General features: G+C 35.3%; 2 protein-coding genes across 2 annotated transcripts; one reads left to right on the top strand and one right to left on the bottom strand.

Annotated features, from left to right (window-relative positions):
• Nucleotides 1–20624: 20624 nt before the first annotated feature.
• Nucleotides 20625–22003, bottom strand: LOC110943945. Its single transcript, XM_022185675.2, has 6 exons — nucleotides 21736–22003; nucleotides 21527–21637; nucleotides 21368–21436; nucleotides 20911–20970; nucleotides 20758–20826; nucleotides 20625–20687 (listed from the first exon to the last, which is right to left on the bottom strand). Exons 1-6 carry the CDS (start codon nucleotides 21964–21966, stop codon nucleotides 20625–20627), a joined length of 603 nt encoding a protein of 200 aa, XP_022041367.2. The 5' UTR covers nucleotides 21967–22003.
• Nucleotides 22004–40295: 18292 nt separating this feature from the next.
• Nucleotides 40296–40913, top strand: LOC110943944. The gene has a single exon (XM_022185674.1). The coding sequence runs from the start codon at nucleotides 40296–40298 to the stop codon at nucleotides 40911–40913; it is 618 nt and encodes a 205-aa protein (XP_022041366.1).
• The last annotated feature ends 31176 nt before the right edge of the window (nucleotides 40914–72089 follow it).

The raw sequence follows: 72089 nt of genomic DNA, 5'->3' as shown, positions 1-72089 counted from the left end.
ACAAGCTTAAGTTAAAATTTGATTATATATACTTGATCACATAGAAAAACCCATTCCCACAAAAAGTGAGTTTTGAGCCTTTATTGAGCATACAAATACACATCTTTAGACTAAATGCTCATTTTTCGTTTCTTGTGTGAATAGCCGCTTGGTTCTTACGACTCTAGAACTTGCCATGACGATTCATTCCCGGTCCTTACCAACTTAAACCCAAGTAAGTAAATGATGGAGGCATTAGGACTAACCCCTTTTTCTTTCAAAACCATTATTTTCATTTTTCTTTTCACCCACCTAAAAACTTCCCCTAGTTAACTCCTTTGAGCCTAAACCTTTCATTTCTTTACCCTAAAAACCCTTTTACCCACCAAAACCTTTTTTATTTTTTATTTTTTACCCTTTATTTTAGTAACAAGCTCGGTTTTCGTGTGACTAAAAAAAATGATGAATTTTGAAATAAACAAACAAAGCTCTTAAAACAAAAAGCTTGTTTGAAGAAATACTTCACTAAAAATAAAAAGTCACTAAAACAAAATGTTTTACGAAAACTGACGCTTTTTACGCTTTTCGCCCTTTTCTACTAACCACTAACCCATTCACCCACCTTTAGCCCAAGCCTTTACCCAAAAAAAAAGTCCTCTTGATATATACAAAGGTAACAAGTTAAAAAGGAGGAGGATTGATTGCTTGGCAAGCTTATGGTAGGAATAAGTTCCATGCCGCTCTCGAGTGATTCACTAAAAATACACCTTCGGCCGAGTGTGAGTGATTTCTCCCGTGAGGTATGTGAACTTGTATATAAATGGAATTTTAAAAAAGGCATGTTATGCCCAAATAAATAATTTATCCTATGAAACGTTCTAAATAAATCATAACGAATAGGATTATAAATAAATAAAAATAAAACCCAAAAAAGATCTTGGATTCCCGACACTCTATGACAAGCCAAAACCTTCTCTTCCACCCATTCCATTTGGGAGTGTAAGCCACATATTAAAGAGTTTTGCTTGAGGACAAGCAAAAATTCAAGTGTGGGGGTATTTGATGTGTGTAAAATGCAACATATAAAATACATCAAATAAGGCATAAAACTAACCCTTTTTAAGTACTAATGTTGGAAAAAGAGTGCTTTTGTCTTCCTTTTGTATTTTCAGGATTAAATGAGCTCAAATTCACAAAAGAAGCAAAAAGACAGCTAAATCTAACATAAATACAAGAAAAGGAATACAAGTGGATTGCCCGACCCCTCAACGACATCCTCCCAAGCAAAATAGAGAAGACAGAAGAATGAACACGCCCCGTGCTCAGCCAGCACGGGGCCGTGCCCAAGAAGCAGCAGAAAAGACAAACCTATAGAAGCTTCTATTGCCCACCACGGGGTCGTGTCCAGCAGACACGAGGGCGTGGCGAAAGTATAGCAGGCGCATTAATTGTAATTGCAAATTACAATTAATGAAGAGAGAGAGTGTCAGACAGGCACGGGGGCGTGTCCAGCGGACACGGGGCCGTGCCCAGCCTTCTGTTCAGCTTATAAATAGGAGTGCTTAGTTTCATTGCAACTCATCCCTTGGCACACCACCTCTCTCACACTTCATCTGCCACCCACCACCACCATAACACCATCATCCACCACCATCATCCATTGTCCATCATAGAGTGTGTGAGTCGTCTCGGGATCCAAGATTGATCGTAAGAGTTCTTGACAATCAAGGCCATGTTTGCCTAAGTCTCTTACATCACTTGGTGAAGACAAGTGTTTAGTATAATACTTTTTATTTTTAATCTTTTTCACTTTTTATTTGGTTTTGTATTAATGACTTTAATTACTAGTTGCTTATCTTGAAGGTGATCTTTCCTTATCGTTTGTCCGTGGTGTATTTTACTGTCTATATAAAATAAAAGATTTTCACCATTCATATCTCCACGGTCTATATGGAGGTATGTTGGCTACCTGGTCGGGGGTTAAGGGAACGGTTTGGTAAGGGTCTTGCCCTTGTTCAGCGTTTAGAGGTCCTGCAAGGGACCTGGGTCAAATTTAGTAGGACCTCCTTCAATGCCCATAGGTATTGGATGGCGGGGATCCAAATTCTTTGACCCCCTCATAAGTTAACTACTATTAATACTATAACCCGGCTATTTAGGACTGTATCCCTACTGACTCAGACTACTTAGTCGAGGGTAACGTCACCGCCAAAAGCGGGGCCTACCATAATTTGCATTAATAACTTAATTCATTATCTTCCAATAATCCAACCCTTTAGGATTGTATCCTTGCTGACTCAAACTACTGGGTTGAGGGTAACGTCGCCTTCAAAAGAGGGGCCTACTACAATAACTAAGATAATCTCTTAAACAAGTGCAAAAGTGCAAAAATAATCAAAGGTTATACTAATACACGAGTCGGATCCAAGTGATTCATCTTGTCTATCTGTTTTTATTTTTATTTCATTTTTTAGCATTTAATTAGTTTTTATTTTCTTAGTTTAAAAACCTTTTCTAATTTTTTGATTTGATTAGACGTTGAGGATAAACCGGTACTAAAAGCTCTTGTGTCCTTGGACGACCTCGGTATCTTACCAACACTATACTACGTCCACGATGGGTGCACTTGCCCATATGTGTGTTTAGTGTTAGTAAATATCGTGTTTTATAAATTTAAAACTTGGCTAAAAGTGTAAAAAGGGCTTAAAATATACATCTAAAATATATTACACTACACACGCATCAGACAACAAACAATAATGAGAGAATTTTCTTTTTTTATCATTGAAAACACTTTCAATCATAATTTGTTTTTCTATTATAAGTTTAATATGATTTGTTATAAGATTCTAACTATCTTGTTGTGACATGTTTATTTTTATTTACATCTCTGTATAAACTTTACTCAAAATAAAGTTGTGTATTGTAATGTACTAGTGACTGAAGCATAAACACATACATGTCATCAAATTTGCCTTACAATTTACTTTTATATATATATAAAGTGACATCTTTAAACTTTTTTCGTTATTTTAATAATATTTTATAATTTTTATGAGGAAAAAAATGTTTTATGAGATTTTAAATATACCATTACGAAGGGCTTATTTCATATATCTACCTTTCAATAAAAATCTTATTCAAAATCCATCAGGTCAAACATAACTTATTTTTTTGTTCGTACCGTGATGAACGGATAATGTCTGAAAACATGGCTCTAGGTAGGGGTGTTCAAAACCGGATATCCGAAATTAAGTCGAATATCCGAACATTTCGGATAGTAGATTTCACTATCCGAATCCGTATCCGAAATCTCGGATATCCAACTTTTGGATATCCAAAATTTCGGATACGGATTCGGATAATGAAACGGATATCCGAAATTCAAAAAAAATAAATTTCAAAATACAAGTTTCTAGCTTTTCCAACATAACAAACAACAAATAAAAGAGCTGATGTTCAAAAAAAAAAAAAAAACAAACCAACATAAGATATTTATGAACAAATTGTATGAACAAATCTACGAACAATCGGAGTTTTTCTTTCCATCTTGTTTCTTCTTTTGCCTTTTTTTTCTTTAGCCTTAGAAATCACCTCTTTTCCGACACTAGCTCACAATCGGAGTTGTTTGCATTGGAGATATCCATTTAAAACAACCTGTAACAAATCAAAATACAATGAATCTATGAACAAATCAAAACAATACAACAAATCTATGAACAAATCTGAATGGAAATTATATGAACAAATCAAAAAAAGATAACAAATCTATGGAACAAGCCTGAATAGAAATCGTATGAACAAATCTATGAAAAAAACGTATGAACAAATTTATTAACAAATCAGAAACTTGGATTTGGAATATGAAACAAATCGATGAAACTGGAAACAAATCATATATAACAAATCGAACAAGATAACAAATCGTATATAACAAACTCTTATATAACAAATCAAATAGAAACTTGGATCTTCAAACAAATGGAACAAAAACTTGGATCTTCAAACAAATCGTACAGAAACTTGGATCTTCAAACAAATAAGATTCGTATGAAACAGAAAGTTGGAAGTGAAACAAACCTTGGATCTTCGATTTTCAGATCTCGACGTGTTGCCGTGTTGGTGTTTTGATTATTCGATTCTTCGATGCTGGATATTTTTGAGTTCGTGGGGTGATTTAGTGTGTGAGTGAATGAAGAGGTGAGAGCGGCTGAGAGAAAAATATTAGGGTTAGGTTTTCTATAGTGGTATTTATATACAGGTATGTTTAAAAAAATCGGATATCGGATATCCGAAATATCCGAAACTTTCTGAAATCACTATCCGAATCCGAAAATTCGGATTATCCGAATTTGAATTTTCGGATAATTCGGATTCGGATAATCGGATAAATCGGATTCGTATTCGGATGATTTTGAACACCCCTAGCTCTAGGTACTGATATTCGTTTTTAGCTTTTCTTGACGTTCATACGACTGTCTTGACGAATCGACATCATTCGACCAAATAACATCATTATTGATATTATCATAACCGGTACCGGTATTCGTTAATTTATGGTTTTCGATCAAATCTGAAACAGATGTCAATATCCTCTTAGGCATAACTCTTTTGGTTGTTATACCGAGTGCCAGTATCATATGAGTACTATAACAAACCAAACCAATACCGTTTTATAACATAGAATCCTATAACTTAAATTTAAATCAGAAGGTGAACTTTTACGTCTGATTCTTTATATCATTAGGACCATACCTTCCCGACCTCTCTCCCAAATACATATTGGGTATCCTTATCTACTGAAAAATCAATAGTGTAAAGATCTTATACTTTGTACAGAATTTTAACTTTTTATTTGATCATATATATGCAATGTATGCACTCCACTCATTTATAATTTCTTTGATTTTTTGTGGACAGTCATCATAAGGAATCATTATCTTAAAACCACATAAAATTAAATCACACTAATATGTCTTTCCTTTGTTAGTAAGCATGACAAATCAACTTTAATGCATAGTGTGTTATTGGTGGCTTATTTTGGTATAATCTTAATATGGACTTTGATTTTTTCTATAATGGAGGACTTGATGCTCTTTAACAACCATACCACAAGAAATCATCTACTACCCAATTGAATTGTCTACAGATAACTATATGTTTTTATACGATGCGTATATGATGTATATACGTATGTACATATACGTATAAAAATATGTGGTATGATAAGGTGAATACGTAGAAGAGTAAAGTAATACCAAAAACTAATTTTTATAGTTAGAAACTTAAGTTTCTAACTATGTATATGCCTCACCTCTACACGGTAATAATTTCAAATGAATTATGTCATAGTGATTAGAATATCAATAACACCCCACATATAATCTTTTACATTTATTATCTAACACTTTTCATTTCCCTTTTTTAACCATGGACGTTCATGATATTAAACAAAATTCATGTTATTATGTATTTGAATCATGATCGGATAGTTTTTTTACGATTAATTTCTTTAAAGTTTTCAAATTTCAATAGTTAGCTCCACGGGGGCTCTTAGGCTAGCCAAACCGGGCGACAGTCCGAGGCCAAAAAGTTTTTTATAAGTTTTATATTATTTATATGTTGAAATCCTAAAAGAAAAACCTATTTACCAATTTTGTAACGGGGCTAAATCTACTAAAGGCCCAAAATTTAAACCCACCAAAAATTGATTATTCATTGGACTGTGGGGCGCCCAAAAAACAACATTGACGTTTCAGGTTTTTAGGGGGACGGTTGGTCGAACGACAAATGAGATCATCAACAACATTCATCGTATCAAAGATCAACAACAGTCTTGCATTCTTGCTTACAATGATCGACCTTTCAGGTTCGATACCAGCCTACAACAAATTTGAATGTAAAATTCTACCAAGGGTTTATAAGTAGGGCTGCAAACGAACCGAACGAACACGAACAAGACCTTGTTCGTGTTCGTTTGTTAAGAAATATATGTGTTCGTGAACCGTTCACGAACACTTATCAAACGAGATTTTATGTTCGTGTTCGTTTGTTAAGGAAATGAACTTGTTCGTGTTCGTTTGTGTTTGTTTGTTAATTTTAGGCAACGAACGTTGACGAACACAAATGAGCACAAACTAACGTTCATGAACACAAATGGAAACAAACGAACACAAACAATCGTTCATGAACAAAATATATAATACACTGACACTTATTAGATATTTAATTTATCGGAATTTTGAAGTATTTAAATAAATATAAAAACTAAAAACACTAATGAATTATCGAACACAAACGAACATGTTACCGAACGTTCACGAACATAAACGAACGAACACGACCTCTGTTCATGTTTGTTCATTTAACTAAACAAACGAAATTTCTTGTTCATGTTCGTTTGTTTAATAAACGAACGAACACAAACGAACTTCCCGCCGAACGGTTCACGAACTGTTCGCCGAACGTTTGGTTCATTTTCAGCCCTATTTATAAGCCTTAAGGGTTTGCATTCTTGCTTTACAATCACTGATTATTTATGAAATAGTGAATTCGAATGTAAAATTTTGATTTTTGATGCCATTCCTTGATGAATAATGGTTTCTTCCTAGCTTAATTTTTTGATGTCATTTGATTAAGTAAGTTAGTTCGATAATTTGGCTACACTACTATTGTTTTGTTTATTTTATAAAAAATTAATCAATTAACATCGTATTATGGGAGGAGCTTAACTTTTTTATCATTCTCGAGGACGGCCCTCGTCAGCTTTCAAGTCTCATGCTTTCGTTTTTTCTCAATTGCATGGCACTTACTCATGAGTAACAAATGACTTGTTGAAAGTTAGAGGCTAATTATATTATTTAGGCCTACGATATTAAGCCGTTATTAGTATAGTGGAGAATTCAAATGAGAAGAAATTTTTTGTAAGAAGAAAAAAGAAGAAATTTCAATCGATAAGAAAGCTTTATTTTACTTCATTTAATATAACTATTTAATATTACTATAAGGATAGATTAGTAAATCTACATAGGTCATTAAATTGTAGTCTTCCTCTTTAATAGCTAACTATATTAAATTTTTTGTAACTTATCTTCAAAATATATATATTTTTTCAAAAAGAATAAAATAAAATAATTTAAAGTGTAGGATAAATTATGAGTTGTGTATGATAAATTACGAGTTGGGTAGGATAAATTTCAATGTGTAGGATGAATTTCGGAATATGTAAGATAACTTTTGATGTGTGTAAGCAAAAAAAGTTAGTGTGAAGGATACTAGTCTTTATGACTAATTAATTAGTAAAAAATGATAATAAATGAGATAAGTGAAAAAACTATTTAATGTTTTACAAAATTACCCTTTGTTCTTTTTTTTTCTCAATTAAATTTTCTTCTCAAATGAATTTTCCTCTATTAGTATATACCTAACTATATTAAGCCGTTAGTATAACTTATATACGTTAATTTAAATATATGTATATTATGCCGTTTGCATAACTTATATACGTTCATTTAAATAAATGTATATTAAGCCGTTTGCATAACTTACATACGTTGATTTTATTATAAATATATTGATATTGTGGTTATCAACTTCTAAAATAGAATAGACTTATTCTCCAAGTTTCTTTACCCTATATGTAACGCCCTGCTTTTTTGTAACTTTCCTTAATTAGAAAACGCGTCTTTTATTTCTATTTTTGGAAGCTTGTTCCTTTTGTATTTCGTATTTCGTTTCAAACCATTGTAAATCCGAGACTTTGATTGTAATGAAATTCTAATTTTTATACAATCTTATACGTGTCGCAATACTTGGGTTATACGTTGTCAATCTCGAATGCATACGCGCAACCAATACCCGACATACTAGTACTCATAACTTATACATGCTTGTTAACTATTAAATACGTGGTTAATAATAATAATAATAATAGTAATAATAATAATATAATATAATAATAAAAAATCTAATAAGGTAACAATAGTAATTTACATACTAACTAACGTAAGTTGAAAAAAAAATAATGAAATGTTATGGCTGCTTAAAGCAGCGACCGCCAGTGCCAAACTTATTTACTTGTTCGATTTTATTTTCAATGTCTAAACCACCTCATCATATAATAGTTTTCATAAGTTAGTTATGCACTAACTAATATAATATGCATCATTATCAAACATGTATGTTATAATTAACAAAAAAAAATAATATAAAAAGTGGGGACAACTACTTTCGATCACCAGTTATGGAGGGTTTGGTTTTGTTTGCTTTAGTCATAAATCTCCAATCTAACCATAGTAAATTTACACTTATTTAAATTGTTATATAATATAACATTTATACACCATTTGATATGGCAAAGAAGAAAAATAAAAGGGTAAAGAATGTGGACTGTTTTAATTGATTTTTTTATGTAATAAACTCCCACCATATAATCCCAACACATAATGTATCATTTGATTGATTATGTGGATAATTAAAATAACATAACTTATTAACACAATGCCTACCTAAGTCAACAAAAAAAAAGGGTAAAAGATAGATGGCAGCTGCGGCCGCAACTATTGTTGCAGTTTTGTTTAATTTTTTTTTTTTTTTTCAAATCACCCAACAACTTACATTTATTACACAACAACTTAAACCCTAATTACTCCCTATATAAGCAACACTTCCCATACTCATTTTCCACTTTACAAACCTCTTAATCACTTCAAAAACACTCTCTAAATCACTCAAAAATTCCCAGCTTTGAGCAGAAAGTTTAAGGGTTTCAAAGTGAGTTCTAACTCACTTCTTCTTCTATTTTCTTCTTGTTTCTTTATTCTTAACACTTGGATAACCTCTAGGAAGGTTTTCACAAGTTTGCTTGGGCAAACTAAGGTGAAACCTCACCATTTTTGAGGATCAAAGTTCACTTTAAATTCTGCTCATTTTTATCTTTTTAAATCTTCATGTTTTGATAGAAAACTTGATGGAATCTTGTTCCCACCAAGCTCACAACTTAGTCTATGGTTGTGGGTTTGTGTTTAGGGGATTTCCATCTAAGTTTTGGGTTCAAACACCCATTTAAATTCTGTTTAAACTTGATAATTGAATGATGAAAACAAGCACAAGTCATCATCTTCCATATGATGAACTTGTGACTTGTGAAGTGTGAACAAATGGAGGCTTTGGCCTTCCAAACTAAGTTCCACTCCTTCATTTGAATACTTTTATGACGTGATTAGATTATATTTACTTTATCGTTATTCATGACCCTCCCACCATCTTCAAGATGGTGTGTGTAGTGGTGAATCTTATAATGAGGTTTTCTAACCTCCATGCTTGACATACATGATGTTATATGACAATACTTGATTGGACCTAGTCTAGGATATATTATTACCTTATGAATATATCTATTATTATATAGAAACACGGCTGAGTTTGTGGTGTTAATCAAGCTATGATTAATCACCATAAACCTAAGCTAACATATCAAAGATTCTAGAGTACTTGTTATGATTCCGATGGGCAAATTGGGACCCATGAAACCACTTGATATGGTGTCATAAACAACTTTTAGAACTTAGATATTACTTTCATACATACATACTTTGTGTATTTTAAATTCCGAATTCCGACTCTAATCATACCTTGAACTCTCCAACCCGAATACATTCAACCTCCTAAACTCATTCACTCGTCAAGAAATTGGATAATTGGAAGAATTAGCAATTTTGTGAGTATACTCGCAACCCCCTTTTTATGTTTACCACTTTTTGGGGTGTAACATGTTTTACTATTAAACACACTTAAACTTATTCTTTATGCAATGCACAAACCAAATCTTATACATGAATACTATGTTATGATACTTGATGCTTATGTGGACCATACTTATGTGATATGTTTTAGTCATTAGCTTTCACAAGCCTCCATTTGACATGTATAGCGCTATAGGAGTAACGCACCGCCCCCCTTAAACTTGGGTCATGTTGAATTAACTAAACTTTCTTGCGTAAACAGAGGATTGGCTAGAAATATTGCATGCCATGTTAGGTTGATCTCGTATAAACTAAGTTGCCATGTGGATTCGTTTTTAAACTTTTACACTTATACTTATACTTATGCTTAAACTTGTATACTCGCCTTTGCTTTTGCATTGAATTGTATTTTAAACATGTTACAGGTTGATGATGACGATGCTATGAAAAGAAGTAGCGTTGATGCCTAGATACACATATAGACGTTTAGGTTTAATATGTTGTATCAATTTTGATTATGTTGTTACGTATTTCCTTTGAACATGTTGTTATTTGAATTTCCTTGTATGTCTGACAATCTATCTATGAAATGAAATCGGTTTATTAAATATTGTCACAAATAGCGTTATGATGTCTCTAGCAATCTTCACACTTCGTCTCATCCCGATGTTTCTGCCATTGGTTGGGGTGTGACAGATTGGTATCAGAGCCATAACTATAGGGAATTAGGAAAAGTAGGAATGCTTTAACCTAGTCTATAGTTCTAGAGCCTTATTCTTATGTTTTGCTTGAACCACTTGCATGATACATTATTTACTCCTTATTTACTTGCTTTTGGCCTTCTAAACATATATGCCACTCTTGTGTTAATACTTGCTTTGTTTGTTAATACTTGTTGCATTATTCCATCATTGTGTATCCTTGAAATGCCTTTTACGTATTATTTCTTGAAATGCTCATTATGCTTATACTTGTTATTATTATTTTGAACATACGTCTTTTACTCGTTTATACTAAAATCAAAGCCACTCATAATACACAAACGAGACGACTTCACCAAAATAGGCGTGAAACCCACAATTTGGTGAATGACTCTCAGTCCTTCTACTTTTCTTTCTTACCCGAAATTCACCACCAAGTTAGGAGTGAAATCCTCACCTTGATGGAGAAATTCAAATTTTGAATTCTAGTGGACTCTCGTCAAAGTGTTGAAATCAAATTTTGACCCGACGAGTACCAACCACACTTAGGATACTAAATCGCCAAGTTAGGGGTGAAACCCGCACCTTGTCGACTAGTTCCACTCCTTGATTTTCATAAATCCCGCCAAGTCTCGAAATTTCAATTGATTTGGGACATGTAGTAATCGGAAGGGTAAATACCGTTAACCGACTTGTCGGCGAGAGTCTTTCACCTATTAGGCCAAAGCATGCTCCTCAAATTCGAAAGACTTTTCGACCACTTTGGTTAGTCAACGTTCCGTTTTGGAACCATCCCAAATTTTAATCGAGCATGTGTTTCTATTATTTATTTCATACGATGCGATCTTTCAAATTCGAATTTACTTTCGATATTTTCTTCTCGCACACACACAACATATTGAACATTTTTCCATACATTTATGCATATGCATGATTTCGTATAATTTAAATTCATATTCCTTGTAACGACAAGTGGAGACATATCATCGAGATAGGAGTGACTTCCTTACCTTGACGATTAACTCCACTCCCCTTTTCTTAAAACGACCTCACCAACGAGTTAGGGGTGATTCCCTTACCTAGGTGATCGTTACCAAAACGTCCATTCAAAATATCTTATTATGCAAACTCGATCATATTTTATACCTAAATTGTTTATCATTAACCAAATCCCTACTTATGCGATTCTCAAAATTTATTATTTTATCAAATGTAATCTTTATTCCATTATACATTTCACATAGATCATATACACGAGATTCTTAATCATGTCTTAGACGTTTTACTACACAAATTTCCAAACCTTACGAAATGCTACCTATCAATTTAATCGACCCAATGAATCTCTTGCCCATGAACTTAATATTCCATTTAATAACAAAAACATGTTCATATTATACCATCATACTAGGGACTTCTACTCTTAATCAAAATCAAATCTACCTTTCTCACACACTTATAAAATCTTATAGATATTATAAGATCATTTTACCAAAGACTATTTTCAACATCAACCAATCATGGACAAAACCCTTGACAATGAACACTAAAGACCTTTTCTAAATCTTTTGTTTTTCTCTCTAAGGATCAACGTTTTCACAAGAACCCCCCCCCCCCAAAATACAAAAATTTATTGTTTAATGAAACAAATTTACTTTTTATCGAAAACCTTTTTCCTACACTAATTTACAAACACGTGGGCAAAAAGACTTCATGGGACCGACCATATTCGGATTACGTAAACTCTTTTAAAACAAAAGTAGCATTTCCATTCATTACAGAATACATTATGCTTAACCAATAAGTACTTTATATCCTCTTACATATGCAAATTATATTCTACCTTTCAAACCAAGCTAAATCTAACTATGATACGGTAAACTCAACGTTTCGCTTAAACAACTATACATGCAAATCATCATACACGTTTTAGTCGTTGCATCGCGACAATTTCATTTATATCGTTCGTACTTACATGCTCAACCTCTTGAGCACTCTTACATGCTTAAATTTGTTATGTTTCCAATTAATACTATATACGCAATCGTTAGTATTCATACTCACACTCACACTCATATTCATAACAATACATTTTATGCTCATACTTATAATCGTATTCATACTTATACTCATGCGTTTTATGCTTATACTTATATTTATACGTTTTATGCTTATACGTATACACATACTACTCGTACGTTTTATGTTGATACTCATACTTACGTGCATATTCATACTTAAACTTATACTTATGCTCGTACTTTCATTAATACCCATGATTCATACATTCGTACCTATACGCGAGCGTAATCCGAGGGATTCGCTTGCGTGGGTCTCATACATACTCAAGCATGGACTTGCATACATACTACATTCTTACACGTACACATTCTTAATTTTTAAATTATGTATACCCTAATTCATACACAACTAGTACAAGCTATGCGGATCATGCGACGATCAATAGAATCGCGGGTGCACACGGGATTATAGTGATGGGCGTATGAAAACCATAGAGTGTACTATTGTGTATGGTAAGACACGGAACGTAACATGACACCGAATACGAAACGGACGTAACATGGTCAAAACATGGTGGATACGCCATTGGTACTTCCTATATACAAGTGTTATCATCATGTTACCAAACTTTCGTAAAATGTGCCATGAGAAATTCAGTGTTTTGCAGACCTTTTAGACCTAATTCAAACTTTAAACAACTCACAAACGCGTTAAATCCGATTATCCATGACGAGACTTCATTCTTAGCACACTACTTTCGTCTATCCAAAACATATGTCATTCTTATACTTGCATTCGTTTATTAAGAGTCAATCGTTCAATTCCATATACGCAACTATACGTTTCCAATTATGTTTGGTACCTCAAATCATTTTAGATAAACGAACTCCTTTGCAAAACTATCTTGCCATTCTTCAAAATTTCATACTTTTTACGTTTCAAAATTTTCGAGTCTCAATTCTTAATAATCACCTTTTGCCAAAACTCTTTCAAGTCTTCCTCTTAAATAAATTTCGGGACGAAATTTCTTAAAGAATGGGAGACTGTAACGCCCTGCTTTTTTGTAACTTTCCTTAATTAGAAAACGCGTCTTTTATTTCTATTTTTGGAAGCTTGTTCCTTTTGTATTTCGTTTCAAACCATTGTAAATCCGAGACTTTGATTGTAATGAAATTCTATTTTTTATACAATCTTATACGTGTCGCAATACTTGGGTTATACGTTGCCAATCTCGAATGCATACGCGCAACCGATACCCGACATACTAGTACTCATAACTTATACATGCTTGTTAACTATTAAATACGTGGTTAATAATAATAATAATAATAATAATAATAATAATAATAATAGTAATAATAATAATATAATATAATAATAATAAATCTAATAAGGTAACAATAGTAATTTACATACTAACTAACGTAAGTTGAAAAAAAAAATAATGAAATGTTATGGCTGCTTAAAGCAGCGACCGCCAGTGCCAAACTTATTTACTTGTTCGATTTTATTTTCAATGTCTAAACCACCTCATCATATAATAGTTTCCATAAGTTAGTTATGCACTAACTAATATAATATGCATCATTATCAAACATGTATGTTATAATTAACAAAAAAAAAATAATATAAAAAGTGGGGACAACTACTTTCGATCACCAGTTATGGAGGGTTTGGTTTTGTTTGCTTTAGTCATAAATCTCCAATCTAACCATAGTAAATTTACACTTATTTAAATTGTTATATAATATAACATTTATACACCATTTGATATGGCAAAGAAGAAAAATAAAAGGTAAAGAATGTGGACTGTTTTAATTGATTTTTTTTATGTAATAAACTCCCACCATATAATCCCAACACATAATGTATCATTTGATTGATTATGTGGATAATTAAAATAACATAACTTATTAACACAATGCCTACCTAAGTCAACAAAAAAAGGGTAAAAGATAGATGGCAGCTGCGGCCGCAACTATTGTTGCAGTTTTGTTTTATTTTTTTTTTTAATTTTCAAATCACCCAACAACTTACATTTGTTACACAACAACTTAAACCCTAATTACTCCCTATATAAGCAACACTTCCCACACTCATTTTCCACTTTACAAACCTCTTAATCACTTCAAAAACACTCTCTAAATCACTCAAAAATTCCCAGCTTTGAGTAGAAAGTTTAAGGGTTTCAAAGTGAGTTCTAACTCACTTCTTCTTCTATTTTCTTCTTGTTTCTTTATTCTTAACACTTGGATAACCTCTAGGAAGGTTTTCACAAGTTTTCTTGGGCAAACTAAGGTGAAACCTCACCATTTTTAAGGATCAAAGTTCACTTTAAATTCTGCTCATTTTTATCTTTTTAAATCTTCATGTTTTGATAGAAAACTTGATGGAATCTTGTTCCCACCAAGCTCACAACTTAGTCTATGGTTGTGGGTTTGTGTTTAGGGGATTTCCATCTAAGTTTTGGGTTCAAACACCCATTTAAATTCTGTTTAAACTTGATAATTGAATGATGAAAACAAGCACAAGTCAGCATCTTCTATATGATGAACTTGTGACTTGTGAAGTGTGAACAAATGGAGGCTTTGGCCTTCCAAACTAAGTTCCACTCCTTCATTTGAATACTTTTATGACTTGATTAGATTATATTTACTTTATCATTATTCATGACCCTCCCACCATCTTCAAGATGGTGTGTGTAGTGGTGAATCTTATAATGAGGTTTTCTAACCTCCATGCTTGACATACATGATGTTATATGACAATACTTGATTGGACCTAGTCTAGGATATATTATTACCTTATGAATATATCTATTATTATATAGAAACACGGCTGAGTTTGTGGTGTTAATCAAGCTATGATTAATCACCATAAACCTAAGCTAACATATCAAAGATTCTAGAGTACTTGTTATGATTCCGATGGGCAAATTGGGACCCATGAAACCACTTGATATGGTGTCATAAACAACTTTTAGAACTTAGATATTACTTTCATACATACATACTTTGTGTATTTTAAATTCCGAATTCCGACTCTAATCATACCTTGAACTCTCCAACCCGAATACATTCAACCTCCTAAACTCATTCACTCGTCAAGAAATTGGATAATTGGAAGAATTAGCAATTTTGTGAGTATACTCGCAACCCCCTTTTTATGTTTACCACTTTTTGGGGTGTAACATGTTTTACTATTAAACACACTTAAACTTATTCTTTATGCAATGCACAAAACAATCCTTATACATGAATACTATGTTATGATACTTGATGCTTACGTGGACCATATTTATGTGATATGTTTTAGTCATTAGCTTTCACGAGCCTCCATTTGACATGTATAGCGCTAAAGGAGTAACGCACCGCCCCCCTTAAACTTGGGTCATGTTGAATTAACTAAACTTTCTTGCGTAAACAGAGGATTGGCTAGAAATATTGCATGCCATGTTAGGTTGATCTCGTATAAACTAAGTTGCCATGTGGATTCGTTTTTAAACTTTTACACTTATACTTATACTTATGCTTAAACTTGTATACTCGCCTTTGCTTTTGCATTGAATTGTATTTTAAACATGTTACAGGTTGATGATGACGATGCTATGAAAAGAAGTAGCGTTGATGCCTAGATACACATATAGATGTTTAGGTTTAATATGTTGTATCAATTTTGATTATGTTGTTACGTATTTCCTTTGAACATGTTGTTATTTGAATTTCCTTGTATGTCTGACAATCTATCTATGAAATGATATCGGTTTATTAAATATTGTCACAAATAGCGTTATGATGTCTCCAGCAATCTTCACACTTCGTCTCATCCCGATGTTTCCGCCATTGGTTGGGGTGTGACACTATATATATTCCATTGTATTTATTATATGTATACACATATCAATGAAATATTAATCTCTTTTCCTCTACATCTATTCTATATTGTTTAGCTATTAGGCTTGTTGTTTCACTACACATTATCAGCACGAGTTACTTTTGGAATGGAATCACGTTGATACATCAATGCTATATCATCAATTTTAACTCTCTAAACATGTCATCAACATCACAGGCGCTAAAGGTATGATTTTATCATTTGCAATTGGTGTTTCATCTTTTTGTTACAATCTATGTATGTTTATTTCCACCGTTGGATGATATAAGTGGAGATGAAAGTATGACTTTTCACGTTGACAGAAACTTTAAGAGTAAATGGTATCATGTTGGGATATGCATATATCAATGAAATATTAATCTCTTTTCCTCTACATCTATTCTATATTGTTTAGCTATTAGGCTTGTTGTTTCACAACACGTTATCAACACGAGTTACTTTTGGAATGGAATCACGTTGATACATCAATGCTATATCATCAATTTTAACTCTCTAAACATGTCATCAACATCACAGGCGCTAAAGGTATGATTTTATCATTTGCAATTGGTGTTTCATCTTTTTGTTACAATCTATGTATGTTTATTTCCACCATTGGATGATATAAGTGGAGATGAAAGTATGACTTTTCACGTTGACAGAAACTTTAAGAGTAAATATATGATATTTTTGACATAAATATTATCTATGGTTTTCACAATAATCATTTTTTCTAAATCTAAAGTTTTTTTTTTAGTTTAAATGTTATATATGAGTGTTATCTATTTTAAATTATTTACACCTTAGTTGGCTATGATTTAACAAGTCGAATATGGTAAATAAAATTAAAACTAATATCACTGTTGTGGAACTATTTTCCTATAAATAATGAAACAACTTAATTTATCAATGAACAACTTAGATTTGGGTGTGAGATTCCAACGTGCAAAAAAATTTTGAAACTTAAATGGGTATGACTTTTGGGTCATGTATTGCATATATGTGTTTAGCTGTATATATTTACTAGGTTATCACCCGCGAACTTCGCGGGTAGGAAAATTTACTTTATATTAATTAAACTATGTCAGAAAGTTGTTTTATAATTGTTTTGAATTGAAAGTTGTAGTCATTAGGGTTGCGAACAAACTTGTTTTTTAATTGTTTTGAATTGAAAGTTGTAGTCGTTAGGGTTGCGAGTAAGGTTAGAAACTTTGGGCAAGAACCGGAGGCAGAAATTTGCCTCACTGAATGACCCACGACAAAAAAAAAACTTTTATTTATTATAACAGATTATTAGAACTTTATTAATATTTTGTCCGTTCTTTATTATAACACTTAACATGTACAAAAAAAATAAAAAAAAAACTATAATGAATTCTCCAAGCCTTTAACACCACCATTGTCACCAACCTTTGAAACACACAAACACAATATCTTTTGATATGCACAATCACATTGGTTGAGTACCACACATATAGGCCAAACAGATTGAAAGTTGACTGTAGTGCAATCCAAATTTCAAATGCATAGTTTTCAAATGTATTTATTATTGTTATAATATTATTTACGTAACTATATTTGACCTATTAATTATTATTTACAAAACATACTAAAAGTGGTTTTTGAAACTTTAAAAGTTAAACATATGAGGTAAAATCTTACTTCATAATAATAGATTGTCAATTTGTAAACAAAATTATTAACTCAAAATTATAAAATAAATCTATCTATGGAGTATGCATTGGTAAACATACACGACATTCTCAAAATTACAGAGACAAATTTCAATAGTTTGTTTGATTTGCAAAATATTTTATAAATTGATATTAACAAACGGGAAAAAATAAAGATAAAATATAAATTATTAATGTTTAGTTTATTAACAAATTCGAAACCTTAAATTTTTACCTACTTTGATTTTAAAAATATAAGAAAGTACTCACGGTTACGTTATTGATGGTTTTAAATTCAATTTGTTTGTTTTTAAAAATAAATTAATTTGGAAATTCAAATTGTTTGTGTAAAAAAATATTCATGCATTGATCAAATAAAACGTTGTATCCAAATGACTTGTTTTTGTATAATAAAACATAAATGATATTAGTTTGTATTGATACAAAAATTTCCATGATCACAACATCAAACGGAATTTGATCCATTATACGAAACACCTAGTAAAATGGAAACGTATAATAAAACATAAATGATATTAGTTTGTATTGATACATGAAAAAGAGATTGTGTATTACTTAAAAATTTTGCAAAGTACCTGGTTGAAGAAACCAAAGAATAGATTGAAAGTTGATATGTAATGGAGATGTATGTTGTAATTTATATAAAATGATATTATAAATGGAATGTTCTTTTATGATGAGAAATTTAATAAGATAAATTTTTAAATCCTAGACTTAATAAGATACCTTTTTAGGTTTTAACAACACCAAAATGAACAGATTTGACAACATGGGCTTCAAGATCTTGACTAAGCATGTATGAACACATGTCCTTCGCATAATCATCCCAAAGAGTTAAATCAACCTCAACATCTCTAAAAAAAGAATATAGGCAATTAATTTCAGATTAACAAAATTAGGTAATATTTATAAAATATAAAGAAAAAAAATGTAAATTGTATTACTCGAGATCTTGAAGCTTAAGATTGAGGCGTTTTCAAATTAACATGAGATTTAACACTTACCTGCATAACCCAACTTTGATCAAAACAAAACCTCATTTTCAAATAGAAAACTGTGACAATAAAAATAAGGATTTTTTTATTAGTACTCAACAAATGATCGTTAAATAATTAATTAAAAGTGTAATACCATAGAACAAAACAAATATTATATTTATTTTGATAAAAAATAAAATATCTACATCAAAATTATTTGTCATTCTATGTAGTTTCCATTTTACTTAAAAATGATTGTCAATTAATAAAGAAACAAATTTATCTAAAATTAATTTGGATATGTTATTGCATTATAAATGGAAATATTAATTTACAAAACTTTGGAAATTACGAATAGACAAAATCGACAAAATAATTTAACATAAATAAATTATCATTGTTTTGTTAATTATTATAAATATTTATAAGTTTCCTAAAATAAATAATAAGTTAATAAAAATATAAGATATACATCTAGAAATAAGTCAACATACAAATTCAAACATCAATTTATTTGGTAATTTGACTGTTATGTTTTATCGTGTGTAAGATATAGGAGTATTCAATTGTTATATTTTTTAATAAAAATATATAAAACTAACATTCGTATCGAAAAAAATTATATATTCGTATTAAAATAATATATGTAGAGGTTCGGATGTTTGCGTTGGATACTTGGATATTAAAAAAGTAATATGATTGGTTGTGCAAAGCTAATAATAAAATTGGAAAAAAGAGTAGTACCAAAATTATGTTCTAAATTAAAACAAAAATTAACTTGTAAACTTTCTTACAAAAGAGGGCATGTTTAAGTACTAATTGTCCAAACAGAAAACATAACTGACATCCAACTTGGGCCATACGAAGATCAAGTAGAAACTATGCAAACAACTGTAAACCCACCATCAACTAATAACTACCAGTTCACGAAAACATATACAAAACCAACTAACAACCACAAATGCAAACAGTCACGGACGGCCTCTTTTCTTTATCGTCTTGTGTACAAATTTGGTCAAAATCAAAAGCTGCGAAGACTTGACATATTTAAAGAAAAGAGTAGCGCCATGTGTATTTGATTTGATTTCAAGAAAGCCGACCACTTGGAAAAACCATACCTGTAACCATCTCCATTCTTTTCCGCTATCGTCTTCATGTTTGTTACCTCACATCTAATGTTTTGGATTGAAACATCACGGAGGTTGTGAAAAGAAAGAGACAACTCATCGGAAATAGCAGACGGTAAACGCTGAAAGTCACAAAACAAAAATTTGTCAAAGTAATCTAAAACATATGCTTATTACTTGAATAAAATATATAAATTTTAATAATATGAAAACACATACCATTCTGTTCTCGGCGACTTTGGTGAACTCAATGGTTGAAATTGTTTTCGACCTTTTCAATGTAGAACGTTTACGACTAACAGATGTGGTTTCAGCAGCCATAAACTTATCAACAACCACAAATTCATTTTTGTTTCTAAACTTTGAACGTGTACGATGAGCGATAAGAGACTCATCGGACACCAACATAACTGCTTTACATTTCTGAGTGGCCTAATAAGTTCAAATAAAATAATAATTAGTTCTTTTTTAAGAAATAAAATTAAAAGTAAAAAAGTTATATATGATACTATACCTTCCTCTTTATCGGCAAAACAATTTGACCAACATCAACTTTATATTTCGGAATGGTCTAAAACAGGTAAATAAATACATAAGTAACTATCATAATTCGAACAAAATATCGAATCAGAAATAATCACATCAGAAACAACTATGGAGGACAGACTCGGTTCAGAAATAAAAATATTTGTTTTTCGTGTAGGATCAACCTATAAAACAAAAGAGTATAAAAATTATTAATATAGAATGAATTAATACATTGAATTATATAATACTTAAGTAATCAGATATACATGGGAGTTATTCTTCGGTATCAAAAATTTGTCCAGGTCCATCTCAAAGTTGCTTTTGTCCTGAAAAAAGGTAAACGTATAAATAAAAAAAATGTAAGGTAATCAACTTAAATTCATAAAAATATAATTAAGTAACTGAACCAAAACCTTTAAACTTAGATTTTCATCAACAACAACATTTGTTTTCCCCTTCGGATCATCGTAAGAAACATAAAACATTAACGGTTTAAAATGAAAAAATATAGGTAAAACAATTCAGTTAATTACAAACTCCTATAAATGAATACAAACTTTTAAACTTTGATTTTTATCACAAACAACGCTTGCTTTGCATATCGGATCAGTTTTTTTATCTCAGTCATCTTTGAACTACATATAAGGGAAAAGTGTTTAACAATATAATAAGAATAATAATTAAATTTAACAAAATACGAAAAAAACAATGACAAAAAATTACTTTCTTCTTAAGGTCTTCCATTTCAAGTAGAGATGAGAAAAAGTTATCAAACTTCGAATCATCAATATCCTACACAATTAACAATAAACAAATGTATAAATACAAAAAAAAATATTTATGATAAGTTTTAATAAATTAGATTAAAATATAGGGGTTTACATTGAACACAGACTCAAAACTTGCCAACTGAAATTTGTCGTCTTCACATTCCACAACAACACTTTCCTGAAAGTCAGTTTCGGCAGTACTACACTTCTCCTTATGTTCGGACTACAAAAAAAGATAAAAAATAACAATGTGTGAAATTCAAGATCTACTTGTAAGCTCGCGTTAATAACTAACTAATAGTATAGATGTATAATTCTAACCGCAATAACCAAATCATCACCATCATCACCATAGATGGAGTCATCCAAAACAACTAACTCAACCTTGTTGTTCTGAATTTGAGTACTGGTTTGATGATAAAAGACTGAAAGCTCGAAAATTTTATTTCCAACCATTGAAAAGACAAAGATAGATCGGCTGTCTAAGGCAAGATCGTTTACCATCTTAGAACATCCATGAGTAAAAACACAGCTGTCAGTTAATCCGTCCATCTTAACGTTCCAAAATCTATCTCCTAAATAAAGAGTTGATTGACCACCTTTGAAATTTTTTCCCATAAAATTGCCTCCAAAATTCATCAGCCATGACCCGCATAGGCAGTGATAATTAAAATTAATTTAAAAACCAATATACAGAAAGAAAACATTATTCATCATACTGGTTGTATAATATACTACTTACAATAACGTCTTTGTCAGGTGTGATTTTGGATATAAAGCAGTATTGATGAACAAATGATTTAAACACCATTAGAAAGAATGATGATTGTCCAAATGACTGAAACATAAGATAGTTATTTTTTCTTATACAACTATCCCGAACAACTTTGGTGAAGCCATCAGCAAGAACATGGCCAACATCAGTTTTTTTTCAGTCTTACAAACCATAACTTGTTGCCATCAACAATCTTAACTGAATCTTTGTAAGGTGGTTGGTCTCCCCAAATCATTGAAGCAAAGTCATTAGGTATTTGCTATGAGTTTAAAAAAAATAAAAAAAAAGACAAACATCAGTTTACTAAAAATATGATTAGTATTTAGAATACCAATAACCGTACCAAAAATATCTGGTCATCTTCCTGAATAAGCTTTAAAAATGAAGGACTGTTGTTTATTGGATCCATATCTGAAAATTAAATATGAAGGTTTTTTACAAAATTAAACGGTAAAGTATTTATAGAAACACAATCAATATTTCTCAATAAGCTTTAAAACTTATCTCAATAGTTTTGTTATTACTGATTCACCCACTATTGTTGGTAGGGTAGCCAATGCAGATGCAACTTGTATTCTTATCTTGAAAATAGAATAATTACTGAGCGAAGTAAAAGAATACAAAAAACTGAAGGAGCCCTATGCAGAGCAAAGTAAACACAAAATTCAAACACCTATTAGTTCATCAAAGCACTTATTCTGCAATCCAAATAAAAAAACTCGGTAAAATAAGTTTAAAATATACCTTCACATTATGTTTTATATTCAAGTCAAAACACAAAATAATACATTGAAAGAAATTATAACGCAAGAGAATTCAAGTAATAGAAATATTGAATTTTGATGTTAATTACCTTAGCGCTATCCCCTGTAAGCGGAAGAGAATAATCAATTAACAAAGAAACCTTCTTATATCAATCCATCAATTCCGTCACATTAAAGATGAATTAAGTTAATTGAAAAAGGAATGGCTAAATGGATGAAACACATTAATGGTTTACTTCCAAATTTAAATTTAAAAAAATGATTGACTTCCAAATTTAAAATCAAACACATTAATGGCAAACTTCAAAATTTAAATTTAAGATAATGATTGACTTCGAAATTAAAAATTTAAAATCACACACAATAATGATTTACTTCAAAATATAAATTTAAAATAATAATTGACTATCATTATACCGGATCAAAAAACACCAAAAAACGATAAAATTAAACTTACCTCTTGTGTTCGAAAAAGATTCAGACTCATGCAGTTGCATAAGTCATCATCAATAAGTTCAAGACATTGACCATATGGAACTTTTCTTCCCACAATAAGCTTGCAAAATCATACGGTATTTCCTATGAATCGAAACAAAAAACATATAAGCTTAATATTTAATTTTAATGATGTAAAACTTATATGTAACAACCAATAAATATTTTTAATATGATTGTTGAATAATTTGAATCTAATTAGCTATATAGAAACCAATAATTGTTGATTAAAGTTTATTAAAAATTAGGATAATTAACAATTATACAAAATGAATATAGTCAACTTCTATTTTAGGTAACTTTATTTAAAAATAAGCCAAATATAATTTAAATTTAAAATTACTATAATATATTGGAAGATTTAATCAAAATTATATATAGAATTTTAAATTTTAAACCACTAACATGTCTTTGTACATTGAACCCACTTAAAAAGGAAATCCAATTAATGTTATTAACTCCAAATCGTTTACTTCCATAATATCCTCCAAATCAAAATTTTGAATTTTAAATCAAGTTATTATCTATCATCTAAATAAGGAAATTATCAGCCAAATATACTAAAAACACATTTGTTGACGTTTTTAAAAAATATTAATATATTCTTAAAACAGGCTTCTAATAATTAAAACGATATTAGAAAACATACAAATGTTAGCATCTTGAAGGACATAATCATCTAAAATATAGTGAAAGTTCAAAACTCAATTCCGTATCTATTATTTTAATGATTTAAAGCATATACGGTAAAAACCAATAAATTTTTTAATATGATTGTTGAATAATTTGAATCTAATTAGTTATATAGAAACCAATAATTGTCGATTAGAGGTTATTAAAAATTAGGATAATTAGCAATTATAAAAAATGAATGTAGTCAACTTCTATTTCAGGTAACTTTATTTAAAAATAAATCAAATATAATTTAAATTTAAAATTACTATGATATGTTGGAAGAATTTAATCAAAATTATATATAAAACTCTAAATTTTAAACCATTAACATGTCTAGGTACATTGAACTCACCTAAAAAGGAAATCCAATTAATGTTATTAACTCCAAATCGTTTACTTCCATATTATACTCCAAATCAAAAATTTGAATTTAAAATCAAGTTTTTATATATCCTCTAAATAAGGAAATAAAAATTAACAATAATAATTTTGGAACAAACGGATGGATAGCACCGAACCGTTATCATGATCCGAAATTCAATTGTCAAACATCAAGGATCAAACCATTAAACTCCAAGAACAAATATGATATTCAATCAAGCTTCAAACAAAACAATAGAAACGTGGAGCAAAGATTCTGACAAAACAATATTACAAACTTAAAAAAGAGAAAACAACTATAACATTCAACTAACCTCTGTTGCTTGTTGAATGATCGGAGTCCGATTGTTATCCAAGATTTAGGGATTCACATGAAAATCAAAATAAACAAAAATCAGTAAGTTTGATAAATGTCCAATACATGAGTTTGATAAATGTCCAATACATGATTAACGTTCATAGACACTACATAAATCAGAGAATGTAGATGATGATAACAAAACCTCTGATCTTGATATTGTTTGCAAACAAAATATAAATGTTCAATCGCTTAGATTAAAGATGCACAGTAGATAAACAACAAACTAAAACAACATACCTTCAATTTTATGATCGGATCTACAAAATTCAGAACAACATAACTTATTTTGGTAGACTAACAATCCGAGTCCGAATTTCAAAAAAGATTGAGGGTTCACCATGAGAAAATACAAACCATAAATCATTCAGAACATATATTAATAAGTAAAAAAAATGAACAGAAAGGATATAAAATTACATATTACAAACTTAAAAAAGATAAAACAACTATAACACTTAACTAACCTCTTTTGATTGACGAATTATCGGAGTCCGAAATCAGATCTACAGAAATCAGAACAAAGAAAAAGTTATTACAAATCAGAACAAAGATTATTAGAAATCCAAAGAAAGAAAAAGATAAAGTTTGATCGGATCTACTGAAATCAGAACAAAGAAAACGTTATTAGAAATCGAAAGAATCTTTATAAAATGAACTTTATATACAATTGAACAACATAAATAACAACATACCTTTAGTTTCTTTAATCAGATCTACAGAAATCAGAACAAAAATGGTTTTTAGCAATCAAAACAATATTCATAAAAACAACTTTGTATAATACAATCGAATAACATAAATAACAACACACCTTTAATTTCTTTTATCGGATCTATAGAAATGAGAAAACAAATGGTTTTTAGCAATCAAAACAATCTTTATAAAAACAACTTTGTATATACAATAACATAAACAACGCAGATCTAGGTTCGATTAGGTATATTTACCTTTGATCTTGATAAAATCTTGAAGATCCGATGAGACGATGAACAATTGTAGAAGAAAAAGAAGATAGAGAAGGGAGATTCGGTAGGTATGATTTCGGTGAAGAAGAATGAAGATGAAGGAGAATGAAGATTATTGACTCGGAATGGCAATGCTTGAATCGTATGCTTGAACCAGAAGGGAGATGAAAGGAAAATGGAGATGAATGTGGTGTCTAGGGTTTTGGAAAATAACATATAGGATCCATTTTCTGTTGACCCGACCCAACTCAATTCGGATCCCGCCTTTTTTCCTTGGAATCGTGATTGTTGAAAGCTAATTGGGATTTCCCTCCTAAACCAAATTGACACATTAGCCTAGATGGCCAAAGACAAAGGACACATAGCCCAAATTCATCTCATTTATATATATATATAGATGATAAGAATGAAATTATGTATAAGTTAAAAGATAATGCTTTCTTAATATACACAATTTTAATATTTAACTGTTATTTTTTAGTATACACAATTCTTAAAATCTAAGCTGGTATGACGTTTATTCATTGTGATCTTAGTATCATATATATCATCTAATATATGGATATGGAAGCTATAATTTTTATATTTCTTATTATGGTAATTAAAAAAGTAGGAAAATAATGCCTACAAAAATATATCGACTATTTATAAATACCGGTCATTTTTTTACGTGAAATATGAATATGAGAAACAGTATATTTGGTTGCCACGTCTCTTTTATATATTGGAACTATGAGTTAAAGTTGGAGGCTATTCGACTTGTGAGAATTAATTTTAACGAGCATACGACTTGTTGATGATTTTTAAGGATTTAATTTGTAATCCTTTAAACTCATATCATTTATTAAAGTGACAGAATATGTGTGTTCGTTTAGATATGTGCATTATAAGGTATTGTTCCAAAACCATGAGTCTTTATATAGCACAAACTCCTAACTTGAGTATAAAGGATTATCAAAACTGAATATTATTGTTTAATATTTATTGTTTTTTCATGATTTGGTTGAGTCTCTATTTTGTAGTAATTATATATATTTTGTTAGACACTCTATATATGTCTAGAATATATTTAGTAAGTAAGATTGATATATATGTCTAAAATACATTCAATAAAATTGATAAGAATCATGGACAAATAATTTTCATATATCGTGGTACAATTTTGTTTAATTGACCTTGTTGTAACCATTGTAAATTGTAGTGATAAGTTTTATGATTGATTTTCATAGAGTGACATATTTGTTGAGAAAACTAAAAGAAAACCGAATATTGATAATCACAAATATAGTCTTTAATTTAATTGGTTTTATTACCTTCTTTTTGTATGTATCATATATGTGTTGATATTTGAACTTCATTAAAATATACATGAATTGTATTATATATGAATACATGAAACGTTCCAGTGACAAGATATATGGTGTCTTATATGAAATTATATGACTAATTATTATATAACTTCTATTGATGAGAAATTATTGCTATAAATTAGTTGTTAAAAATCATATGTTGATTTTCATATCTTTACAAATTATATACTGATTTTCTTATCTTTATAAATATTTGTTTGCTTCTATAACTGTAATATATGATTCAAGATGAATGATTTCATGGTTCTTTCGTCATATAGTTTTGTTCGTTATGAAACAAACAATATTTTAGTTTTGTTCCTTATGGAATAAACAATATTTTGAAAATTATGTACTTGCTATTAATAAAATAGATAATGATGTATAATGGTTTTTATCGAAAGATTATCACTATTGCAGTTATATTCTTTTAAGTATTTATATCGATCTTGTTAGATAAAAAAAATTAAGGCCAAAGTTAATTGTTTTATTAGCACTCACATGAATAGTATAATATGTTTAGATATAACACCTGAGGGGTTATATCCTCTGAATCTCATTATCTAGTTATAAAGGGTCATAAGATGTATAATTGATAAATCTTATATGATGCGAACGTTTAGTCACTTCTTATTGATGTTATGTGAAGAAAAGATTATATACAAGGAAAATTTGGATACAATAATTTTCATTGTCACACCTGAGATATATGCTCCCGAAATAGCATATCATTATGAGATTCATGAAAAGTTTGAAATAATATATACTCGTGTAACTGAGTAAAGAATGAAAAGCTATGAAACTTGTTTTGGTTCTACTCCATTCCCTTAAGTGAATGTGAGTAAAGAATAAAAAGCTATTGATCATTGTAAAGATTAGTGATCATAGACATTATTGAGAAAATTGTAATGATGAGATCGACCATGAGAATTATATAATGGTCAAGTTAATAATGAGATTGACTATTAAAACTGTAGTGATGGTCATAATGAGAACGACCACCAAAAGTGTCAAACTAAAGGAATGTTATATAAGAATATATAGTTTGGAATGATGATACGGTCTTCTCTCATATGTTATGTCTTGAATTATCATGAGTGCAAGTGATATATATTGATCATAAATCATAAGTTTATACATCATGATTATTTAATTAGTTGGCATGACCGGTTAGACCACACCGAGTCGACGATGTTGTGAAACTTAACGAAGAATCAAAAGATTCTTGTCATCTTTGCTCTCAAGGGAAATTAATGATTCACCAACCAAAGTAGGGTAAGAATCCCTAAATATTCTGGAAGTGATTAAAGGATATGCATATCCCAACATGATACCATTTAGTTTTTTTTTTTTTTTTTTTTTTTTTTTTTTTTTTAAATCGATGCATCGTTTAAATGGTTATCAAATCCACAACCTAAAGTTTGTGTGATTATGACTTAGCTAATTTGATCACAAGCATATTATTCCAGATTGACATATTTATTTTGGTTGTAATAGTGAATTGGATTCCCAAGTTATTGATCATCATTGGAATACATGTTTTGTTGAGACGATCGCTAAACGTCTATGATTGGTTGCAAAACCTATGATCATGAGAGTAGAAGTTCATATGTTATAGACATGTTATTTTACATGCAACATTAATTCACATCAAGCCAACAAGTCATAATACTTTGTCCCCGTATCGTTGGTTTTTGGTAAGGAACCAAAGATGTCCCATCAAAGATTTTGGTTTTGCAACATATATTGAAATTGATCCACCACGATGCACAAAGATGGGACCTTAAAAAGTGGTTGGGTATATATGATAATGAATAGAGCCATTGACGAGATATTTAATTACAGCTCAATTATTTGATATACATATCAATGGATTAACATTCCCAACATCAGGGGGAGATAAAAAGCAGTTGAAAAAAATGAGTTGGTATGAATTATCATTGATCCTCAAAAACTAAAAGTGTGAACCAGAAATTCAAAGAATAACTCATATACAAAGATTAGCGAATCTATTACTAGACGCATTCACTGACCTTAAAAGGTGATTATGTCACATATATCAACTGCTAATGCTCCAATTAAGATGAGTGTCCTAGAAGGACAACCACATGTTTGTAATGAGTCTATTGCACGTCTGAAGCGTGGTAGACTAGTCGATTCCAATAATAAAATTTCTCGAAAGTTGGAGCAACTAATTAAGATGGTCAAGTCGGGGTTATATTAAAAAGGTCTCCCGAGGAGACGGTAGACATGATGGTTCAAAAAGAACCTCAGGTACCTGAAACTAAAGAAATCTCGATAAGTTGTATCATGTCTAAGAAATGTATGGAATCGAAATAAAAATCGACGTCGTTATACTTTTGTATATAATATAGCGCTTGAAATGATGAAATGACGAGGATCAAGATTTAAGATCTGCCTATGAATGAAAATACATAAATGATTAACCAAAATGGAAAGACGCAAAGTATGGCAGATTTAAATTCTCTAATGAAATGGAAAGTTTTCGGACCAACAGCCCATACAACTGAATTTGTAAAATATGTTGGATTTTAATGGGGCTTTTATGCGAATCATGTGAAAATCAAATTAAATGAGATAAGGCAAATACGATGCACAAGGATTTTCGCAAAAACCCATGATTGATTATAATGAGACACATTCTCTAGTGGTGGATGTAATGACTTTCCAATATTTTATTCGTCTGGTAATATAAAGAGAGAATTGATATACGTCTTATGAATGTTATGTATCACTTGATACTAAAAGTTTACATGAAAATCCTAAAGGATTAAATTATGTAAGTCATGTAAAGTAAGTTCTCGAGAACAATATGATCATTTATACATATATGGACGTGAATAGGTTATGATTATTTTACATGTTGGAACTCCTGATGAGTTTCTAAAGCAATTAAGTGCTTAAAAGGTTAATTGAAACATTTTAACGATGTAATACTTGTGCACCAAGAAACATACATAGAAGATTTGTACCCGATGATTATGACATCTCAATAAATTGTGTACACGCATGGTACAATATGGATTTTGGAGATAAAAGTAAGTGTTTATGACATTTTTGCATATGATATAGATATCTATGTGTTAAATGGGCAAATTTATGTAGCAAAACTCCTAAAGAGTGAAAGCACATGCATATTGGGATAAAATGGAATGAATTCCCTCAAGGATCGATAATGCTGGAATCATTGATGTGAAAACCTTAAGAACATACTATATGAAGTTGACAAAATATGTATTGACTAAAATAGTCGGGTCGAGTGTTGTATAACTTGAGATATTCGCATAAAGAGGGATATAAGTTTGATTAAATTAGCCATGTTATATCAACATTCCACTTTTAAAAGTTCACTATAATCGCAGTTTACAGTGATGATGTCTAGGCATCATCGAGAGAAACTGTCGAGCTTTTAGAGGGAGAATTTTTGAATGACATTGGCACGGTCTAATTATTACTCAAACTGCAGTTCGAGTATATATGTAATTATATCTTATCAATCCCTCAAGTACATCTAGAAGATGATGTTGGGATATTTAGTATGGACATAGTTGAACCTTAAAGTATGTTAAAGGTTTTTAAGTCACTTGTTATAAGAAACGCCTATTATCATTTCCTACCAAAGTAGAGATTTTCATTCTATAAGTACCATGTTAGATGCATATGTGCATTAATATGTTTTGCTAGCTATGTATGGTTATAATATCTTTCACTTGAGCTTATTATCATGATATAACCTTTGTCAAGCGAAGAGACATTGGAATGAGTTCAATGAAATATTTCATGTATAAACGATATTTGATTATATTTTACTAACCCATCAAAACAAGTTTGGTTAGTCTTGTAGATGCAGGAATGTACCAAAACACAGTTGTGGATATATGTTATTTTTTGAAAGGAGGGACCTACAGTCTCGTTAGAAGATTATACAACATTGCTCAACATAAAGGATTGCACATTAAGGGATTAAGGGATCAAGCGACAAATCATTGGTTACAAAAGCTTTGATCAACTTTCAAGGAAGATCGACACGCGTCACTTAAAGGATACATATTTTAATGAGGGGGAGATTTATTCAAGTTGCACTCTTTTTCCCTTAACTAAGTTTTGTCCCATTGGGTTTTCTTAGTAAGGTTTTTAATGAGGCAACATACCCGATCCAGACGTATCAGGGGGAGAAAATAAGCACTGCACTCTTTTTCCCTTAGCTGAGGTTTTGTCCCACTGGGTTTTCCTAGCAAGGTTTTTAACAAGGCAGCATCTCCAAGCGTATAAAGTTGATAACCAAGGGGGAGTATTATAAATATATTGATATTGTGGTTATCAACGCCTAAAATAGAATAAACTTATTCTCCAAGTTTCTTTACCCTATATATATATTCCATTTTATTTATTATATGTATACACATATCAATGAAATATTAATCTCTTTTCCTCTACATCTATTCTATATTATTTAGCTATTAGGCTTGTTGTTTCACAACAGATTTAAATATATCGTGTTAATATTAACATGTCCACATCAATCTTTAAATTTGGAACTTGGGCATGTTACTTTCTACTAGTTGATTGAAGTTTTTAATCTTGATTAAGAAGTACTCTTTAACTTTAGAGTTAATTACAAAAGACATCTATACTTTTCGGAACTGATTCCAAAGTTATATTTAGTTATATTAATTTTTTTAAAGTAAAGGATAACACGACGTATTTTACACAAAGATTAAACACACAGCTAATGAATTTGTTCAACGAACATTATTCGTCTCCCCCACTGCCGTGTCGTGTTGCATAAAAAAAATAAAAATAAAAAAAATTGAAAAGTGAATTTCATTTTCATTCATACTTGCCAAGTTACATTATAAAAAAAAAAAAAAAAAAAATCCTTGTTTCTTATGTGTTTACTTGTTTTAATTTTCTTCTTTTTAAAAAAGTTTAATTTATGTTTAGTTTTTTTATGGATTAGTAAATCTTGTAAAAGGTTTGTATATATCTATATAATTTAAGAAATTTATAAAATTCAAGAGTTCTTTAAGGCATCTAATGACACAAATTTTGTAAAACATATACGTTTCTGAAATTTTAAATTTGTATATTTATATTATGTAAACATTTTGGTAAACTTTTGAGATTCACACTATGGAATAAAGTATCTAACATTGAAACTCCCCCTAAGCATTTCAGGTCCTGAGTTTAAAATATCCATACAATTATATAATATCTAAATCTATTTTTTTTAACTTTAATTTTTCACGTATATTATAATATTTATCTAAACGATAAAAAATAAATATTTATTATAATGAATAATATAGTTATGAAAACAAATATGTAAGATGGTGATAAGGTGAAAAAATCCTCAGGACTATCTTTAATGAGTCATATTGAAGCACTCATGGAGTGAGGTGAACGAAAGAGAAGGCCAATAAGTTGACATAGCGGGCAGAGACACAAGTGGTCGTCATTGCACAAGAGCTTGCCTGTTGAAGCTTTGTGAGAGGGAGCGAAAGTGCCGGAAAAAGGAAGAGGGAGGATAGGTTTTTGACCGGCTAAGTAGGAAGCCAAGGGGGAGCCCTAGCTCTCCCTTCCGTTGCTTAAGGGTTGTTTGTTTACCTCTTAATAAGACTCTTAATGGTTCAGACTGTTTGTTTCACGAGCAGATGTCTGAATGGTTCAGACATTTGCCTCTGAATGGTTAAGATTTATACAGAGTCTGAATGGTTAAGACCTCTAATCTGAATTGGTCAGACATTTGCCTCTGAACGGTTAAGCATTATATAGGCTCTTAATGGTTCAGACCTCTTACTGGTTCAACACTTAATGGTTCAGACCTCTTACTGGTTCAGCACTTAACCATTCAGATGTTGCCAAACAGCCCCTTAGTCTTAGGTGAAAAATAGTGTATTTTTGCAAATTATTATGGACTAAAACCGTTGCAAGGTATGGGACTTGTTCATAACGGTTATATGAGCAACTGATGTGGGGTTAATATACCAAATGGGCTCTCTCACCCACCAGATTAGTCTTCTGGGTTAAGTTCTCCTATTTGGTATGTAACATTGGTATCTGAATCAGACTCAGAGTGGTGGTCTAGAAAGAGTCAGTCGTGATCAACGGGGATGTTGGCCCTTAAAGAGGGTAGATTGTTAAGGACTGAAACGATTGCAAGGTATGAGATTTGTCCACATCAGGTGTATCGGCGAGTGATGTGTGGTATACCAAATGGGCTTTCTCACCCAATCTCATCTCACATCCTTGGATAAAGATAATGATAGGGGCGGCAATACTTGACATGACCCGCCAACTCGACACGAAAAAAACAGGGTTGGGTCGACTAACACGACCCGTTTAAGAAAACGGGACGGGTTGACGCACATTAAAAACGGGTCAGGTTCGGGTTGACCCGTATAAATGGGTTGACCCATTAACCCGTTTAATTATTTAGAATTATTTTTATATTTTTGTTTTTGTTTTTCCGTTCCTATTTACATAGTTAGTTATAAAAATGTTAGTTTTAACACGTGATATTATTTATTTATCGCACGCATACTTGTCATTAAACATGTTATCGATAATCCGCTTAAAACCAAGAACTCGCTTATAAATTGTTAACTTGTATGACTCATTTAAAAATATGGGTTAAACGGGTCGGGGTCTGATTGACCCGAATTTATATGGGTCGGGTTAAGGTTGAAATCTTTGACCCGTATAATAATATGGGTCGGGTTCGGTTGAACATTTCAACCCACCAACCCGCTAACCCGCAACCCGTTAACCTGCTAACCCATCAACCTGACACTGTTGACACCCTTGTATAATGAATTCCTGATATTAAATTTGAGCATGTTACTTGATGCATGTATTTGTTTTTTTAGTGTTTTCTAGTTTTATTTCAGTCAAGAGTATATAATTGCAAATATCATTGTGTATACCCATATATGCTTTATTAGCTTTCTTATATATATTGTTAGGTATCAAATCCAACAAATAAAATAATAAATTTAACTTACTTCACACACAAAGACAAGTATTAGTGAAAGTAGACTTCGTGTCTTTAAGGATATGGATTGATAGGATTATACCAAAAACATTGAAGTACAAGTATGCTTGTTACTAAAATAAATTATTAGGGATTTTTAAGATGAAAAAGAGTAATAATAAAACTAAACAACCGAAATTGTGGAAATGGCTATTTAAAAAAAAGGAATATGTCACAGAATAGTAACCAAGTTTCAAAAGTGTTCTAATTAGGTCACTCGGATCGTTTTTGTCCCAATTAGATAACTTAACATTCAAATCAACTCATGTCCTTTTTTCTATAGGTCAAGAAAAAAATGAAGGATAAGATGTTGGGATCGAATTATTCTAATATATGAAATTATATTTATTAAAAATAAAAACACTTTAATTACATTAAAAATTAAAAAAACAAGTTACAATTCACGTTATCACTCAAAGTTAGCATCAAATAAAAGGGAAAAAAGAAACAAAAATCCACATCATCATGGTTACTTATGAAATGGATGAAAAGACCCTTAATTTTAATGAAAAATGAATGTTGAGTGACCTGATTGAAACACTTTTGAAACTTGAGTGACCTAATTGGAACACTTTTAAAACTTAGTTACTATTCTATAAAGTTACCCCTTAAAAAAATACCAGCTAACCAAAGGAATCCTACACCCCCCTTTTTAAGCTTCTTGTTTGAATCTACGAGTTGGATCTTTATCTATAAAAAAAAAATTTGCTACTAACGTTTATAAAGTTGTGATGTATAAACAAATATTAAAAAGCAATTCCAATACAAAGGTAATCTTTTAATTTAATTTGTCCTATGGTCACTAGCAGTTACATTGCAATAATCCTTTTTAGTAATTTTTTTTATTTGATACTAGACATCGATCCCTTATAACATCCACTCCAGATGGTTGTCTATCCGGATGTTGTTCGTTGATTAGATTGCGCAGGTGATGATGATGGGGATATTGATTATAATAAAAACACACACAATGTTTAATTAGATTGTGTGATTCTATAATGAGTATGAACTCATAGACAAACACAAATCATTATTTGTTACTTTTAACAAGAATTAAAATCTTATTAGGGTTTCAATTCTTGAAAGACTTTATTAGAAAATAGAGTGAATTGCAAGTTTTGTCCTTTATCTTTAGGCCATTTTGTAAGTTTTGTCCTTTATGTTTAAATTTGACGAGTTTTGTCCTTTATGTTTGAAAATCAAGCACGTTTTACCCTTTGGGGCAAAACGTGCTTGATTTTTAAGGACAAAACGTGCTTGATTTTTTAAACATAAAGGACAAAACGTGCTTGATTTTTAAACATAAAAGACAAAATGTGCTTGATTTTTAAGTCCCAAAGGGTAAAACGTGCTTGATTTTCAAACATAAAGAACAAAACTCGTCAAATTTAAACATAAATGACAAAACTTGCAAAATGGTCTAAAGATAAAGGACAAAACTTGCAATTCACTCTAGAAAATATGACAAAGTGATCAAGTTTATCAACAAGCTAATATATTTATGGATTAGATCCAGATTTAAGATCAAATAATCACACAAATAGACCATTCAAAACTAGATCTTACATAAACGTTTCACATCATTTTTTAATCGAAGCCATGAAACAAACCTAAGTATTGCAACTAAAATTGATTTAGTCAGAAATGATGACTATATCAATCAAAATGTTCAATAAACTAAACATAAAAATATAACCAAAAGAAACAAAATTAAAATGACAAACTTAATTCATCCAACAATTACTTTCTTCAAAGTTCAATCGCGTTTAGCAGCCGACGAGATCTCCTCCAAAATTGCCGTTGTCCAGCACTCACATTGAAACAACTATATCTGTACTTTTCTATACGATATAGAAGAAAAAAATAGAGTTAAAACACCACCACATTGGATTGGATACTCTATGATAAATTTTTTTTTTAAAAAAAAAAAGCTAAATACACTTCTATATTTAGATACTTATCAACCCCTTATATTTAAACTTTGGTTGTATAAAAAGAGAAAAACTGAAAAACAATATAATAAATATTTGTAAGTTACATAAAGATAGAAAGTTAGATGTTAAAGATTTTTGGAAGATAAATAAAAAATATTTATTTTTAGTTAAAATATAAAAATAAGAGTAAACTGCCAAAATGGTCCTAAGGTTTTGTCACTTTTGCCACTTTAATCCAAAACTCAAACCTTTTGAATCTGGGTTCTTGTGGTTTCAATTTTGTTGTCATTTTCATCCAAAAGCAAAATCTGGTTAGATTTTTTAGTTAACATCCAGTTTTTTTCTCTTTTAATGAAGGGCAAAATGGTCAGATTCTTTTAGTTTGTTATTATAAAACGTTAAAAGACCATTTTGCCCTTCATTAACAGGGAGGAAAAAGAAAAAAAAAATGAATGTTAACTGAAAAATCTGATCAAATTTTGATTTTGAATGAAAATGATAACAAAATTAAAACCATATGAACTCAGATTCAAAAGATTTGAGTTTTATACTAAAATAGTAAAAGTGATCAAAACTTAGGAACTATTTTAGCATTTTACTCTAGTCTCTAAATATAAAGGCTTAAAGCAAATGGAATATGGACTAAAACTGTCATAGCGTTCTCGTTTCTTTTAACTCCCGTAAATTTGTAAGTTCTAACCAGCTCTAGTGGGTTATGAGGCCCAATAATGTGTTGTGATGAAAGGCCCATGCAATCAAAGTAAAACCACACAAAACCAATTAATTTTTTCGTTTAATTTATCTTTCTTTCCCCTGACATTTATTTCATTTTAATTAATCTCACCTCAGATAACTAAACTACACTTTTTTTAACGGCAACTAAACATTACTATTACTCTTGAAATTTATATCACTTGTTTCAAATAAAATTAAAACCCTTACCCATCACGACTTTGAGAAATGGCCACAAATGCAAAGCTTATACAAGCCCTTTATTAATTTTCTTTTTTAATCATTTAACTCAAGATATTATTTTTTCAACATTAACTTTTTTACATGTAGATATCAACTTTTTGAAAGACAATTCACGTAATCTTTAAATACCAACTAACTTTACATTTGCAAATTACAAGAATTTCACCAAATAAAATAACCTAGCTTCCTTTTAGCTTAAATAAGCTTCTTTATCTGTTTTCTTCATCAACTCTTCCTGCACAATTGAAGACGGTCGTTTTGGTCTTCTTGTCCAAGCATGACCATGTCTTCTTGAATCCTTCCGGTTCTTTCCAATCAGGCGATCACCATTGTAATTGGCAATTGCTCAGTAAACTTCGTTCCACGTTCAAGTGTTGCACAAATTAATTGATGAGTATAGAGTTAATTGCAAATTTTATCCTTCATATTTATACTTAATTTCAGACGGCGTCCCTTGTCTTTAAAACTGATAAGTTTTGTACTTAATAAACTTCGTTCCACGATCAAGTGTTGCACAAATTAATTGATGAGTATAGAGTTAATTGCAAATTTTATCCTTCATATTTATACTTAATTTCAGACGGCGTCCCTTGTCTTTAAAACTGATAAGTTTTGTACTTAATGTTTTAAAATCGTGCATGTTATGTTCTTTCGCCCTAACCTAGCTAGTTACAATTTCCTGTTAAATCTGGTTATGTGACTTGCATATAAGGGCTTATTTGTCTTTTCACCATTACAAGGACTATTATACAGATATTTAATATCTGAGGATTATTATGTAAAACAATAAAAAATAAATAAATAAATAAATTAAATCTTTATTCTCTCTTTGTACAAAGCACAACCACCACCACTTGGTTACTTATATGAATCACTAAATAAAAATTATATGAATTTCTACCAAAAAAATCCATACCAGGTCATTCTCGCCAGACACCATCAAGTTTGCAGTAAGTATCTCTACCTACAATTAACATCATTCTATACTTCTTTCAAACTCATCTGGAATATGGCAACGTGGCACCAAAGATGCTTCCTCCGACAAAAAAGGACAAATGTGTCACCATTCATCAAGCGCCATGTAGGCCTGTAACAAATCAAGGAGCAGGACTGACATCAGCAGTACTCGTTCCACGTTCAAGTGTTGCACAAATTAATTGATGAGTATAGAGTTAATTGCAAATTTTATCCTTCATATTTATACTTAATTTCAGACGGCGTCCCTTGTCTTTAAAACTGATAAGTTTTGTACTAAATGTTTTAAAATCGTGCATGTTATGTTCTTTCGCCCTAACCTAGCTAGTTACAATTTCCTGTTAAATCTGGTCATGTGACTTGCATATGAGGGCTTATTTGTCTTTTCACCATTACAAGGACTATTATACAGATATTTAATATCTGAGGATTATTATGTAAAACAATAAAAAATAAATAAATAAATAAATTAAATCTTTATTCTCTCTTTGTACAAAGCACAACCACCACCACTTGGTTACTTATATGAATCACTAAATAAAAATTATATGAATTTCTACCAAAAAAATCCATACCAGGTCATTCTCGCCAGACACCATCAAGTTTGCAGTAAGTATCTCTACCTACAATTAACATCATTCTATACTTCTTTCAAACTCATCTGGAATATGGCAACGTGGCACCAAAGATGCTTCCTCCGACAAAAAAGGACAAATGTGTCACCATTCATCAAGCGCCATGTAGGCCTGTAACAAATCAAGGAGCAGGACTGACATCAGCAGTACGACGTTTCCAGCATGAGCAAATACAGGCGCGCCACGTGTACCAGTACCCTGACCACAGCAGAGGAGACCAAGAGGATATTCCCCTTGGTCGGACAGCTGGCGCCCTGTAACAGCTGGCAACGCTGCTCTTCCCTCTTCCATCGCCCGACTATAAATAGGACCCTTCATCATTCAGGTTTCTTCCATCTTCCCTCCCTACTCTCACACTCAACACACACTGTTTTATCCCTCTCAGAACAGTACTTGTTCTCACGCCGGAGCTTGGTTAAGAGGGAAACCCCCATATTCCCCTCTTAACGAGACTAACGGTGTTGCTGTTTTGCAGGATCATAGCCTTTTTACGAGTAGAGAAAAAGATTGAACCCACAGAAGAGACAATCCCACAGATTGACCTCGGTGTTAACCTGTGTTTCATCATTGGCGCCTACCGCATTATTGCAAAACCACCCTCATCTCTTTTCTCTTCAAAGAACTCTCTGAAATGGCAGAAACAACCCCTTCCCACCAGGTGGATGGAGAAGTTTCTTCTTTTGAGCTCATTTCGGACACCGCGCACGTCCAAAGGGGCCAAAGGAACGAAATCATCCAAGAAGGGCAAATGAACAACGATTTTCCTAGTAACTTTGGAAGTGCATCCAGGGTTGTTAGCCAAACCACAACTGGACCCACTTTCCAACCTCCAACTAGGATCACCACCCAAACTACAAATGGAGCCACTTTCCAACCTTCATCTGGGGTAGTCCAACAAGCACCCCCACCAGTGCAAACACCAAGCCATGGAACCTTCATCTGGGGTAGTCCAACAAGCACCCCCACCAGTGCAAACACCAAGCCATGGAGCTGGCCCCTCAGCTCCATCGGAACAGGCACAGCTGAACTTCTCTGCACTTCTAGGGCTACCCGAAGGAAAAACTCTGGCTTCCTGGTATGCCAAACAGATGGCGTATATAAATCTCGTTTACACACAACTTAGCGCACAACAAGCTTTTCTTCAAGCACAAGCCAACCAGTCCGCATTCGTTACTCCACCTCAAAGGTCTTTGAGTACACACACAACTCAGCAGACCAATGCATGGAACCTGCGTCCAGAGAAAGGACCTGTGCCAAACATCAGAAAACCAAGTGCGCATGACACACGCGACACTTACGGTGAAATGGAAAGCAACTATGTGCAGTATTCCCACCCACCAAGGAAACCATACGAAGTCGTTTAGGTCCGCGCAACATAAACGACGAGCTTGATAGTTATAAAGAAGAAGACGACGAGACATACAAAGAAAGAACATCGTTCAGCAGATTGCCGCCAGAACACGAAGCATACAAACCTCACAAGCGCGTAGGTTATAACCCAAAAGCAGAGCATGATTACACCTTGAGCTATCGTCCGGACGACATGGCCGAAAATTCAAAATTCATCAGAGAGATTGCCACAGCCGCTATTGACAAAACGAAACTGCCACACAACGTGGGCAAATACAACGGCTTGACAGACCCGGATGATCACCTTCAAGTTTTTAATGGTGCAGGAGCAACAGGCGGATGGAATTTACCAACTTGGTGCCATCTCTTTGCCCAAGCCTTCATCGGCGCAGCGCGCGTTTGGTTTGACAGCCTACCAGCAGGAATGATCAAATCATGGATCGACTTTCGAGACAAGTTCCTCGCGCACTTTTCCCAGCAGCGCAGGCACACCAGAGATCCGGCTGATTGTTTGAACATATGGCGAAAGGGCCACGAAAGCATGGAAGACTTCATCACCAGATACAACAAAGAATGTCTGGAAATTGGAGATGTAGGTGAGAAGATGATGTGCGCGCATTTCATGAGGGCAGTAAAATGTGACGATCTAATCAAGCGGCTAAAAGGAAGGGACGGAGGACCCAAAGATTGGGAAACCTTCATTGAGGCAACAAAAACCATTGCGCAAACTGACAAACAGTTGACCGGTGATGACAACCGTCAGCGCGGATACAACCATAACGACCGACATAACAAGAAGGGCAGAGGCTAACCATGGAAAACATCCGGTCACAGAGAAAGAAGCCCAGCAAAAGAGGACGCGCGCCATACGATCAATCAGATAGCCCATCGAAAAGAAGTAAAAGGAGAAAACAGAGAAAAACAGTGGACACCCCTAACAAAGACCCCTTCCGAGGTCTTGTCCACTCATCTGATAAAAGGTGGAAAGCACGACTACCGCCAGATTCAAAGAAGAGAAGAAGGGCCAGATAACAAAAAACTCCTGAAATTAGAAACCCACATGGTTCAAGGGGGTCCACGAAGGCCAAGAAAAAACTATAACAAGCGCACACAAGATGACTCATGGCGCGAAAGACAAGTTGTTTTCCCGGTTGTAAGAGGAGGTCCAAGAGAAAGAAGACCCATAGTCATATATGGGGTAATTGGTCACTACCAAACCGACTACATCTTTATCGATCCAGGGAGCACCGCGGACATCATATACGAACAATGTTTTAATCAATTCGACCAAGAGGACAAGGCGCGCTTGGAACCTGTTGACTACCCACTAACTGGTTTTTGCAATGAAGCCGTTTTTCCTCTCGGCCAGATATCATTCCCGATGCTACTCTCAGACGGAAGAAATTCAAGAACAGAAGAAGTCACGTTCATGGTATTGCCCGCGCATTCAAGACACGATATCCTCCTGGGAAGAGAGTCTCAAGGAGATTTTAGTATGATTTGCTCCGGACCACATTCAGCTGTGCGATTCTCAACAGAAACAGGGATAGCAATAATATACCCAAGCAAAGAAGTCTTAGCAACGGATGAAGTCCGACCAGTAAAGGCAAGCAAACCAGCACCACGCGCGGAAGCAGAAAAATGGGTGTTAAACAATGCATACCCAGAACAAACAGTTACCTTGGGCCCTGCAATGTCCGATCTCACGCGTGCGGCGCTAAAAAAGTTGTTGTTCGAAAACATGGATGTGTTCGCCTGGACACCAGCTGACATGGTGGGTGTTCAACGGCACATAGCGGAACACCGATTAAATGACTCAGAAAATGCAAAACCGGTGGTACATGCCAAACGCCACTTGGGAGACATAAAACACGATGCTATGCAAGAGCAAGTCATGGAACTGTTGAATGCTGGTATCATCAGAGAAGTCCGATACCAAACTTGGGTGGCGAGCCCTGTAATGGTACAGAAACAGAATGGTAGTTGGAGAATGTGCGTAGATTACAAGGATCTGAACAAGGCATGCCCACGCGACTGTTACGCCTTACCAGATATCGATGAAAAGATTGATTCGCTAGCAACATTCAGATGGAAGTGCTTCCTTGACTGTTACAAGGGGTACCACCAGGTTCAGATGGCCATCCAAGACGAAGACAAAACCTCATTCCGCACGCCGACAGGGCTGTACTGCTACACCAAAATGCCTTTCGGCTTAAAGAATGTAGGGGCAACCTATCAGAGATTGATGAATGAAACGTTCAGTGATGCCATCGGCAAATACATCGAAGTGTATATGGATGACTTAGTCATCATGAGCAAAGAAGAAAGTATGATGCTGGTGAATATTCAGAAGACATTCAACACACTGCGCAGTGTAAGCATCAAGCTAAACCCAGCGAAATGTTCTTTCGGCATGGAAGAAGGAAAGTTCCTGGGTTTCATTGTCACAAAAGATAGTTTTAAAGTAAATCCTGAAAAGGTATAAGCAATCGAGAGAATGCCTTCACCATCAACTATCAAAGAGATGCAAAAATTGGCAGGACAGTTGGCAGCACTTAACCGCTTCCTAGCCAATCACGCAGCTAAATCTTTCCCGTTTATCAAGACACTCCGCAACTGCATGAAGAAAAGCCAATTTCAGTGGACTCCGGAAGCCGGGAGCGCATTCCGCGAGATGAAAGATTGCCTCATAAGATTGCCAACATTGACGGCACCAGTGAAAGGAGAACCTCTGGTATTATATCTATCAGCATCCGATAGAGCAGTCGGAGCAGTTTTACTCGTCGAGCGACAAGGTGTTCAAACACCGGTTTACTATGTGTCTCGTACTCTGACCGAACCAAAAAATCGGTATGCCATAATGGAAAAACTAGTGCTAGAACTAATCCATGCATTAAGACGGCTGCGCATGTACTTTGCCAACCACGTCATTCACGTATTAACAAATTACAACATCGGCAACATCGTCGCAAGGCCAGAGATTTCTGGAAGATTAGCAAAATGGGCGATAGAACTGGGAGGCCATAATGTGGTTTTCAGGCCAAGACCAGCAATCAAGGGCCAAGTACTGGCTGATTTCATGACGGAAGTGCCTGATTAAAAGAATCGGGAGTGTAAAGCAATGGAGAAAGCTGAAAGGCAACAAACAGAGGAACCATGGCTACTATACACAGACGGGGCGTCTAATGAAGACGGTGCAGGCTCAGGCTAGTAAGCCCTGACAAACATGAGTTCACGTACCCCATAAGGCTAGACTTCAAAAGTACGAATAACGAAGCCGAATACGAAGCATTCCTTGTCAGCTTGAGATTGGCAATCAAGATGGGAGTCAGACACATTGAAGCGCACGTGGACTCAATGTTAGTAGCCGGACATATCAATGGGCAGTACGATGCCAAAGGAGACGTGATGGCGCTCTACTTGAACCAAGCAAAGACATTACTGCAAAATTTCTATTCCTACAAGGTGCACCACATCACTAGGAGCGAGAATAAACCAGCAGACGCGCTGAGTAAACTCGCATCCACAATGTTGGATCGGTTCCGTGACCCTAAACAGTCAGTAAAGGCAGTTCATCATCATTTACTAAGGCGGAATCAAAGTAAACAACGTCACACAACTTGTTCTCTTTAACTTTCTTTCTATTACTGCTTTTCCGAGTCTTTATAATGAATTCTGACTAAATTTTGGCAGCACCTCGACTCTTACACAACGACCTGATTCCGCTCCAAACGTTACAAATGACTTGAACACTCACCTATTTATAGCCTCTTGATTCCGCTTGAACTGACATGACAATCCCAAGCGAAATCTGATTTCGCTTGAACTGTCCAAGCGGAATCACTAAAATAAGTTTCGAGCGGAATACCTATTTAACCTGATTTCGCTTGAAATGACAAACAAGTCATTTGAAGCGGATTACATGATATATCCACTAAACTTGTTTTCCAACCCTAATCAACCTATCTAGACCTAAGACTCGATTAAGATGTAGTAAACAGACATTCAGTGCACCAACAGACTCCCCCTTGGATGTTGAAGAAGTCTTCGGCGTCGAGTCTTCAGTCTTTGTCTCTTTCCAACTTTGTCTTCACATTGTAAAAACTCTCTCTTCACAGGTTCAAGATCTCAACCTAGCTCCATCTTCAATCTCCCCTTTGACTGTTGATTCAGAATTCTGACTCCTCCTTTCACAGACTCCCCTTCTCGGAATGCTGGGACTTGAATTCTGGATCAAACTTTAACGTTTTGATACCATGGGGATTTTGAAATCCACAACCTGTTTCTCAATCATATAACATTACAATCTATTGATTTTCAACAATAAATCACAATATCTATTAGTTTTAGAAATCCACTCAAGTATTCAGGTCCAAGTTTATGACCCTGATTACTCAATTAATCTACCAAGTCCAACTTAATGACCTTGGTTGATTTTAGACAAATCAAACTGATTTAGTTCAAGAATTTTCAAACAATTTCTAAAAATAACAAGTTTCAAATTAATGAACTTGCTTTTGACTTTTCATCAATCAGATTTTATCAAGATAAGCTCTCCTCATCCTCCAGTCCAGAAACTTCCTGCATCTGCTTTAGTCTTCAAGAATCAGACAATCAACTTTCTACTCTGGTTTGTAGGAAAATAAAGCAGAAACGAAAAATCTTTTTGGATTTTCAATAATGTTTCTAAACTAGAAATGAAATACAGAAACTTATATGCAGAAAATAATAGAAAGTAAACTATTTACAGACATATTTTTGGTGAGCGTGTTAGGGAATCATATCAGTTATCAGACAAGTCACTAGTACCGTTAAGCTTTAATTTCATACTCAGAATTAAACAATACACTTAGATTGTCGATATACTGGTCCACTTAAATTCTCACACAATCTTCAATCTGTTCAGGATATGAATTAGGTGAATTAAGAACTTAAACTCATTCATGTGTCCCACCTCTTGAATATACTCCCGTATCCAGAATCCCAATATTCAGTCTTACAGGTGAGTATACCAAAGATGATATCTGTAAGGGGTTAGATGCGAAACCGTGAGAGCTCAGGTCAGAACTTCCGTTCAGCAGAAAGATGACGGTTCAACTTTCCGGTGTGTCCCCTTTAGAGGATCTTTTCTTCAACAGCAATGATTATCAATTTTATTGTTTAATCATTTATGCTGAGGGCTGCGCTATGTTTCAAGCAATGCGGAAAGTATTATTCGGGGACTAGGTCAGAACTTCCATTCAGCAGAAGTCCCGGAATAATACCCCAGATATCACTGAGTATAAAGACCTAGTATTTCAGAAAGAGGGACCTTTCAAACGAGATTTCAGGGGTTACCTATATATCCAAGTAGTGTTCCCCACGAAATAAGCAAGTTTAAAATTTATGTTTTTATCCCAAACAAACCTACTAAATGTGTAAAAACCTATCGACACATCATCAGTGAGACTGTTTAACGCTTTATACTTTACAAATCTTTAGCGTACAGTAACTGTCAAACTGATGTACTATCATTTTCCCTTTTTCACACAAGCTCTTTTCCAGTTATCTATTATTTTTGGATTTTGAAATTTTCTCATGTTTTTGGATTTTTGAATTTTTTACTGTTTTTGTATTTTCTGAAAATATATCTACTCCCCCTAAATACCAAAACAAGTAAAAAATCGACAAACCATTGCAGATTGTTTCTCATCGTCATCTACAACAATACCTTCATCAACGCCAATAATGCCATCGGACACCGAGAAAAACATCATACCATTCAGTTTTAAAAGATATTTAAAACGTGTTTTATCAAAAGCTTTGGTATGTAAATCAGCTTTCTGATTGTCAGTGTGGATTTTTTCAATTCGTATCAACTTCTTCTCGAAGCAATCTTGGATGAAGTGATGACGAATTTCTATATGTTTCGTTTTAGCGTGATGTACTGGATTTTTCGTTATATTTATAGCGGCCTCATTATCAACAAAGATAGGGGTATTTAGAAATTGCAAACCGTAGTCGTGCATCTGTTGCTGGATCCACAAGATCTGAGAGCAACAACTGCTAGCAGATACATACTCCGCTTCACATGTGGATAGAGCCACAGAGGTTTGCTTCTTGCACTGCCAGGTGACCAAACGAGGTCCAAAGAACTGACAACCCGTTGTTATTGATTTTGCATTGACTTTGCAGCATCCGAAATCGGAATCGGAATACCCTTCGAGCGTGAAATCGCCTTTTCTAGGATACCACAACCCCAATGTTGGAGTTCCTTTCAGGTAGCGTAATATCCTCTTCACAATAATCATATGCGAAGCTCTCGGGTTAGATTGAAATCTTGCTGCGAGGCACGTTGGGTACATGATATCGGGTCTTGAAGCAGTTAAGTACATCAACGAACCGATCATGGAACGATAAAGCGTCTCATCTACCCTATCTCCAGTGAGATGTGGGTGTATCCCATGATTCATCGCTAGTGGGGTTGACGCTGGAGTAGAACTTGACATCCCAAATTTCTCTAGAATATCATGAACGTACTTCGTCTGGTGAATGAAAATTCCCTCAGGTAGTTGATCAACTTGTAAACCCAAAAAGAATTTCATCTCCCCCATCAATGACATTTCGAATTTCTGCTTCATCACTGATTCAAAATCTTTGCACAAATTCTCATTTGTAGACCCAAATATTATGTCGTCCACGTATATTTGAACTATCAGAAGATGTCCGTCGACCTCTTTGGTGAAGAGAGTGGCATCCACTTTCCCTCGGATAAAGTTGTTGGCTAGTAGGTGTTGAGACAAAGTCTCGTACCAAGCTCTCGGGGCCTGGTGTAAACCATACAGCGCTTTGTCCAGCAAATAAACCTTGTTTTTGTGGATTGGATCGGTAAAGCCCGGCGGCTGTCTGACATATACCTCCTCTTTAACCTTCCCGTAGAGAAATGCCGATTTTACATCTAGCTGATATACTTTGAAGTTTTTCCACGATGCAAATGCTAGGAAAATTATGATTGCTTCTAGTCGAGCTACAGGAGCGTACACTTCAGTAAAATTTATCCCCTCCTGTTGACTGAAACCCTGGACTACGAGTCCAGCCTTGTTTCGCACAACTACTCCTCGATCATCTCTCTTACACTTAAACACCCATTTTGTGTTTATCTTCCTATGACCTTCCGGTAAATCTACCAGCTTCCACACTCCCAACTTCTCAAACTGACTCAATTCTTCTTGCATAACATTAACCCAAGAATCTTCATTTAGCGCCTCTTTGTATGTTCGCGGTTCGATCTGCGAAATAAAACAACTCAATGAAAATTCAGTTTGAAAAGGTGCTACTGTAGAATAAAAACAAGTAAGCCCTTGGTCAATTTGACGTCTAGTGCGAACGCCTGATTGCAGTTCTCCAATGATCAGCTCCTCTGGATGGTATGAAAGAGTTCGTGGCATCACTTCGCCTGGAACATCCACCTCGCCTTCCAGATTAGTAACATTCTGATTTGCACCATGTTCACTAACTGGGTTTGTTTGACTTGAAAGCTGAATTTGCTCCCCCTCAGAATCTGAATCACCATGATCAAATACGGGCATGTTCTCAGATTCTTGATTATCATTCGCAACCATCTGATTATCTTGAGCAACTTCATCTTGTTGGATATCATCATGTTCACCAGCACTGCTAGGACCTGCTTCATCATCATTTAAAGTTTGTCGTGGTCGCCTAGAATACTAAGCTGGGAACCTTTCCTGCGACAACTCATACTCTCGCAAAATATCCAACTCATCAAAGAAATCTTCTTCTTCTTCTGGTTCTTCCATCATGTCAAACGAATCCCACAACTTGTCGTAATGATAACGCCATGAATCTCCAGGATTCTGCGGCGGCATTGTATAACCTTGACATTCAACATTAGGAGCTTCAATAATCCGCTTCAAGTTTGGAATGAAGACTCGTCGTAATGGACTTGCATAACCAATGAATATCCCTTCAATACTCTTCGGACCAAACTTTCCAAAAGGCTCTAGAACTGTACAGGGTGACCCAAACGGTTCAAGACTTCAGATTTGGTTTGCGGTTATTGATCAACTCAAAGCATGTTTTGATGAATTTCTTGACAGTGAGAACTCTGTTGAGCGTATAGCATGCGGCGGAAACAGCTTCTGCCCAAAAATTTATCGGAAGCTTTGAATCAGCCAGCATTGTTCTGGCCGTTTTGATTAGCGTCCTGTTTTTACGTTCTGCAACTCCATTCTGCTGCGGAGTGTACGGAGCACTAAACTCATGCAGTATACCTCTTTCATCACAAAATTCTTCCATCTTGTTGTTCTTGAATTCAGTACCATTATCACTTCTGATTCTCTTAACGCGCCTTTGGTACAGATTTTCATTCTTTTTGAACAACGCCATCAAACTGTCAAACGTCTCATCTTTCGACTTTAAAAATGAAACCCACGAAAATCTAGAATAATCATCAGTAACCACAAGACAGTAGTAATCTCCTGTAATACTTTTGACATTCACAGGACCAAACAAATCCATGTGAAGTCTCTCCAGAGGTCTTGAGATTGAATTGACTTGCTTTTTAGGGTGTGACTTTTTCTTCTGCTTGCCTTTGACGCAGCTAATGCACTCCCCTTCCAGATGAAAACCTTTTACATGAACCCTAGTAACCAAATCATTGTGCACCAAGTGACTCATTTTTCTAAGATGTATATGACCCATCCTCTGGTGCCACAATCTTGTCACACCCCGATATTCACACGTTTCACCGGTGGGCCCGGTGGGGGAGTATCGTGACGTAGTTGGTAACATTACAGTCAAACAACACAATATTTAAATGCACAGCGGAAGCAAAAGATAGATATATTTCAACCGAATGTTATTGTAATATCATGTATCACAAACAGTTGAAAATAATCAACAGGGGGATCAAAAATAAATTGGAAACATTGTTCAACAGTTGACATCCAAGCTTGCGAGACTTATTGTGGACGTTAGGAGAAAGCCATCCTAGTTCGCATAGTACTTGCACTTAACCTTTTTGGGAAAATACGTCAGTTTACACCGGTAAATAAATTCTACCGACACTTTTGAAAAAGGTTTAATAAAATTGATTTGAATGCACGTGGCACAAACTCTTTATAACTTGGGATAATTATTTTAATATAATACTTGTAAACGAATTACATGTTTCTTATGCGTTCAGTAGCCCGTTCCGTAGTCCGGGTTAAAGATCAATAGACACACCACATCATTTATTTATTCATTTATGCACAGACGGGTGTACACCTATACCCCGTGCTCAAGTCGTGGCCATCTCGTAAGATGATGCCAAGGATATCCGGGACATGGTCATTAACCCCCCAAAGGCTTTAAGCAAACAAAACATTTCAAAACAGAGCATATCAATAATTTAACCTCTATTCGATTAAAGATTCAATGCTGGACCAAGCGGTATTTTATATACCGTACCCCAAGCCCGTATAGGGAAATAAGTTAAAAGTATTTACCTTTGCAAAGTATATTTCACAAACAGCAATTGCAAGTAGCTTTTACCGGGTCTCCTATTCTGGAACGAAGGTTTATAATAACCTATTAGAATCCTAACGGGTCTTTAATTAAGCCTAAACTTAGACTGGTTAGTTTTAATGAAAGATACGGTTCGAACGCACGAATAAGCGGAGACCGGAATAGAATGTAATTTTGACCCGTCAAGTTTGAAGACTTGTATAATATGGGTAATCCAACCACATTCTGGATTTTGAGATAAAAACAACAAGGTTTGACCCGTTTCGGCTAATTTATGTAAACTAGTTACATAAATCGAACCGAACGCGTAAATGGCGTAACGGGTAACCGTAAGAGTCTTACACAGGTTTCCTAAGTCAATATGCTCTAAACATGTTGTGATATCAGTAGGATACCTTCCATTATGCCCATAACGAGTTTTAATCCCATAATACGCCCCGTAGGGGTATTTTGGTCATTTTAAAGATTATAAAAGAGATTATTTATGTTTCTGATGTTCGGGTCTGAAGAAATCAGTAAAACCACTTATTTTAACAAGTTACATCAGTAGATAATAAGTCTTTATGACAAAAATGGTTTTAAACCCAAACTATGCGTTTAATACGCGTATAAAGTCGTTTTAAGCGATTTCCGGGTTATACAGGAAATCTGAGTTTTCTGATCAGGTTATATAGTTCAAAATACTTTATTTATTATTTAAAATCAGTAGCAATTGGTTTGGCGTCAAAATACTATGTAGAACTCATTTTACGTCCGAAAATGGTATATTCTGTATTTACCGAATTAAGGTCATAACCTTAGGTTATGAGCAGGTTAAAAATAATTAAAAATCTTTAAAAATCCCAAAATATTATATTACATCAGTGTGTAAAAGGTTTGGTGTCGAAACTTGGGTTTAGATAGGCTTTATGCTAAGTGCGCCGTTTAATTAACAAAAGCTTTCTTAATTGCGCTATTTAGCATAACTCCTATTCAAGACCTCTAATTGACATGAAATTTTAGGGACATGTTTAGAAATCAGTAGCTAAGGTTATTGTCCTATCACATGTCCAAAATTCTCATTTTAAGGTCAAAAGGGCATTATGGTCAACATTTAAGCATTTAACGGAAATGTGCAAATGACTCGGTCAAACAACGAACGAGTCACAAAGGGTCATACCATCATGTAACCTGGTCCTAAGGAAGTCCTAAGGCATTTCTAATTCACACTAAATCGGGTCAGAACTGAAGTCAAAGCAAAAGTCAAAGTTTTGCGACTTTCGGTTCCGAACCGGGTCAAAACAGTAAATGGTCGGATCAAACAAGCTTAGACCAGTTCTTATACTTATTATCAAGTTATATGAGTGATAAAATATGTTACATGCCTTCTACATTGTTAATTATGCGTTAAATCGAAAATTAGCATTCTGTTGACTTTTTCTAAGCAACTTTGACCCGACATTTGAACTAGTTAGAGTGGGAATCAGAGGGTTCCCTTTTAAGGGTTTAATGCCCACATAATTACCAACATATAACTACCTTTGATTCGACTAATTACTGGACCATTAGTGATTAATCGTTAAGTCAACCGTTAATTACGACGGTTTGACTTTTAAGCTAAAACTAAGCAAAAACTTAACTAAGAAAGGTTAAGCACACTTACTGAAGTCTAATGAACGACCAGAGATGCTTAGAAGACACTTGAGCTCCAGAGATTATCAGAAATGCAGATTGAAGGTGTGAACAATTGTTACAACATGAATGGCCTTTTATAGTGATCTTGGTGGCTCAAGATCATGACAACTAAGTCTAGCCATTGCCCCTGATCATCAACACATGTCCCTAGTGCCTAGGAGTCGTTTAGGGGTCGCCCATGCTGAGAAATAATGGCTTAAGTCGGTTAAAACACCAAACAGTGCTGCTGCCAACGTTTTCTGCATCTGGGCGTCTGACGCGGCCCGCTTAAGATCTTAACAAGGCTTACGCGGCCCGCCTTAGTCTCACTGACAGAAATCAAATCTTCGCACTATTGACGTGGCCCGCGTAAGCCCTTGCTATATCTTACGCGGCCCGCCTGAGACCTGCTGTAAGATTTTTCAAATCGTTTTCAGTTATTGCAGTTGGCTCTTGGTTTTACGGAGGGGTAACTTTGCATTTTGGGCCTTTCTTATTTACGTATAAGGGCCTCGTGACTTTTACCCGTCTTGTTAAGTCCTCGGTCACTTTATTACTACCCGAAAAGTCTTAACTTTCAACGTTGACGCTTTCAACCCCTCATGTACGAATTCGATCATAACTTTCTCATTTGATAAGGAAACTTTATGAAATTTATTTCGTGCATTCCAGTGAGCATAATTTATCGTTACAAAGCCTCAGGCTTTCTAAAGGGTCACTCAGAGGTATAACTTAAACATGTTGACACATTTAACCCCTGTAGTTTGTAATTCCCTACTTTCTTCCACATTTAGTTCCATATGATCCATGATTCATTCGTTTGAAGGTACGAGCATCATGTAGGGTTACTGTAAAGTATATTTATCCCTTGTTGACATTTTGAACCCTTGAATTCACATACTTTCTATGTTTGTCAACTTTAGTCCCTCTATAGTATTCATTAACACGTTCCAGCTTATGACACGTGTCAATACATTATAGGACGTAAATTTTCGAGGTGTTACATCCTCACCCCCTTAAAAGAAATCTCGACCTCGAGATTTACTGAAACAAATGAGGGTACTTTTCTTTCATCGTGGACTCTACCTCCCACGTGTACTAGGGACCTCTACGGGCATCCCATTTAACCTTTACAATCGGTATATACTTCCTTCGAAGCTTCTTAACCTGTCGATCCTCGATCGACACAGGTTTTTCAACAAACTTTAAGCTCTCATCTATGTGTACATCTGTGTGTGGAATGACTAGTGATTCGTCAGCGAAGCACTTCTTCAGATTACAGATGTGAAATACATTGTGAATACCACTGAGCTCTTTAGGTAAGTTTAACTTATAAGCAACTGATCCGACACGTTCGATGATCTCGAAGGGTCCTATGTATCTCGGGCTTAACTTGCCTTTCTTACCGAATCGCATCACTCCCTTCCAGGGTGATACTTTAAGCACTACCTTGTCACCTACTTCGAAGTTAAAAGGTTTACGCTTCAAATCTGTGTAGCTTTTCTGCCGATCACGGGCAGCTTTCAGAGGGTCACAAATCTGGACAATCTTGTCCGTCGTTTCAAAGATTATTTCAGGTCCTGTCAGCTGGATATCTCCAACTTCCGCCCAACAAACGGGCTTTCTGCACTTTCTACCATATAAGGTTTCGAAAGGAGCAGTTTTAATGCTCGTATGGTAGCTATTGTTATACGAGAACTCGATTAGTGGTAGGTGGTTATCCCAACTACCACCTAAGTCGATCACACATGCTCGAAGCATGTCTTCCAAGGTTTGGATTGTACACTCACTCTGTCCGTCCGTCTAAGGATGGTAAGCCGTACTGAAGTTTAAGCGCGTGCCCAATGATTGTTGGAAACTTTTCCAAAAATGTGACCTGTATCTAGTATCTCTGTTAGAGATAATAGACACAGGCACACCATGTAGAGACACAATCTTATCTACATACAATTGGGCTAGCATGTCGGAGCTATAAGTCTCCTTAATGGGCAGGAAATGTGCTGACTTAGTCAGTCTATCAACTATTACCCATATCGTGTCATTTCCTTTCCTTGTCCTTGGCAATTTGGTGATGAAATCCATCGTCACCATTTCCCACTTCCACTCGGGAAGTTCAGGCTGTTGCAGCAAACCTGACGGCTTCTGATGTTCAGCTTTGACTTGTGCACAAGTCAACCATTTTGCTACATAGGTAGCTATAGACTTCTTCAAGCCTATCCACCAAAAGTTTGCCTTCAAATCCTGGTACATCTTGTCAGCTCCAGGATGAACGGAGTATTTGGAACTGTGGGCTTCCTGGAGGATAACATTTCGTAGCCCTCCATAAACTGGAACCCATATTCGTCCATTTAACCTTAGAATTCCGTCCTTGCCATAGGATAACTGTTCTTCAGTTACTCCTAGCTTTTCATTAGGATAGTTAGCTTCTAGCACAACTTCCTTCTGTGCAGCTAACAATCTTTCATTCAAATTGTTCTTTATCTCAATGCTCTTGGCATTGATTCTAATAGGCTTGACTCTTTTTTTTCGACTCAAGGCATCGGCGACTACATTCGCCTTGCCAGGATGGTATCTTATCTCACAATCATAATCATTTAAAGTTTCCATCCATCGTCGCTGCCTCATGATCAAATCCTTTTGATTGAACAGATGCTGGAGGCTCTTGTGATCAGAATAGATCACACACTTGATGCCATATAAATAGTGCCTCCAAAGCTTCAGTGCGAATACAACGGCGCCCAACTCTAAGTCATGGGTGATGTAATTCTTTTCATGCACTTTTAACTGACGTGAAGCATAGGCAATAACCTTGCCTTTCTGCATAAGCACACATCCCATCCCGGTGTGTGATGCATCACAGTATACTACAAACTCTTCTATTCCATTAGGCAATGTCAACACAGGTGCATTGCTTAGCTTCTGCTTAAGGATATCAAAGGACTCCTGCTGCTTAGGACCCTAGTTAAACTTAACATTCTTTCTAGTTAAAGAAGTTAGGGGTGCAGCAATCCTTGAAAAATTTTCAATAAAACGCCTGTAATATCCTGCCAATCCCAAGAAGCTGCGAATTTCAGTGGGCGTCTTCGGCTCTTGCCAATTCAAGACCGCTTCCACCTTAGCGGGATCCACTTGGATACCACGCTCACTAACCATATGTCCAAGAAATTGGACTTCTCGAAGCCAGAATTCACACTTCGAAAGCTTGGCGTAAAGCTTCTCCTATTGAAGCAGTGAAAGAATACAGCGAAGATGCTTCTCGTGATTAGCTTGGTTCTTTGAATAGATCAGAATGTCATCAATGAAGACGATGACAAATTTGTCCAAGTATGGTTTACAGACACGGTTCATGAGATCCATGAATGCCGCTGGTGCATTAGTGAGCCCAAAAGGCATCACTAGGAACTCGTAATGACCATAACGAGTCCTAAATGCAGTCTTGTGTACATCTTTATCTCTAACCTTCAGTTGGTGATAACCTGACCTCAGATCGATCTTAGAGAAGAAGCTTGCCCCTTGAAGTTGATCGAACAGATCGTCGATCCTGGGTAATGGATACCTATTCTTGATAGTGACCTTGTTAAGCTCGCGGTAATCGATGCACAGACGCATCGATCGATCCTTCTTCTTGACAAATAAGATTGGTGCTCCCCAAGGAGACGAACTAGGTCTAATGAAACCCTTGGCTAGCAATTCATCCAGTTGTGTTCTCAATTCCTTCATCTCTGTTGGTGCCAATTTGTAGGGTGCTCTAGCAACAGGTGCTGCCCCTGGAATAATGTCAATCCTGAACTCTACTTGCCTATCTGGGGGTAAACCAGGTAGTTCTTCGGGAAAAACTTCAGGGTATTCAGAAATAATAGGGATATCTTCAATCTTGGGTTTCGGCTCATCAATAGTCACTTGTGCCATATAGATGACACAACCCTTCGCCAAACATCTAGAAGCCTTGAGCATAGTCACTTGCTCAGGCAGTCCATACTGGGTATCTCCCTGAATGGTAAGTGATTCACCAGACGGAGTCTTGATCACCACTTGCTTTTATTGCAGACAATCTGGGCCTGGTTATGAGACAACCAGTCCATGCCTAAAACTATGTCGAAACCGGCTAACTTCAAAGGAAGTAGGGACAAAGGAAAAGAGTGGTTCTTAATGGATATGAAACATCCATCTAATATGGTTGAGGCGGTTTCTAAAGTGCCATATGCTAATTCCACATCATACTTCACACTTAAGGTTTTGACAGGTAAATTCAGCAATTTGCAAAACTTATTGTCTACAAAAGATTTATCAGCTCCTGAATCAAATCGTACTCTTGCATACACATCATTTATAAGAAAGGTACCTGTGATCACGTTATCGTCCTGCACAGCTTCCTTTGCATCCATTCTGAAGACTCTAGCATTAGTCTTCTTTCCTTCATCCGCTTTCTTTGCATACTTTGGGCAGTTTGTCTTAATGTGCCCCTTTTCGTTGCAACTGTAGCATGTTGCGTCTTTCAGTTTCTTGCACTCGAGGGCTTTATGTTCTGTGGATTTGCAAATCCCACAAGGTCTTGTCTGGTGTTGGACCCAGTATGGCCATAACAACTTCTTTTTATGTAATATGGCAAGTGATTTCAGTATATGTGAAAAAGATGTGCGGAAATGGAAATCAGACTTTCAAGAAACAAGACCTACAGAATTATCAAGTTTATATCACTTTGAAACAAATTAGTTTAACAAGGTGATTGTAAGATTATTATCTAATAGAAATGAATCTTGATTTCTGTGGGTGAGAAGAGCAGTTGGAGTTTGAGTGTTTGTATGTGAATGCTAAGCTTCAAACTCAAGTATCTTCTGCCTCTCGAGCCTTCTATTTATAGACGGCTGTGGGCATGAATAAACAATTGTTTATTCATGCAATAAGTCCTGCATAAAGTAGCAATTTGACATATTCATTGAATCCATCGTTCAAGTTACATTTGTAATCATGAAAACCAATAATGTCATGCTTCGGTCATGGGTGGCAGGATAGGTTGTGATTTTAGACAAGTGGGCCTGTCATCAGAATTTCTGATAAGCCACTTCATCAGAAATTCTGGTGAACAAATCATCAGAAAGTTTGATGATCAGAATTTGTCAGAAACTGATGATCCATCAGAAACGACCTTCTCTGATAATCCAAATCAACTCTTTATCAACTTGAGATTCTTTGTAGTATATACTTTGCTTTTCAGTTGTCCCAACTATTTTTCTTCATCTTGCTATGTTCTTCAGGACTGTTATCTTCTTCAGAGATCCAGTTGATTGAGATTTTCTTCAATACTTACAAATAAAGTTTCCTAACAGTTTCCCCCTAAGTATTGTAAGAAAATGAACTATCTCATGAATATAAAATTTCCAAACAGTGGAAACTAAATACTTGCAAAATTTAAACCAGTTACTAAAGTTTTTTTTTTGAAAAACAAATTACATAAAAGATAAAAATAAACAATTTTTAATTCAGCTTCACTCTCTTATGCATATCTCCTTTCTTTATCTTCTTTTTGTAGGAGATGTATTTGTTGCAGCTGTCATACATGTCTTTGTACCATTCCCTTGCTTGAATCCATTCTTCAATTATTTGCTCAATTTCTTTCCTGTTTCCTTCCAAGTTCTTTTCTATCTTCTGAAGATGTTCCTGTCTTTTGTTCATGGTTCTTAAGATATACCTCAGGGTTTGATTTGAGTACTTACAAATGTCAACACTTCTGAACAGAGCTTTGTTATTGTCTTGATCTCTGAAGATTACACCATATTCTTGTTCTCCATCTTTGCTTGTTTGCATAATGATGTCTCCAGATCTTGCATCATCTAGTATTTCTGAGGGAAATTTTGTCTTAGGTGATCTAAAGTACACCTTTTTGTTGTGCACATTGACGGGTGGTCCGTAGGACAACCCTTAAGTGCCTTAATAAGATTAAAATCCCATGCTTTACACGTTTAATTGTTTGAACTTGGTAACTACTAGTTGTTTGGACGTGCAGGTGCAAATAGAGCTTAAAAGGGAAGTGATTTGGAGCATCAATGAAAAAATCAATTTTTGGAATTGAAGAATTAAGAGGATAGCATGATAGAGGGCGAAATTACGAGAACGTAGGCGAAAACGGTGAAGAAAACGGAGTTGAAACGAAAAAGTTATGCTGAAAACAAGTTTTCATGCTGAAGCCTGCCGTAAGCTACGGCAAGGGCCGTAGCTTACGGCGCCGACTGGCACTTTTTGTCACCGTATGACAGTTTAAAGCCACCGTAAGCCATTCCAAGCCACCGTAAGCTACGGTGGCCACCGTAGCTTACGGCGCTGACCTACGTAAATGTGTAACTTCCACCTTTTAATGCGGATTTATGATGCCCTTTCACCTCTAATCAATCCCATTCGGTTACACAACAATAAGGGACGATTTTTGGTTGTGCTTGGGGGCTCGAAGACATCTTTAATCATTGTTATTATGTTTCTAACTTATTTGGAAGATCAAGACTTTGTTATGATGTTTGTTAAAGCCATGAGTGGCTAAACTTGTTATGATTGTCTTTAGTTGAAGGTTTGTAAGACTTTATGCTTTGATTTCCTAATTTCTAGAATAACAATCTTTATCTTTATGATTTGTTTGTTATGGTGTGTGATTGCTTTGTTGTAAATTGTTGATTCTTATGTTAATCTAGTTTGAAATCATACATTCTTGGTGCCGTTGGCAATCGAGATATCATGGGTAAAATTAGACTTGGGTAAGGGTTAATTGATCATCGGGTAACAACCTCACGTTCTAGGAATCTGAGTACTTAGTTCCCTTTCATCACTACAAGTAATCACACATGAGCTATGTCTATGTAGTTCTTTCTAGTGGAATGATAGCATAAATGTCAAAGCAAACCGGAAACTAAAGATGATCATTTGTCTCTAAATTGTTTACAACCAACACTTTCATTTTGCAATTAGAATAGTAATTTAGTTTTTTAAAACTCAATCAATCAAACCAACTCTTGAACTTTATTTTATTGCAATTAGCTTAATTTAGTTAAATTAGATAAACTTTCAAATAACACATATTCCACAAACTCCCTGTGTTCGATACCCACTTGCCACTATCTATATAGTTGTTATTGGGATTAAATTTGATTGTGACCACGACATCACGTCAAATTTTGGCGCCGTTGCCGGGGAGTAGTGCGCAACGTGTGTTATTTTTGTTCTTGCTTTGAGTTTGTCATTTTTCTGTTTTACGCGAGGTGTGTTTAGTGTGCAGGTATTTACAGGTGCATGCGTACTAGAAGCTCTCACAAGCTTTCACCGCTAGTGTTTGATCCGGAAATCGAGCGAACTTTGCGAGCAAACAGAATTTTGTTAAGGGAAAATACAATTAGCAGTTCACCAACAACACCAATTACACCGATTACACCACTTCGATACATGGATCCACCACCACCACCACCCACTACGGGTGAATCCACTTCATCATTTATACCAACATCCACTCAACCTTCACCAAATACCACCATTCCACCAAATACTACCGAACCCACCATACTTCAAAATGTCACATCAACCAACACCACACAGCCCATTACCACACAAGAAGAACCAACCATCACATTTAACCCTTCCACTACTATACCACCATTATCCCATTTTTTTCCGGGTGCGGGTCCGTCATATTCAAGCCATACCATAGCACCAATTTCGTCTATTGTCCATGCTACACCGTTTCGACCATCAAATCAGTCGGGTTTCCAATACTCGACTCTTCCATTTGGGCAATCGTCGGGAATTCAAGGAGATGGGTATGATGAAGGTTATGAGGAGTTTGAAGGTTTTGATGAAGACGGGTACGCTTATGGGGGTGATGGAGAGCAAGGGGAATATGGTTATATGCAAGGCCAAGTACAAGTGATTCCAAATGTTGGTGGGGTGCAACAACAACAACTCATACCTCAACATATTAGGCCAAGGCCACAAGGGCCGCAATTGCAACGTCCGATACCTTTGCAGCAAATTCGCCCACAAAATGTGCAACCACACTTCCAAAGGCCAATTCAACACCCACCGCTGCCACAACAACAATTTCAACAACTAAATGCACCACAAGGGCCTATACAAAGACCAATGGGTCAAGTTCGTCCAAGGGGTCGATTCGGTGTGCCAAGGAGGCATCTTAGGGAAAATGCGAGGGGTATTGAAGCGCATTTTAGACCGGTGATCACTCACAATCCTTCACCGGTGGTCATCCCTCATAATAACCAAGGAAGAACTTTTGAAGTAAGGACAAATTCCTTACAAAGCTTGCCGAAATATAAAGGTCTAGCGACGGAGGAACCTTATTTTCATTTGGAAGCCTATGACTCAATTTGCAACACCCTTGGGAGTCAAGGTTTTTCGGCCGATGACGTGAAGTTGGTCTTATTTCAATTCTCCTTGGAAGATAAGGCAAAGAAGTGGTTCTACACTTTGCCTTCGGCATCTATTTATACTTGGGGGGAGATGCAACAAACATTCTTAGACGAATTTTATACCGCCCAAAAGACCAATGATGCGAGAAAAGGGTTGAGAAGCTTTCAACAACAACAAGGAGAAATGTTTCATGAAGCTTTCGACCGTTTAAACATGATGAGAAAAAATTGTCCCCACCATGGGATTGAGCTTTGGGAGTTAATGAACGCCTTTCATGAAGGGTTGTGTGCCGAAGATGCACGAGATTTGATGTCCATTACAAATGGGACTTTTGGCACAAACTATGAGCATGAGGATTGGGAATTTTTAGAGCAAATGGCAATCACTTCAAAGAGAAAGGCTCAAGCTTTAAGGAGAGCACGACCGGCCGTTACCCGAACACAAGTGCATGCGGTTGATGATGGTAACACACAAACTTCTAACCAAATTTATGATGTTTGTGCATTGTGTAATGAAATAGGTCATGCGGCGGAAAATTGCCAAGGAATGGTGGAAGGGCAATTTGAAGAAGTTCATGCCGTTCAAGGTCATGGAGGGGGTGCTAGAAATTTCAATATGAATTCTAACACTTATCACCCCGGGTTGAGAAACCACCCTAATTTCCGTTATGGGAACCCTTCGAATCAATCAAACCCGAATTTCCAAGGTAGCCAAGGAAATTATGGTTCACGTCAACCTTATAATAATCAAAGTGGATATCGAGGTGGGAACAACCAAGGATACCAAAAGCAATACCAAGCGTGTCAAGAACAAGGGGGGTCTTCGGGTGGTAATGAAATGATGGAAATGTTGAAGAGCATGCAAGCGGAAATGCAAAAGAGGAACCACATGGATGATGCTCGCATACAAAAGGATGAGGCTCGAGACAAAGCAATCCAAACTTTGACCACTCAAATGGGTCAACTTGCCACCGAAGTGTCCGAATTAAAAAAGAGTAAAGGTCAATTACCAAGCGACACTAAGGTAAATCCATCCCATGGTACTTCAAGAGGTAACAATGTTAATATCCATCATGTAAGTGTTTTGAGAAGTGGGAAAGAGTACAAAACCAATCCTTCACCGGATTTGGTTGATGGGGTGGTTGAGGATATAACGGGTCAAGATAGTGAGGAAGAAAATGAACCACCCATTGTTTCTTCTAAAAAACCCAATTTTGAAAAACCCGAAGTTATTAAAGAAAAAGAAAAAGTAAATGAGGGTGAGGGGTCTAGTGAAGTACCGTTTCCTTCGGCTTTATTAGATCCGGGTAAAAAAAATTTTATTTCAAAATGGGGTCCTCAAAAAGAGGAAATGTGGGAGGTTTTCAAACAGGTTAAAATTAATCTTCCTTTACTTGAAGCTATCAAACAGGTACCCGCTTATGCCAAGTTTCTAAAAGAATTGTGTACTCAAAAGAGGCAACAAAAAGTGCCTAAATTGGTAGACTTGACGGAGCGGGTAAGTGCGGTATTGAAAGGAGACCTTCCTCCTAAGTTACAAGATCCGGGAACGCCCCTTAAAAACATTCAAGTTGGAAATTTTCAAACCACAAGGGCGTTATTGGATCTTGGAGCCGGAGTAAGTATCTTACCGGGAGGGTTATATGACCAATACGATTTCGGTCCATTGAAGCGAGTTGAGACAACGGTTGTATTAGCCGACTTGTCTCATAAACTTCCCCGGGGTATCGTACGGGATGTGATAGTTAAAGTTGATGAATTTTATTATCCCGTTGATTTCCTTGTGTTAGACTACTCATCCGCGGATCCAATTCAACAACAAAATGTTATTTTGGGTCGACCATTTTTGAATACCGCACATGCTATTATTGATTGTCGATATGGTACGGTCGACATGACATTTGGTAATAGAAAAATGAGATTAAATGTTTTTACTAACGGTACTAATGTTTATGGTGATGAGTGTTTCTTAGCAGATTTTGTAGAGGAATATGACCCGAAGGAGTTCGAAGAGGAAATTTTGGATTCTTGTGTATGTGATGTGTCTTTGCAGGTTCATGCATGTGAGTTGGAGGTAGAAGAGAAAGAGCAAGAGGCTCTAGCGGTGAAAGAAGGAAGACCTCCATGGACCCACCAAACGGACTCTTTACCGGTGGAAATTGATTCGGGTACAAAGCCCTCTTTGGAAAGTCCACCAAGTGTGGAGTTGAAGGAGCTACCAAAGCACCTAAAGTATGCATTTTTGGGGGAGAATGACACTTTACCGGTGATCATTGCTTCCAACTTGGAGGTAGCTCAAGAGGAAGAATTGATGCGGGTGTTGAAGGCTCATAAGGCGGCGATTGGATGGACGATAGCCGATTTAAAAGGCATTAGTCCATCCATTGTGATGCACAAGATTATTACAAGTGAGGACGCAAAGCCGACCCGTGAAACACAAAGAAGGTTAAATCCGAACTTGAGAGAGGTGGTGAAGAAAGAAGTTATCAAGTGGTTGGATGCGGGGATCATTTATCCCATTTCGGATAGTGCATGGGTAAGTCCGACTCAGGTAGTGCCTAAAAAATCCGGTATCCAGGTAGTGAAAGATGAACAAGGTGAGCAAATTGCCACCCGCCCGGTAACCGGGTGGCGAGTTTGTATTGATTATAGAAAACTAAATGCGGCTACCTCAAAAGACCATTTCCCGTTACCCTTCATTGACCAAATAATTGAAAAATTTTCCGGTCAAAAATATTATTGTTTTTTGGATGGGTACTCGGGATATAACCAAATTGCTATTCACCCGGACGACCAACACAAAACCACGCATGTCCATATGGTACATTTGCTTTTCGGCGAATGCCATTTGGACTATGTAACGCCCCCGCCACATTCCAAAGATTATGATGAGTATATTTTCGGACATGGTCGGGGAATCTCTTGAAGTGTTTATGGATGATTTTTCCATTTTTGGTCCAAGTTTCGATTCTTGTCTTAATGAATTAGAAAAAGTTTTAAAAAGATGTGTTAAGACAAACTTGGTATTAAGTTGGGAAAAGAGCCATTTTATGGTTCAAGAGGGTATTGTGTTGGGGCATGTCATTTCGGACCGGGGAATGGAGGTAGATAAAGCAAAGATTCGGGTAATTTCATCTTTACCCCCACCAAAGAATGTTAAGGGGGTGAGATCTTTTTTGGGACATGCGGGGTTTTACCGAAGGTTTATTAAAGGCTTTAGTGTAATCACAAAACCTTTATGTAATCTACTATTAAAAGATGTTCCATTTGATTTTACTGATGAATGTTTGCAAGCGTTTCATGTTTTGAAGGAACAGTTGGTGAAGGCTCCTATTTTGCAACCACCGGATTGGTCAAAGCCGTTCGAGATTATGTGTGATGCTAGTGACACGACCATTGGAGCGGTTTTGGGTCAAAGGGTCGATAAGAAGCCGGTGGTGATATACTATGCAAGCAAAACTTTGTCCGAGGCGCAACTCAACTACACCACAACCGAGAAAGAATTATTAGCAGTGGTGTATGCCTTGGACAAGTTTAGATCTTACATTTGGGGGAGCAAGGTGATAGTGTATTCGGATCATAGTGCGGTCTGATATTTGATGGAAAAGAAGGATGCGAAGCCCCGATTGATTCGTTGGGTGCTTTTGCTACAAGAATTCGATCTTGAGATTCGGGACAAAAAGGGATGTGAAAATGTTGTTGCGGATCACTTGTCCCGAATCCCGTTGGAAGGTGTTGATGACCCGAGTGAAATCAATGAACGGTTTCCCGATGAACACTTGTTGGCCGTCTCTACTTATGTTGCACCTTGGTATGCCCATTTCGTTAATTATTTGGCTAAGGGTGCAATTCCAAATCATTGGACTAAGAAGAGACGACAACAGTTTCTTAGTCAAGTGAAGCAATACATATGGGATGAACCCGACTTGTTCAAAATCGGGGCCGATCAAGTGATACGAAGATGTGTTCCCGAAACGGAAGTTTTAGAGATCTTGATCCATGCTCATTCATCGGCATGTGGAGGGCATTTTAGTGGGAACAAGACGGGTTATCGGGTGTTATCTAGTGGGTTTTATTGGCCCACGATTTTCAAGGATTCTTGTGAGTATGCCCGGAATTGCATCAATTGTCAAAGAATGGGAAGTATTTCGAAACGTGATGAAATGCCGTTACAACCGATTTTGGTAGTAGAAGTATTTGATGTTTGGGGAATAGACTTCATGGGTCCTTTCCCAAACTCAAATGGGTTTTTATATATATTGGTTGCGGTTGATTACGTGTCGAAATGGATTGAAGCTATTGCCACAAGGACCAACGATCATTTCGTCGTATGTAAGTTTGTGCAATCTAATATTTTTGCTCGTTTTGGTGTGCCTAGGGTGATAATAAGTGATGGTGGTTCACATTTTAAAAAATTCAATTTTGGAAAATTACTAAAAAGATATAATGTGAATCACTGCATTGCTACACCCTACCACCCGCAAACGAGTGGTCAAGTGGAAGTATCCAACCGACAAATTAAAGAAATTTTAATGAAGATGGTTAGAACGGATCGGAAAGATTGGTCAAGTAAGCTTGACGATGCATTGTGGGCTTATCGAACGGCCTACAAAACTCCACTTGATACCACTCCTTATCGAATGGTTTACGGGAAAGGATGTCATTTGCCTATGGAGTTGGCACATCGGGCGTATTGGGCAATTAAAACGGTGAATGCAAACTATGATGAAGCGGGTCGGGCGAGAAAGCTTCAATTGAATGAAATTGAGGAAATAAGGGATCAAGCCTATGAGTGTGCATCCGCATATAAAGACAAACTGAAAAAAGTTCATGATGCGAAGATAAAGAAAAAGAACTTTGAAGTGGGTCAAAAGGTGTGGTTGTACAATTCAAGGTTAAAAATGTTCGCGGGGAAACCCAAAAGCAAGTGGATGGGTCCTTACGTTGTCCGACGAGTAGGAAGGTTCGGTGATGTTGATATTCAAGATGAACAAACAAACAAGCAACAAACGGTGAACGGGCATCGGCTCAAACCGTACTTGGAAGGTAATGATATCAACAATCTCGAGCTAGACAAAGTGGGTTACATTTTACACCCGGTGGATGACGGAGAAACGTGAAAGAGGCCCAGGTTTGGTATTTGTAAATAATTAGTTTAGTTTATTTCGTTTTGAATAAATCCTGTTGAAACCGGTGTTTGAAACAAGTGTGGGGAAATTCTTACGGATTTCCCGAACATAGTGTTGAGGACAACACGGGTTTTTAACGGGGGGTAGGGTTATAATTTTCATATTTTTATAAAAATAAAAAATAAAAAAAAAGACAAATAAATAAACAAATAAACATATAAGAATTCTAAATTAAAAAAAATGAATGAGATTGCGATTGCCCAGCTCTAGCCGTAACCTACGGCTGATGGGCGTAGCTTACGGCTCCAAGAAGAAAAAAAAGAGCCTTACGGCTCGTAGCTCCTGTCTTACGGCAGGGTATTTTCTTCCAGGTCCAGCCGTAAGCTACGGCTGAGGACCGTAGCTTACGGTTCCGAGAAAAAAAGGGGGTGGGACGCTTGAGGTATTTATGTCGGCAGTTTTTATATAAAAAAAATCCGAAAAATCTATAATAATAATAATTAAATAAAACCAAATTAACCTCATCCACACCTTTCATCCATCTTTCCCCAACCACATTTCTTTCTCTTCTTCTTCCCTATCAAGAACCCTAAAACTCCATTAATCTCCAACTTTCACATCTTCATATCTTGCTCAAATCTAGTCCGATTTTAGTGATTCTTGAGTGCATTTTGGGTGAAATTTCACAAGGAATCTAGATTTACACTTGTATTTTGAAGATTTCCTTGTTTTGGGGTCGGATTTGAGCATAAGGGTGCCGAAATTTTGGGGCTTTTAGTGGGTTTTTGTATGAACTTCAAGTTTTTGTGATTCTCATCTTCTACAACACCAAGGTATGCAATTTCTTTTCATTCTTTGAAGTACATTGAGGTTTGTAAGTTTTCATTATGTTTTTGCTTACACACTTGCTTTTATGAGATAGATGATAGAACTTTGTGAACCATTGAGTGCTATGGGTATGAATGTGTTTGATGTCTAATAAAAATTTTAGAAAAGTTCTGATTTTAGGGGACATCATGCCAAAATTTTGTTTGAAAGAATAAAATTTTTGGTTCTTGCACATCAATACCCATAACATGAAGCAAGTGTGGGGAAGATTGGGTAAGAATACTAACTTGATTTGTTTACATGGTTTTTGAATGTGTGTAGGCATGGCGTCTAAGAAAGGGAAAGGAGTTGCAAGTTCTTCTCAAGGGGATGCGGCACAACAAAAAAAGAGGAGATTGACCCGGGTTGGTGACCCGGACTCGGAGGAGGATGCACCTCCAAGGGGGCCAAAGCCGGATTGGACAACTGGTTCATTGTTAGACCAACCCGCGGAATGGAGAGAGGATCTATTTCATGAACAAATGAACAAGTTAAAACAAAGGGGTGAAGCATTTATTTGTGAAAAGGAGATCCGGGAGGTTGATTTCGGGCCATTCGGTATCATAGCCAAGTTTAACGCGTTGGGTTGGGGGGCGGCTACAAAATGTTATGATGGTGAAGTGAAAAAAAATGTATGACACGCAGATTCAAGAGTGGGTGGCATCACTTGAATGTCCCCAGTTCAAGGCTCCGAACAAGATGCGGTTAGTTGGGTGGTGTAATGGGGTGAAAGTAGAAATGTCATACGACTCTTTGCGCCGGGTAGCAAAGTTTGATGATGGGTCGGCCAATGAATACATTTACCCGAGTCTCAAGGATCTTTACCATGAGCCCGCTAAGCATCCACAATGGCAAAATATGCTTGACTACCTCTTCCTTCCGGGTACAACACATGGGAAGCTATATAGAAGAAATTTGAGGATGGAAGCAAAGTTATTGTTGACGTTGTGCATGTACAATGTCATTCCGAGGCGGGGTGACAAGATGGAAGTGCGACATCAAGAAGTGCCAATCTTATATATGATGATGCATGGGTCACCCAAGGTTCCTTTCCGATTTTTGGTGCTAAACAACATTTGGTTGAGCAAGAATAGTGGGGAAAAAAAGATTATACCTCACTGCCGGTTGATTACGGCATTGCTTAAAAAGTACGGGGCAATTAAGGGAGATGAAAAAGGTTCTTACAAGAGGTTTAGACCATTCGACCTTAAGAATCTTGGGTCGGATTGGACTTACACAGAATCGGAAAGGTTTCATAAGTTGAAAACGGATGGTAGAAGGTGGAGAGCATTGAAAGTGGATGCGAGACCGTTACGACCGGGAGAGGAAGAGGAACCCGAATCAGCGGATGATGAAATAAGTGGAGATGATGATTATCGTGAAGACACATTCATGGTAGATGCTCAGGTGAGGGTTGCCGGTCAAGCGGGGGTTCAAGGAGCTGGCGTACAATCTGGTTATGTGGGTAGTGCATTTGATTATGCACAACAGGCTTATGACCCATACTGGGCCCATTCGGGGGATATGGGTCAAATCATTCAACAAAGGCGGCCACCCACTTTTGGTGATTGGAGTGAACCAAACCAGATGCTTTTTGATCAACAAACGTTCATGGGTGCTAGTGTGGAAAGGGCTATCAAAAGAAGTTATGATAGAAATGAGCAATGGAATCGTGCTCATAGATATGCCCATGAAGAAGAAAAAAACAACCGTTATTTGGATGATCGTCAAAGACGCATGCATGACCAATGGCATGCGGGGCAGCCAGTTGTAGGAGATCCGCCCATTGTGGACTACACCACATTACCACCACATGATGGTAGTGTGTCATACCCCACCCCACCATTGCACCATTCTCAGTGGGTGGATCCGCATGCTATGAGTTACCAACAGGCGAATCCAAGTAGTGATCAAGGAAGCAGTAGTAGCGGTGGAGCATTTGGCTTTGGTGAGTGGACGGATATGATGACATCCATTTTCGGGCCTCCACAGCCGAAGTACTACTAGCCAGGTTGTATTTTGCTCCTTTGTACATTTTTGTATATATATGTCTTTTTGGTATGTTTATGGTTGGGAGGTAGGGTGGTGTTTTGATGTTGATGTGTTTGTTGGGTTGTGAAAGTTGGTGGTGTTTAAAAAAAAAATTGGGGTTCAAGTTGCAAAGCAAATGTGGGTGTTTTTGTTGAAAGCGATCTTTCCCTCAAAACCATACATTGGGACAATGTATCCCAAGTGTGGGGATGGGGGAAATTTTTGAGAAATTCAAAAATTTTTGCAAATCCAAGCGAAAAGTGTAAAAATTTGAAAACTTGATATTGTTCCATTTGACACACCGACAACCCTTTCTAGTCATTTCTTGGTGAGTGTTTGAGCCACATATGATTATTAGAGAATATTTCTTTGTTTTGAGTGGCGGTGTTTGTATTGTGTTAATAGAACTTGTGTACGAATTCTTGTTGAAGCCTAGGATTAGCATGCTTATGAAAATGATAGGGATTTTAGGTAGCCTCGTCCGAATGTGTGAGAGTGTGGGAATTGGGGGTTGGACCTCATACATTACATATATGAGCTTGGTATTGTGAGGGGTGGGGGTTTGGTCTTTAGAAAGCCATGTTTGAGCCTTATACTATTCGGTTGTGACCCAAACCTACTTCTTACAAAAAAAAAAAAACTTTACCTATTGAAACGACCCGGTTTAGGAATTTAGTTTGTGATTGTTGATGTTCTTGTATATATTGTTGAGTTTTATGTGTTATGAAGAAAATGAAAAAAAAGAAGAAAGAAAAGAAAAAAAAGAAAGAGAAAAATATGAGAAAAATACAAAAAAAAAAGAAGTATTTAGTTGCAATAGTAGTTGAGAATGTTGAAGAAGTTGTGTATATAGTTGATGTTTGCTTTGTTTAGTAGTAGAAATAAAAACCGGGTCAAATCAATTAGCTCTTGCATATATATCCCACCATTTTCCTACCTTTACATATAGCCCCGTTATAACCCGTAAGTCCTTTTGATTCATAGGCATGCTAGGTATTTGATAGGAGGAAACTTGATTTGTATACAAGCTTATTGTCGCACAATCACACACTTGCATTGAGCGTGTTAGCATAATGTTGCTAATATTACTTGTCACCGAGAGTTGTTGTGAGGGGTGTGTCTTGTGGTATGATAAAAAGTTAGTAAAAGGACGGTACATTTTAGCTTGGTTTGCATGTTGATCGCTTGTGGTTTTGAATTGGTTAGTGAATGAGTTGCTTGGGACAAGCAACGGGTAAGTGTGGGGATGTGACGGGTGGTCCGTAGGACAACCCTTAAGTGCCTTAAAAAGATTAAAATCCCATGCTTTACACGTTTAATTGTTTGAACTTGGTAACTACTAGTTGTTTGGACGTGCAGGTGCAAATAGAGCTTAAAAGGGAAGTGATTTGGAGCATCAATGAAAAAATCAATTTTTGGAATTGAAGAATTAAGAGGATAGCATGATAGAGGGCGAAATTACGAGAACGTAGGCGAAAACGGTGAAGAAAACGGAGTTGAAACGAAAAAGTTATGCTGAAAACAAGTTTTCATGCTGAAGCCTGCCGTAAGCTACGGCAAGGGCCGTAGCTTACGGCGCCGACTGGCACTTTTCGTCACCGTATGACAGTTTAAAGCCACCGTAAGCCATTCCAAGCCACCGTAAGCTACGGTGGCCACCGTAGCTTACGGCGCTGACCTACGTAAATGTGTAACGTCCACCTTTTAATGCGGATTTATGATGCCCTTTCACCTCTAATCAATCCCATTCGGTTACACAACAATGAGGGACGATTTTTGGTTGTGCTTGGGGGCTTGAAGACATCTTTAATCATTGTTCTTATGTTTCTAACTTATTTGGAAGATCAAGACTTTGTTATGATGTTTGTTAAAGCCATGAGTGGCTAAACTTGTTATGATTGTCTTTAGTTGAAGGTTTGTAAGACTTTATGCTTTGATTTCCTAATTTCTAGAATAACAATCTTTATCTTTATGATTTGTTTGTTATGGTGTGTGATTGCTTTGTTGTAAATTGTTGATTCTTATGTTAATCTAGTTTGAAATCATACGTTCTTGGTGCCGTTGGCAATCGAGATATCATGGGTAAAATTAGACTTGGGTAAGGGTTAATTGATCATCGGGTAACAACCTCACGTTCTAGGAATCTGAGTACTTAGTTCCCTTTCATCACTACAAGTAATCACACATGAGCTATGTCTATGTAGTTCTTTCTAGTGGAATGATAGCATAAATGTCAAAGCAAACCGGAAACTAAAGATGATCATTTGTCTCTAAATTGTTTACAACCAACACTTTCATTTTGCAATTAGAATAGTAATTTAGTTTTTTAAAACTCAATCAATCAAACCAACTCTTGAACTTTATTTTATTGCAATTAGCTTAATTTAGTTAAATTAGATAAACTTTCAAATAACACATATTCCACAAACTCCTTGTGTTCGATACCCACTTGCCACTATCTATATAGTTGTTATTGGGATTAAATTTGATTGTGACCACGACATCACGTCACACATGCTCATAATTGATGCATAGATCAAAGTCTGAAAAAGACATCCTTTCAAATAGCAATATTCCAGCTTTTGATATGCCATTTAATGCCCTTCTGACCTCTTGGTTATTTTTCTTTTCCTTTTCATAGTTATCCTTCATGAACAGAATGTCCAAAGGATGCAACTGGTCAGCTAGTTCTTCATCAGTCACTTTCTGTTCATCCCCCTTTTCTCTTTGAAGTGTGTATCTGTTTTGTACAAACGTTCCCCCTATATCATCAGTTGCTACTTTCACTTCTTCCACCTTTAGAATTCTCTTTACTGGATTTTCATTGTGTTTGTGAATGCTGTATGGCCCTCTTTTCATTCTTTCTTCTCTTAACCCCAGTCTGGTAGGAGATAGTGATCTTGGTATTTCATCTTCTTTTGTTAAGTAGTAGCTTACCAGATTGTATTCGGGAAACACCATTACATCTCTGGCAATTTCTTTGACCATGATAGACTTGGATTCTGAGATTTTTCTCTTAACAATCTTTGATTTTGCTTCTGACTCACCTTCTTGTTCCCATTCCTTCATAGTTTGTATATTCATATATTTGCTTATTGCCGAGTCATCAGATATTGTTGGATTTGGAACAGCAGCCAGCATCTTTAAATTTGTAATGACATGAGGTTTTGCAGCTGCTAATCTTTTCAGCATTTCTTCTTTTGGAATATCTGGAGGTGGTCCCATCACTGTGGTATCAGCTTTGGTGATTGGTGTGGTTGTTGATTGTTGAGGAGTTGACCTTGGAGCCTTCTGATGTGAGCTTGAATCAGGAATTTGCTTCATGAGTTGTTGAGGATCCACTTTGACTAAGCATGCAACATTGAATTGCATTCTCTCCACTAGTTGTTGTGTTTCTCTCACTAGTTTTGAGTTGTTGGCCATGTTCTTCTGAGCTTGATTGAATTCAGCTTGAGCTTTCTTCTGATTTTCAGCGCATTCCTTTGACAGCTTTTCAAGGGCATCTGTGATACTGTTGTTACTTGCCCTTAGAATGGAAATTTCTTCTTCCAAAACTTTATTTCTACTGCTTGACTGTCTTGACTCCATCACATTCACAACTTGTGTTTTGATCTTTTCTATTTTTGTGAGAATCGTTTGAATTTCTGATGCAGAAATGTTTAGTTCTGGTGCTTTTTCTTTCATCTTCTGAAGGGACTTTAACGCTTTAGTGTTATCATCAGTTTGTTTCTTTATTGCTTTCACTGATTCTGATAATATCTTCATTTCAGCCCTTTGACCTTGTATTTCTGACAGCAACATATCAAGTTTTTCTTCCACTGGATTTCTTTTGCAGATTTTGTAAGCTTTTTCCAACATTGTTTCCAGATTTTCTTGATTCATGGGTTTTTCAGGGATATTTGGAACAACAGATGTTCTTGCTAACATACCAGCTGCAAACACATTTGCTTCTGTTTTGGAAATGATAGGATCACTTTTTGCTTTACCAGTATCATCTCCACCAGTGGTGAGTGACATACTCTCGTCCTGGATTTCCTTATGTCCTTGAATCACATCAAGATGTGATTCTCCGTAAGTTTTTAAGGTAAACATATCACCTTTTTCTAGATTTCCTTGATCAGTTTCCTGATCTCTATCTGTTGAGACCTCATACTCCTCCTCATTTTCTGATTCAGAGTTGAGATTATAAGCACTAGTAACCTCTTTATCAATTTCAGTTTCTTTATGTTCTAAGTTGTAAGAAACATTTACTGAACTTTCTGAATTAGTTTGTTTTGAGTAAGTGTCAATTAAAACAGTTCTTGAGAAAGATGTACCCGCGATATGAGATTCCTCATGATGTATTACTTCCGTTGTTTCAATTTCAGCGACACCAAATTGAATTTCTTGATGAATTCT

This window comes from Helianthus annuus, chromosome 5 (assembly GCF_002127325.2).
Source record: "Helianthus annuus cultivar XRQ/B chromosome 5, HanXRQr2.0-SUNRISE, whole genome shotgun sequence".
NCBI lineage: Eukaryota > Viridiplantae > Streptophyta > Magnoliopsida > Asterales > Asteraceae > Helianthus > Helianthus annuus.
This window is presented reverse-complemented; position numbering and strand designations above follow the sequence as displayed.

Bases quoted from the DNA above. Each gene is read 5' to 3' on its own strand.
- LOC110943945 (XM_022185675.2), bottom strand. From the start codon at position 21,966: ATGGACGGATTAACTGACAGCTGTGTTTTTACTCATGGATGTTCTAAG. The intron at 20,827-20,910 runs GTATATCTGATT...TTTGTTTTATAG, and splicing joins TACCGAAGAATAACTCCCAT to GTTGATCCTACACGAAAAAC. The intron at 20,688-20,757 runs GTGATTATTTCT...TACCTGTTTTAG, and splicing joins CCTCCATAGTTGTTTCTGAT to ACCATTCCGAAATATAAAGT.
- LOC110943944 (XM_022185674.1), top strand. From the start codon at position 40,296: ATGGCCGAAAATTCAAAATTCATCAGAGAGATTGCCACAGCCGCTATT.